This window comes from Rhopalosiphum padi, chromosome 3, assembly GCF_020882245.1.
Source record: "Rhopalosiphum padi isolate XX-2018 chromosome 3, ASM2088224v1, whole genome shotgun sequence".
In the NCBI taxonomy this organism is placed as follows: domain Eukaryota; kingdom Metazoa; phylum Arthropoda; class Insecta; order Hemiptera; family Aphididae; genus Rhopalosiphum; species Rhopalosiphum padi.
The window spans coordinates 44,133,804-44,205,892 of record NC_083599.1 but is presented as its reverse complement, the minus strand read 5'-3'; the positions used below and the strand labels follow the sequence as shown (position 1 = coordinate 44,205,892).

The 72,089-nt window shown below is 31.8% G+C and overlaps 2 protein-coding genes and 1 pseudogene across 2 annotated transcripts; all 3 read right to left on the bottom strand.

The window, feature by feature from the left end:
- Positions 1-35,164: 35,164 nt before the first annotated feature.
- LOC132925089 (general transcription factor II-I repeat domain-containing protein 2B-like) lies at positions 35,165-37,838 on the bottom strand. Its single transcript, XM_060989513.1, has 3 exons — positions 37,736-37,838; positions 36,940-37,035; positions 35,165-36,819 (listed from the first exon to the last, which is right to left on the bottom strand). Exons 1-3 carry the CDS (start codon positions 37,836-37,838, stop codon positions 35,165-35,167), a joined length of 1,854 nt encoding a protein of 617 aa, XP_060845496.1.
- Positions 37,839-37,956: 118 nt separating this feature from the next.
- LOC132925088 (uncharacterized) lies at positions 37,957-38,564 on the bottom strand (annotated as a pseudogene).
- A 16,347-nt stretch (positions 38,565-54,911) lies between these two features.
- Positions 54,912-56,506, bottom strand: LOC132926722 (uncharacterized). The gene has a single exon (XM_060991121.1). The coding sequence runs from the start codon at positions 56,478-56,480 to the stop codon at positions 54,996-54,998; it is 1,485 nt and encodes a 494-aa protein (XP_060847104.1). The 5' UTR covers positions 56,481-56,506; the 3' UTR covers positions 54,912-54,995.
- Positions 56,507-72,089: the final 15,583 nt, after the last annotated feature.

Here is a 72,089-nt window from a genome sequence, read left to right as displayed (position 1 = left end):
CCATTCTTGTCAATTTCTTGAAATACATAAGCAAAATTAAAAATTATTAATAAATATAAATATACAATCATATTTTGAGAATTAAATATATATATACAGTAGGGTCTCGATAATCCAAAAGACGCGGTAATCCGAACGGCTTCAAGCTTACATCGCCACCGTTTCATTATTGTACTTATGTAGACCAATAAAATAATAATCATGTCATAACGATTATTACGACTACATATCACGCATGCACGTCGTCGGATACGTTGATAACAATTATAAGTTGCGTGTCATACTTTATAGTGATTTCATTTTTTTCGAAAAAAGTATATGAAAACGGCCCCATGTTAGCAAAGTCACAGGTAATCCGGACAACCCCTTTTCCCAATCTTATTCAAATTCAAATTATCCAGTCCCTGCTGTATATATAAAACTATAAGTCTATAAGATTAATATGAATTTATTGAAAAAAGAGAACTTTTAATATTATATGCACTAATCCATAAATGTACTACCAAGATTAGCTGAAATAATGGTAAACTTTTGGTAACTTTACCCAACAAAATAATACGGTTAGTTTTTGATGTTATTCAAAAGTACCATAATTTACATTTTTAGTAATATGGTTGTTAAAAATAAATTGTATCAAAAAAATATCGTACTTGGATGTTTGACGTCCTATTATTTCGTTACGCCAATTAAAAAATTAAATTAAAATTAATGTGTTTAATAAAATTACATAACAGATACATGTAACTACTACTATATTATTAAATTAGTGTTAAATTTTTATTATTTTCCTCGTAACGACCACTTCTATAGTTATAATACTAAATAATTATAATAAATAAATAATATGCACTTAAATAAGTGGAACGAATAACTAATGGACAATATTATTATTAATGATAATATAAAAATGTATACTTCAAAACGATTGAAAATCACATACGGAAATATGCCGTCGTTGTATTCTTTAATAAGAAAAACAATCATTTAAATAATTACTTTGTGTGTCTGAAAGTTGTAATGTTAAACTTTAACGCACTATTAGTTACTATTATATGTGAAAAAATCGTAACATATATTGCGATTAATCAGTAGACATTTTTTCTTGGTTGCCTGTCACTAGCTGAGACTTACAAATTAGTCGGGATAGCTAAATGGGATTTTTCGATTATTGTATATCATATAATAAGCAAATAGTTATATAAAAACAGAATTATAATTATATAGTTTTAGTAGTATGAGGTGGAAATGTGGAATAAAAGGGGAGTTGATATTAAGTATTATAGAGGTCAGATTAGTTAAGTGTTTTGTGTAATTTAGTTAGCCTATATTAATTTGTTTGCAAACCAATTAAATATTCTATATGTATATATACAAGATAGATTAATGGTTATTTATTGTTAATCCACCGAAATATTGAAAATTGTGTCTAGCCGAATATCAATTAATTATGATCAAATCTTTTTATTGTACAGTTTCTCCAATCAAAATTAATTATTTTTTTTTTTTTACTCTTTTAACGCATATATAGTTCATTAGGTAAACATATATATATATATATTGTAATAATACGTAACTAAATTATATTTGTGTCATAATCGAGTGACCTTCTCCTTAAATTTAGATCATTATATATTACTTATATTATATTCTTAATTTGTATATTATGTTACACGTACAATGAATACTATTTATTTTGAAACAGAAATCGCTTGGCCATAAGATGCAGAACTGATTGCCATCGAAAAACGTTGGTAATTATTTCCTAACAATTTGACAATCACATTTATTTTTGTATTATTCACAAAAAAGCGATTTTCGCTTTATTCGCTGTAATAAAAAAATCATAATAATTAAAATTATAGTTATAATTTATAAATAGGTACCACAGCATATATCAGTTATTGTAATAACACGTTAACGTAGAATATTTTCTGAATTCTGAAGTTAGTTTGAGAACGTTGATAAAAATTAAAAATTGTTTTACCACCTTTTTATTTGTGTCAGTCGTATAGTATTATACGTATCTAAGTTTAGATATACAGTGTTCGATAATAATATGTGATATTATATTAAAAACACACATGTATTAGACTTTTTTAAAACTTAATGTACTTTTAATTTACATATAATATAATAGGAAAATATAAGTTGAACACATCACACATCGTTTCCCAGAGAGTGGTGGGTTGACATTAAAGTCTACACGTCGATACGCTAAACTGTTTACAGATTTTCAATTACAGAGTGCAGACAATTAATAATTGTAATTTTTCAAATTCCTTGTAAAATTGAGTTTGTAATTTAAGTTTTAAGTACATTTATTGCAACTGATGTATGGGCAATTTGATCGAGGCATTGGGCACTTGGGTATGTGCAGTGTGCTACACCGGTAAAAGTGTAAAGCAACCTCATTAAATATTAAACATTAAAGATTAAGCAGACAATATTTTTAAGTTCTTTGGCGTGTAGAAGAAGTGATGTAATTTAAGAGAAAACCACATCCGACCCTTTAGTATCTTATTGTTCCGACAGTTCTCTCAGAAAAATAATTATGATATATGATGGGCATCTACCCGTTTTTCAATTGAACTCACAAACACGAAAATTATAGATCACACGTAAACACACCGTTCATGCAAATTTATTTAACTAATCATTATTTTTGTCGAATAACAAATGTCTTCCAGAGCTACCTATTAAGTCGTCGAAAACGTGTTTTTACTCGTTTCTATTAGTCGGTATATCTACTTTAACCATAGATCGTAGATGCTTACACCGCACGCATCTCGTGCATTTATAACGCGCAGGTGCGGTGGCAGTAAACACTAAATAATAATAACAATAATAATATTGAATAATGATTATATTATATTATTGTATAAAAGGCACAGGCGACTCATAACTCCGTGCAAAGAATGCGCGTATAATCTTTATGCCGCAACCGTATATAACGATCAGCCGACAACTTACACAATATTCATAATAGATACAACACTATACCGTGGTAGCAGTATTAGTGGTAGTGCCTAATGACAATACGATATACGTAACATAATACAAAATTACGACGTACGTCATAAACTACGACAAACGCTTGCGACGCGGGTCGAACAGTCGCGGCCGAGAACGAGAAGAAGTAAGACGATGATAATAATACTATAATACTATAATATTATAATAATGAGATACCGATAATGAAATCTTAGTGGGTACAGGTTTTTCTCGCTGTGCACGGGAGACGTGAATGATTTGTTGCGACTTTTAATGCCATCTAGTAGGGTATAGCGTGCAGGTATTGTGCGGAGTCGAATAAAATACAAAGTCAGTAAACGAAATGGAGAGAAAAAAAACCGAAAATATTTAATATAATAAAATAAAACGACAATAACGCTATGATATATATATATATATATATATACGCGCCGCGTGTTGGTCGTATGTATCGTCTTTTTGATCTGTACCTCCGTCTGTTTGTGGGTCCCCGGCGACACGGTATCCGATAAGTTTTACTTACGAAACGAAAACTCATAATTACCAGAATTTCTTGTTGATAATTTTTATTATTTTCACGTTCGACACGACATGACCCGGGTACGGTATAAACATCGGTGTCCGCAGTAATAACAATAATAATTATTGTTATTATGAATGTTTTCTTTTTCACAGTTTGATTTTATTTATGCGGTGTTCGTTCGAACAGACAAAAGAGTAGCGTCGTCGGCATTTCTCGGATGACACGCATGCAAAAACCGGAGGGAACAGAAAAAAAACAATGCGAAATCTAAAATGTTGCACACGCATTGTTTCAAGTTTTCGAAGGACGTTTTTTCGGCCATCGCAAACGTTTATTTATGATTTATTCGTGTGGATATAGGTGACTATATATATTTTAATAGGTATCCTATAATGTGTTGTATAGCTATCAGATACAATTGTATCATCGTATTGTAATAAAATGGTTTCATCTGTATATCTATAAATTATAATATTATATATATTATATTAATGTTCGTTACCTGCATATTAAATACCATTTGAATTGGTTATATTTTAGCTTCACGGTTTACAGTATTACATATAAATTAAAAATAAAATAAAATATTTAAAGATTATTCACAGAAAGCAAACAGTATATTCTAACTTTCCCACGCAGTGTATTGTTGTGAAAAATGTATTTGTAAAAGTCGCAGGTGCATGCAGTTATTAAAACGCCAATGTCCAATACATGGATATTATAAAAAACAAAACAATTAAGATTATGCAAGCCAAAAATAATATAAATCTCAATTAGATTCAATAGAGCACCAGATATCAACGATTTTTCTTAATTCTAAGGTTCAAAGATCAATATACTGTAAATAAATGTACCTTGAGCCGGTGGTATTCATCAATCATGATTGTCGATCTAATGTGAGTTGGTGAACTCAAAGCGATACAAATATATATGCACTACTGAAATAGCTATTAAACATATTTATCAGGGAGATGAAATACTAATGTATATATTATGGTATAAACTGTTTTAGAGATGAAAACTGATAACGTGGGCGTTAGACTTGCGAAAGAGATAAACATTATGATGGTAAAAAGTTAAAATATTTTAATTCATTTATTGGATGACCGTTAGGTCACTAATTGAATTAATCCATAGTACCTATAACTAACCTTTATTTTTGTTTTTAATGCATATAATCATACACGTAATTTATCATAAAAGTCATAACTGTATAATCTTAAACTAACATAACTCATGTACTTGGCAGATACATTTTATTTTTTTATTATTTCAGAGCGTAATCTTTCATAGCGTAGCGTTCAGAAATCACTCACGGCGGAGAATATAACTGCCTCTTATTCTGACACCACTGCAGGTGACTGCTTTACCTACTTACTTCCAACGAAATACACGCGTTAGGCCCCTTGAGGTTAGCACGACAATCGAATTCATTGTTTCTATACATCACAACAATAGTACGCGTGTAAAGTGAAGTATAAACAAACAAAACATTTAAATTTAAACAACCGTGTAACTCTCTTACTCAGATGTGACCCATAAGAAAACAGTTATGGCGCCAGGATTTTTATCTAGGTATAGTCATAACTAGACGCTTAAAATTAAGTATTAGTATAAAAACGCCACCGACAAAAAAGAAACGGGTTAAAAAATACACCAAATAAGCTATACAGAATATCTCATCACGTCCGAATATTACGGATATTAGAATTTTACGATTTGAATTATTCGGATATCATATTCCGGCTATCCGAATATTCAAAAAATTCGAATAAATATATATCCCAACACTACAATAAACACAATATAAAATACAGATGTATTGTATTTGTGAGGTGATTCGTAGGTAATTGTCTAATATTTACCATAAATTATAAATGTATGTAGGTTGTGAATAATATTATTATAATATTACCGGAACAATACGCGGATGAAATGTACTATCAGACCCGCGTTATAATGCAGCAATTCTGGCGTAGGCCAAAGACTATCCCCACTATAACAGAGTGGCTTGATACTGGTCGTTGGGTCCGAGGGAAAGCCGGAACCGGAGAGAAAACATACGTCACGATCGAAGGGAAGACTCAAAAGACTAGGTCTATGAAGATTGTCGATGCAGCTCTAATGACAAATACGGGCATTGAGCGGGAACTATATACCCCTGCGAGGGAAGAGTTCCACGTTATGGAAAAGAGTGAAGGCGGTAAGTCTCGACCCGTTGTTAAGACATCTAACCACACTAACCGTAAGATGGATTTCTTGTCGGAAGTAATAGAACGCGGACTTTATGGCACTAGATTCAGTACACTATACGTCGGTACAGCGGGCAATGACAGGGTGGACATGGAGCTGGTCGAACTTACTCGGGATAAAACATACTTAAAGGTTCCATTAGACCAGAAAAATTTCGACCAACACCAAAGTAAACTCACGATCCAAGCAGTGATGGGTGCAATAGGTGACCACATGCTAAATATGTGGGGCATGAGCCCATGGCTCTACCAGTCGCCATTACTGAAGTATAATATTGGCCTAAAAAAGCATTTATTTTCTAAAAATTGCAGTAGTCAATAATGTTGAAACAATAATAACCAAAGATTTATTTTATTAAATTTACTTTATTTATTTATATGAAAAATATATTTCATTATGAAGTAAGTACTATGTTAAACTTCCATAAGTTTAGATACCTGAGTTCAATTGAAAAGATATTATAAAATAAGTTCAAAAAATAACAATTAAAAAAATAATCAACAATATATGGATATAGTTATTTTTTGATTTTTAAATTTATTTTACTATTAATTATAAGATATTATGTTGATTTAATTTTTTTCATATATCTATAATAAGAAATAAAGGCGTACCTAAATCGGAAAAATAACAGATGGAGAGGATGGTTAAATGTCCATGGATGTATCTTTGCTATTATTATAAAATGAACAGCTCACATTTTAATTTGTATTTTATAAAATTGATCAGTGATCACATTAATTATGTGTAGTTAATCGATAGAAAAAACATCAAATTCAAATCAATGGATCACTACAGTATTTTTAGCAGAAATTTAAAAAATCGGATTTATAGTTACAATTTTTGTTTGCAAGCAAATAGAGTGAATATTTTGAAAGCAATTCGTCAACTTTTTTAAGATACCACATGATTTTATCGTTACTGAAGCTAATAGTACAAGCAAAAACATTTTAAAGCAGACAAAATAAGTGTTTAAAAATAAATAAATTTAATAAATGGACCTTAAAGCTATAAAGTAAATCAAAATTCTCAAAAAAACAACATGACTCGAGGTCTTACTAAGTACATACATGATACATAATTAATAACCACGTATATTGCTTTTCAACGGACCACGCGGTGACAAGGGTATATGGTGGTATATACGATGAGACGCTAAATGTCCATCAGCACGTCTCGAGCTCCAACTCGTATAATTTCTGACGTGGGCCGCCCCTGTAAATATTAATGATTATCCAACCACCCCCGTCGGGTTTGATGTGAAAACATCGCCCAGCCGTACACTGTCGAAGAAACCGTAGTACGCGGCGACGGTGGCGGATTCGAGTTCAATCGGTTGACCTACTAACCTTTGGCCCACGCCATCTTACAGGACCTTTGACCACCTTTATATACCTTTGCAATCCCAACACCCGTGTAATAAAGGTAGGCATCGGTCGGCACCGCCCACCCGTGTCATATGCGTTCGTCGAGGTCCGGCGCCGCCGTAGTAGCAGTAGTAGGCAATCGTAGTAATCGTAGTAAGCAGCAGCAGCAGCAGCAGCAGCAACAGCAGTAGTAGTGTATATGATGTACGAAGGGGCGGCGCGGGGAGGTCGGGCGCGCGCGTATTATACCGCTTTATTGTTTGTGTCGGGTATAATGAGTGTGCGCGGCGGCGATATTTATCTGCTCTATCGCCGCCGCCGCCGCAGTATAAAAATGTGTGGAAACCGGCTCGGCGGCGGCGGCACTATACGACGACGAGATGTGGCGAGTGTGTGCGCGATCCCGCGCGTGCGTGTCACCGCCCGAATGGACCACACACGACGATCGCCCGGTACGACGCAACACACTGTATAGAGAGGTACACGTGAACTCTCGTACATATATTACCGAGATATAGCCAGCGTGTGCGAGAAATAGATTTTCAGTCCTTCTCGCTCCGCCGCGTCTTCGCGGTCGTCCTTTATATGCGTTACACGACGACAGCGACCGCGGCGGTGTGTCTGGCACACACACGCACACACACACACACACACACAAACGACGACCGACAACACAATAATGATGATAATATTATTATTACTATTATTATTGTTTCTCTATCTCGTTGTGACGACTTGGCCGGGCTTAAGGAGCTTGCCCCATCCCCGACCACGTCCACAGGTCCAGCGCACTGTATAGCAAACAGCGTTTAAGATTTTGGCATCCACACGATCTAACGCGTCCTATTTTCTAAGTATAAATTGCCGGTAATTGGCGTTTATACCAGCGGTTATTGTTCCATAATTATCCATCTGTATGTACAGTGCAGTATTAACGCTAATATAACGTCGTAAAAACGTCAAACTAAAATTGTTACTTTTTTCTCAGGGGAAGCGTTGGGGTAACAATACTCCTATAGACATTAGAATATATTAGTTAAAACGAAGAGAATGTAACTGCTTCACCGCGAGGATCAGCTACAACTATTTTACACTAGTTCGTTGAAAATTATGGATACCAAAGAGTTATTTTCTTTTAAAAAGAAAAGAAATGTCAACTTTATTTATATTAAATAAACACGTGAACTTCAAATAAAATTATGTTTTTCCAATAACAAAAAATAAAAATGACCGAAACAAATCTAGAACTGAATAGTTAGATGATTAACAACATCCTAGAAGTTTATAAGATCGTTCATAAAAATTACTCGTTGATATACAATATACATTTTAAATTGAAATACTTTTATATTTATATATTTATGCATTTGAACTTTCGTGTATAAATTCGACCACTTATTGTAAATTATAATAATTAATAATATAAAATACCATCATACTAATAAATGATTTATTTATTAATAATATATGAATTTATATCAGAATTAATGTTTCGTATGCTGCCAATAGTACAGCTGATGTTTTAATAGATATATTTTTTAAATTACATTCTGAAGAAAAAAAGTACTATATGATACATAGTTAGAACATTTTTTTAGTTTAACATGACTAAATAGTTTGAAACAAAATCCTAAATCATTATACGTATGTAAAAATAAATGTTAATATTTTGAAATCTGACGATTCTATTCTAATCATCAGTTTTCGGAAGAATGTAATGAAAAACATAAATATGTTCAAATTCAAGCTTATAGAAGCTAGTGTTACATTTACACAATAGAACGGCGGTTCCTGAACTGTAGTACGCGAAAGCTCGTAGGTAGTACGCAAAGAAATTGTTTTAATAACAATAAAAAAAGATTTTAATAAAATTTTACTTTAAGAGGACGTTATACCCGCATGTGTTGTCTCTGTCTTACTAATGTAGATCATAGCAAATTTTCGTTCAGCAGAACATATTTTGTGATATTAGCTTTAATATTAGAGTAAATTTACCAATTATTAAATTTAAAGGTAAGAATATTATCTAGAAAATGTCATATGCTTTTATTGATATTATTATCATTTTAAGTGAGTTATAGCTATGAAAAATATTACAGTTTTAGAATATTCATAACTTACTTTAAAATGATAACATCAATAAAAGCATAATATAACATTTTCTATATAATATTCTTACCCTTAAATTTAATAATAGGTAAATTTACTCTAATATTAAAGCTAACATCACAAAATGTGTTCTGCTGAACGCAAATTTGCTATGATCTATATTAGTAACACAGAGATGACACATCCGTTTATAACGTCTTCTTAATATAACTTAACCTATAAATTGACCTATTTAAGGGCCCGATCAAGTGATAGATTTTTGTATCAGCTATACACAAGCTATAGCTTAGGGCCCCACTGTCTTGGAAGCTCCCAAAAAAGTTGTCCAAGTGAACATTTGTCATATTCCAGATAACATATATTATAATTGTTATATAGTACCAAAAATATATATATCCACAGAAATATTTCGTTATATGTGTACATATATAAATATAATTTGCGTTTATACATTTTTGCGAGTAAACAGAATACCTACAGACTACGGGTATTTAAGTATCATTGAAATATAAATTTAAATAAATACACAATCAATTACATTTTTAATCCATTGATACAACTATAAAATTAGTTGGATTTATTTATTTATTTATGTATGATAAACGGGTAATAACCCTTTTGGGTGAACAGTATCAGGTTTACATTTTTAAGTATTAACAGTAAGAACAAAAATAAAAGTAAGACAAAAAATGATGAAAGTACAGTTTCAAAATAATAATAATTAGACAGTGGTAATGAATAATGATAATACAAATTAGCAATACATTAATAATAACATAATAACAATAATTAATTTACAATTAAATTTAAAGCTAAATATACATTTCTATTAAAAACAGTACGTGACATAAAGAAAAAATCTACATGTTCAGTAATAAGATTTGCTAGTTTTAATGCTCTAGGGAAGAAAGAAATGGAGCTATAATTATTTTTGTAAAATGGTACATGAAATAGATTTGAATTTCTTAAACGATGGTTTGTTATATTAAACTCTATCATAGAGAGCAATTCTGGGGAAAAAATATGACCATTTAACAAATCATAAACAAACATAATATCTGCAACTTTTCTTCTTACCTCTAAAGATATAAAGCCTAATTCAGTTATTTGTATATTACGCGAGTTATTTGAAATAAATGGAACCTTTATTTTATAACTCAATAATTTTAAAAATTTATGTTGAACATTTTAAATAAGACCAATAAAAGTGATGTAATTAAGTGACCAGGCTGTCGAACCAAATTCAAGGTGTGATCTAACAAGCGCAAAAAATAAAGTTTTCAATGCCTTAATATTTTTAAAGTTGACTGTATTTCGGTTGATAAAACCAAGCATTTTAAAGGCTTTTTTAGTAATAGTATTTATATGAGAAGTGAAAGAGAAATTGCAATCAAAAATAATCCCTAGGTCTCTGATTGAGGTTACTCTTATGACGAAACAATTGTCAATTTTGTATTCAAAACTAATGGGATTATCTGCGCGTGAAAAAGTGATAACATTACATTTATTGATATTTATTCAAGTTATTTTGTAATTTTATTGCATCTGATGGAGAATAAATCGAAGAAAAAAGACCAATGTAGAGGCCTTATACTTTTACTTAAAAAGTTTCGATTGTAGATTAAAAAATTTGGAATATCTTAACTATATTTTGTCAAACCAAAGGGACGCCATTTTATTTCAAATGAACAATAATTTTAAAGTATGTAAAAAGTAAAAAAATAGCAATACTAATACAACAATAATAATAATATACAAATTATATTTACAGAAATTATCACGATACACAAATGTATGCAATTTAATTTCATATATAGAGACAAAAAATGAGGTGGACACTATTGTAGATAATAACTCGGAAAGCATCACAATCTTTGTAAAAAATTATGTTCAGTCTTCATTCTCAAAAAAAATTGGAAAAAAAAAATTAATAAATTAGTCAAAGATTCTATTAAATTATGTCATAGCAAATCAATTCAATATTATTTCAAATTTTTAAAATGTTCAAACAATTTTCCTCCAAACCTAAATAATCAATTTTTAAATTTTTTCCAAACTCCAACAAACAACAACGCACAAAATATAATTTTGTCTTCAATAGTGTCAACAACCGTATCCGATTTGGATTTCACGATTACCAATTTATATAATCATAATTCCGTTCCATCTACTGATGAGTAAGTATAAAAATATTAATTATATTAATATAATTATATATTAAAATATATATTTTTATTATTATACAGTGATCTTTTCAAACAAATTATTGAAAGTAAATCAAAATTAATACAATTATCAATCATTAAAAATTATATACAGATATTTATTATTCAAACACGAATATTCATTAGGGAAGATAAATTTTTGATTAATATGGAAGAATTATTAAATAACAATGTATTGAAATCTCTAAATTTTAAATTTCTGAAATTCATTAATGTTATGGATAAATGGTGGCATCATCATGCCACCATTAATGATCACCATACACCTGTGTTTTAAGTATGACGTCTATTTTAAAACAATAATTAAATAAAATCTTAAATTTAAAATAGTAAAAAATAAAAAAATAAATAAACAACGTAAAATGTAAAATTTAACAGATATCCAGATATTAAAGAAGATTACGAATCCTTTGACGTGATAATCGATGATGATTCCGTAATTCAATTCAACATATTTCCAGAAGAGAACATTGAATGTATGTAGTTTGTGCATTATATACGTATAATGCACATTCTACTGTCTCACAACATTACAATACGGTACTTGTTAATACTTTTACGCTATGACCTAACTGAATCCGTCTTGACCGCACAACGTTGCGTTTGAAAATAGAACATGCTCTATCTATTCAATTGAATAAATAAATAGTTTAAAACTACCGAATAGTTCGATAGTGTCCATCACTACACGGATTATTGTTTTTAAGTAAATTATGACTTTTTTGAAACTCTACATTTTAAATGGTGAATGCAAATTAGCTATGTCATACGTGTGTAAAACGGAGACAACATATGCGGATACAACGTCCTCTTAAATGCATAATATATATTAAAAACTTATTTAACACTTTTTTTTTTCATTTTAGCTTGGTAACATTTTTAATCACATAAAAATAATAATGGTGTTGTTGAATATACATTTCATAATATCCAAAAAATCACTTAAAATCATATTACACAAATTAAATGAAAAACAGCTAATCAAAATCAATCAAATAAATAATAAAACAATATATTACATAGATGAAGACTGGAAATCAATAACGGGCTAAGTGCCAAAAAAATAAAATTTGATTTAGACTCGAAAAACCGAGCTATGTACCATCGCCAACATCCTGTAAAGAGCGCTATGTGCCACGACCATAATATTGGTGAACAAAAAGACCAAACCAATGTCGTGAGAGCTATGTGCCGGGTGTGGTTATAACGGGCTAAGTGCCATTGCATGAATTTATATATATTTTATAATTTCCCCGAATTCATTTTATCTTATCGACCTATTTAAAAATAGATTTATCGATAAACAGTCACTTAATCGTTCTGATTAGGAGACATAATATTATTATTACATTCGAAATATAAAAGCAATAGTTAGTATTCATTGTGATGTGTTTGAGTCACGACTAGTTAACATAATATTATCAACTTTACGTATGATTTTGCCGTGATATTGTTTTAGTTTTTTTAAGTATTATATAATATTGTAACGATGGAAATAAATAGTGCTACAAGAAAAATACGACAAAAAGGAAAATCAGTTCGGGAAGAAAAAAAAGGTTGTAGAAGTGAAGGAAAACCTTATTTGAACATCAAAAACGTGCTCGTGGAAGGAAAAACTGGGCTTCAAGAAGAGGTAAGTCATATTTTGCTTTTAATTAAATTTGTTTAAATTTAAACAAAAATAAGAGATATAGGTACATTTGATAAATGAGAAATATAAAATATTTTTAGAGAATGTCTTGTCTTGTTTCAGATGTACTGTAAATGTAAGTTTCAGTGTAAATGTGTCCCACACAAACATAGAGAAGTTTTGTTTCGCGATTTCTATGCCCTAAAAGATAATGTGAAGCAAAACTCTTATTTAATGGGTCTGATAGTCATAACTCCTGTAAAAAGAAGACGTAATGGTCAGTATGATGACGTGAACGAGAGCAGACGGCAAAATACGATTTGGTTTTCATTACCAGATGGAAATGGCGACGTGGTACAAGTATGTAAGAACACTTTTATGCAGGTTTTTGCAATACCAAACGAAGAATCGAAACTCTTGTGACAGCAAAAAAAAAAGGTGAAGTAGTATTTACAGAAAAGCGTGGTAATAAAGCCCAAAGAAGTAAGTTCACAGCAGCAGATGTGGATCTTGTTACTGAGCATGTTAACTCTTTTCCGAGGGACGAGAGTCATTATGGGAGAAAAAGTAACAAGGAGTATTTAAGTCAAGATTTAAATATCAACAGGCTATACCTTGCCTACAAGGAAAAATATTCAGACTCAAACGTAACGTATAAGTTTTATTATAAAACCTTTAAAACAAAATTCCCGCATGTTTCATTTCATCGACCACGCACTGATACTTGTTCCAAATGCGACTTACTATCAGCAGAGATTTTAGCAAAACCTGGTGATAGAACAACAAAAACCGCTTTACAACTACACCATAGAAAATCTGAAAAAGCTAGAGAAGTAATGAAACAAGATACTATATCATCTCAGCTCCCTACTAGTAACGAATCAATGTGTTCAATAGATCTTGAACAAGTTCTGTCTCTACCGTTTTTAACCCATGGCCAGATGTTCTATTCACGTCAGCTTTCATGTTTTAATCTATGTGTTCATGTTGGTGACAACAACAAAGGGCTCATGTTTTTGTGGCATGAGGGTATGAGTGGACGAGGTGGTAATGAAATCGCTTCATGCCTCTTTAACGCACTCACTATTGTAGTCCTGCTCATAATAACATCATGAGTAAAAGAATACTTACCGTGTGGTCAGATAACTGCATAGGACAAAATAAAAATAAAATGATGTTATTTCTTTGGATTTATTTGACGATTATAGGCAAGTATAATGAGATAAACCATAAATTTTTGGTTTCTGGCCATTCATATTTGCCATGTGACAGGGATTTTGCCCAAATCGAGAAACGCAAAAGGGTTGAAAAATGCCAAGTTCCTACGGACCTGATTAAACTTATGGTGAATGCTACACCGAATAGTCCTTTTATAGTTACTATGCTCCAACCTGACGACTTTATTGATTTTAAACAAGCAGCCGATTTATACATCAACACGACAAAACTAAACATTTCCAAATGCAGTTGGATTAAAATTGAAAAAAACGGAGTCGTTAAGACTAAAACAATTTTCAATGAACTTGAAACATGGAACACCTGCAAGGTTCTCAAAAAAGGGATTACAACTCAAAAAATTAAGGACTCAATTTTACCAACACTTCCGTGTCATAACAGTATATCTGCCGAAAAGAAGAGGGACCTGCAACAGATGCTCCCGTATTTGAAGGAAGAAAATCGAGCGTTCTACGAAGAATTAATTAAATAATTATAATTATAATTATATAATCATATTAAATTAATTTGTATGTAATCTTAAAAATTAAAATTCTTTAAATTTATCAAAAAAGCTAGATACTTTGTTCATTGGTACTTACCTCGTTTGTGCCGGTTAAATGTATGGCACATATCACCTTCTACATTTTTCTGAATAAAATATTATTTTTAAAATACAAAGGGAAGGAAATTCAATATTATTTTGCAATAATTATATCAAACATAATCTAGATTATAAATAAAAGTTTGGTTTACGTTTTTTTATCAAAAATGTTTTGATAAAAAAAAAAAAAAATTGAATAACTCAAAAACCACTTTTTGACACTTAGCCCGTTATTGATTTCCAGTCTTCAATTATTTCTCAAATTTGAATTGCTTTTTATTGCAGTTTAAAATAATAATATAAATTTAATTTAATTTACACAGAATAATAAAAAAAATGTTTATTTTATGTAAAGACAAATTATAAATTTTGAAAACAATTGTTGCCAAATAATGTAATTATATACAGCATATTTTGATGTAAACACTTTATACATATATTTCTAGAACAATTTTGTTGCCAGAAAATTGATTCTTGTGTAGTATATGGTAAAACAGAGTGTAATACACAGGCCCACATCTTATACACATGTACATTGTGTCCTTCCGTATATTGTTTTTGGTACAAATTATACATTTTCTTCTTTGTATTTTCCCTGACTTTATTTTTTTACATCTGATGGAAAATGACGTGTTGTTAGTCAAAATGGTTGATTGTTTATACATGGTCTTTCTCTAGGGCTTATTATATCAATGCCATTTTTTCAAATATTTGTCGAATAACATCAAGTAGGAACGTTGCAATTGGCATATTCTGTCCAGTGACTGTTTTGAAAGCAGATAATGCGTTTAAAAAACATAAGTCAATAACATGAAAAAAATCTTTTTGTACCATTTGTTGGTTTTTTGATACATTCGACCGAACTGTGTAGCATATCTCTACCATATACTACCCATACATTGGTTGTAATTTATAGCACAAATTGTTTTTTTTTATATAAGTTTAATATTTCGGTTAAACTTTCCTGAGTCATTTAAATCACTGTCAAACTTAGTACATAAAATGAATAATTCTTTTCTGTCAAGCCATTTTATTGCCATAATATTTTTTGTGTGAACACTGTATCTTCAACAGTAAATTTATTTTTTAGTATTGGCATTCCTTGTCGATTTTTTCTTACTGTTCCTGTTATTGTGGTATAAATACTTGGCTAATATTGGGGAAGTATACCAATTATCAGTTTACAAATTATACCCTTTTCTCATGTATAGTGCAATAAGAGTTTTTACATTAACTCCTAATATGCCAATATTTGCAACTTATGGAGTAATCTTGTTTCAGCTCTAGTGTATATAATAAAATCAAGTATGTAATCAGTCTCAACATCACAAAGAACAAATAATTTTATACCAAAATGGTGCCTCTTTGATTTTATAAATTGCTTAAAGCTTAATCTACCATTCCAGAGGAATTTAAGAAATACTAAGTGAGTACAACCAAGCTTTCATCAATCACAATATTTTAAAAGACACCATAGGTACCTATCTTGAAATTTGTGCGAATTTCATCTAATACAACATCTACAACATCTAATTTAAATAGACGATTTATCTAATATTCTCTTTGTATCGAGTATTATATGAGTGAATAACTTAATAGGATATTTCTATAATATAAATTTTGAAAGCATGAAACATGTTCTAAATAAGCAGAATCATTACTATAATACATAGGTTTCAATAGTAAAAATTTAACTAACCTATTAAATGTGATTCTAAGCCGATAAGTATGTGAATAATATGCTTGACCCAAGATACAAACACCATAATTAACAATGGGATGTATTAGGAATAGATATAGTAAGCGTTTGATGTGAATATTAAATAATACCCTGACATAATGAAATATAAAGAACAATTTTCTAACGGTATTTGTTAAATTATTTATATGAGTGGCCCATTTTAATTTACTGACAATGGTAATACCTAAGTATTTTATAACATTGACCTGTTCCAATATTACCTATACCAATTTATTACAATTACTATTACATTGCACTTAGTGAATGGTTATTTTATTGGATAAGTTAAGTTCAGATTTACTATTAAAAAGTATATATTTAGATTCGAGAAATAAACCATAATCATCAAGTTGAGGTGGTACATAAAGAATTAATATTGGCGTACGCAGATGACACTGTAATTTTAGGAAACACAAGACAAGATATCACCCAGACAATGTCTAACCTTGTGACGGCCAGCAAAAGAATGGGACTTTGTATCAACGAAGAAAAAACAAAATTTATGGTACTCTCCAGGAGAAGAGAAGATCAGCCTAATCTACAAATAGATAATTTCACATTTGAAAGTGTAGAAAATTTTAAGTATCTAGGTGTGAACATAAACAATAAAAACGACATGCATCAAGAAATAGTTGAACGGTTAGCAAGTGGAAACCGATGCTACCATAGCATCCAAAAGTTATTGAAATCTAAATTGCCGTCGAGAAGGTCGAAAACACCAGTACACATTGTGCGAATAATTGAATCCTCGTCGTGAATTATGGAATCGTGACAATTTGTGCACTCTGTAGACATAGTAACCTCGATAGAATACTGGTCAAATTGAACAAAAATAATGATAAATAGCGATAAAACGTTTATAAATGATTATACAGATTGCAAATTAATCCAGCACTATAACGTAATGACCGCAGGAAAGGAGAGTACTGAAGGGAAAACACAACCATCCAGATCGAAAGACTGGACTGTACTATATATAATTTCTATCATTAATTTTTAGGGACAAGTCCAAGTTGTATATATTGTTTACTTCTTCCAAAATTGTATATTTCAAATGCCTGTAAATAAATTAATTTTAAATTTTGTAAGATATTTTTTACTCACTTAACATTTTCTCTAATTTTTGCTCTCAAATATCTTTTGAATTTTTTTTGTGGTAGTTTTGTGTTATTATTTTTTTTTTTTTAATTTTTATTTTTTATCATGTACCTAGTACCTACCTATGTATTTATTATTTTATTTTTATTTTCTAAATAACTTTAATTATATTTATTGTTTATTATTATTATTTTTAGGATTTTATATTTATTGTATACTGGCTCTGTAAAAATTATAGATTTTTGTTTTAATAATTCTGATTGTATCAATGAACTTGTCATTTACAGGTTGTCCACTATGTCAATATTGAAATGTCCATTTTTCTCCAGTGTAGTTCTTAGCATGTTGATATTTATAAGTGTACGTCGGCATTATGAAACTCGTTATAACAATATGCCATTGATTTTGCTGCCTTCTAAAAAATAATTTTTAATATTTGTTTTAGCATTAGTTTATACAATAAGTATTTTTTTTTTTATTTGTAACATTTTACATACATGGTTGTTGTCACTTAACGGCACAGATTTGATTTGTTTTCGTATTTTTTTTAATTTTACTATTCCCCCCTAGTTTTCCCAAGAATCGGGACGGGAAAAATTGACTTGTTTTGCAAAATAGGATGGCTTTGAACAAATTGTAAATTTTCTAAATAATAAATAAGTTATAATAAATGACATTATAATGTTGTGTCATTTTTTTTAGTAATTAATGTTTGTAATTTTTTCTGTAATAGCTGTTTGTAACTGTATAAATGGTTAGTGTAGTCAATGTGTATTTGTTCTGGAGTCGTTATAAATGTTATTGTTATGTTGTTAATTAATTTTTTTATAAATTGTTTAATCGTGTATTTTATATCACATGATGTCTTTATTTCATCTAATTTACAAAAGACTATTGTTGGAAGCTGAAACAGATGACATAACACAATTAAATAAATTATTTGAATTTGTGAATCTTGATTATTGCCACTTACTCCATGAAACAAAGCAGTTCCAATACATGTAAAATCGGTTATATTAAGAATTTTGCTTGCCGTTGAATTTTTATTGGTATTTTTATAAATAGTTATTTTTTGAAGATCATCTATTATAATTATTGCATTCGTTTGCTACATTTTGAGAATCGATGTCCACATTGATTATTGAAACCAATAATTTTGGAAAAATAAACTATCGTTTCTTTTTTTTAATCACTATATTATGCAACCAATAAGAACAAAAAAATACAAAAATAATGCGGTCCAGGAGGTTCTCCTGGCCAAAAATTAATTTGGCACTTTAAGGGTTAATGAGTGGATGATACGAAATTGGCTAGATTCTTACAATCAAGTTAACGGACTTCCAATAAAAAAAAATGAAAAATACTAGTTATATTAAAGTGACAATTGATAAAGACAAATATGAAGTTTCTCCTCGGAGGTAGGTATGTTTTAATGAGACGTAACAACTTAATTCAAGATTTTACACACAGTTTCAGTTACAGTTTAGCCAAGTTTAGAACACCAGTGTTCAAACTATTTGTGAGACAAATGAGACGAAAAGGTAAATTAGAAAATCTGTTTTTGTATCCCATATAATTAAACATTTAACTCTAAATTTCATTACAAAACATACGCCTCAAAGTAATAATGACATCATACTTTATTCTGATGGATCTGGGTACCATGATAGTGTCTTATCAAATGCTTTACTCCAGTTTGCTATTGTTATGTTTTTTTATAGCAAGAATTATAGGGAAAACTTCGCTCAAGTAGTCAAGTTGTCATCGGTGATTACGGACACCCCCTTTGGTCGATAGATCAAGCGCCGTACGGTCAGCTGAAATGTGCAGCGTCCGGCAAATATGCGCGACGTTGTGGGCACACCACGATTTAATATAGTATGGGTTGCCACTTGCCCGACTAATCATTAGTGTCTAGTGTCTACTGAAATCACTATTAAAAACAGCTGAAAAATTCACTACTAGCGCTTGAATGTAATAGTGGCTATAGCCTACAAGCTCAAATACCGTTCTGGCGGTGGCTACTATCTTAAATCGTGATCGTGATTGCAAGCACTAGTGGTCAATATTCCAACTGTTTTAGTTATTTAATTTGGTTGCCAAACATACAGAAGGTCTCACTCAACATGGACATATACAGTGACACATTGACCACCCAAAGTTATTATCAAATCAAATCACAATAGAAGATTCATAAAAAGAGTTTGCCTGAGTACTTGTAAGTTCCTAGACCCAACACCTTCATTCTTACCACCATTATGACTACAACAAAGATTCAGACAATTATAGATGAATATCTGAAAGCTACTGATAATGTTGTCTCTGTGGTTCTTTCAGCTAAGGCTGAGCTGGTCAGGTTTGACGATAGTGAGGCAGATCCTGAAATGCTAAATGATCTGCAAGAGTTTTCTGGTATAGCTGCATATCAAGGTTTTGACCCAAGAATGATAGCCTATGTCCTATTGAAGAAAAGGGCTGAGAATTTGAATATTAGGCGACTAGACATTGAGAAGATGATTATCATTGCCATCGAAAGAGGTAACAATCTCATCTCCATTAAAAAGAACTCCACAGCAAAATTTACTGCTGAAGTAAATAGGTTGGTGAGCACTTATGACATAAAAGCAAAAGCAGGAAATTCAAGGTCTAACATCACTTTCTCAAGAGTGGCCATGGCCTTCCCAGACATCACATGCTCATACTCAACATGGGCAAATATCCCGGTAGTGAGAGGCTCATACCCCATAACAATGTCAACCATTATGCTTTGGTACTGGACGAACAGAGCCTCCAGTTCAGATCAAAGTCAGTCTCAACTATAGACGCGGACAGATACCTGCCCTTGGCTGCTTTCAGAGGTACTACCGGTGCCGTACAACACCTGTGCGCTTGGGTTGACCAGTGGAGTTACGTTTCAAACGTTTCCTCTGGTTCAACAAACGTTCTTGATCGCACTTTCCTGGAAAGCCAAGAGTTCGTACTATCCGTCGTAGACAACGGCATCTCTACCGATACCTTTGTATTTTATCTTCCATATCTAGGTATAGATAGCGTAAGCTAGGAGTACCTTATTGTAAAAAAAAAAAAAAATTTGGTTGCCAGCACGATTAAAGATATGCAGGTTGCACATCGATCACTGTTAAGGTGATATACGAAATTACTATTGCAGTAAATAAGGTGTAGCGCTCCAAGCGGAAATATTCCATATTATAAATTTTTTATCTGAACAATTCTTAATTATTATCAATGATGATAATTGATTCATATTTCATAATATTATTATAATAATAATTAATAAATAGTAAATAATGACAATTTATTGTAAAATAACCATTCAATTATATTATATTTCTAAGTTCGTTATTAATTTTGACACACGAGCGCAATTGTTATTTTTTTCAGCTCTTTTGTACAGTCACTTTGTAAATCAATCTGAGAGCCGTTTATTATAGGGCGATGAACAACCTGTATATCTTTCATATAATTTGCCAGTTTAAAACGATGTTATCATATTAGGTCGTCGAGCAACCATACTATCATAAATCGTGGGGCATACTGCCGAGTTGTTGACGTTACACGTTCGCTCGTGTGTGTTATTATATTATTTTAAGTCGGAGAAAAAGCACGTTTTAATTTTCTTTCGATACAGTTTTTATGTACTAGTTTAGCTCTCCAATCTTTATAATTAGTGGGCTATAGGTGAATTGCGGCCTGGTCATATTTTATCACTAAGTTAATTGCGGATCGGGAAATTCAAGCTACAGCCACAGTGCTATAGTGGAAGTCTTCCTTAATGCAAAAATAAGAGGATGTAGATTTCACTTAGGGTAAAGTTGGTGGAGGAAAATTCAAAGTTTAGGACTCATGAAAATGTATAACACAAATACAGATGAAAGTTATTATTATTTTTTTTTTATTAAAATATATATTTACAATCTGTATCATTTATACAATAAGCAAATGTGATAAGTAGCAGAGGCTAACATAATTTACATGAGGAGGGAGACTATCCATTGACTATCAAACCCGCGTTATAATGCAGCAATTCTGGCGTAGGCCAAAGACTATCCCCACTATAACAGAGTGGCTTGATACTGGTCGTTGGGTCCGAGGGAAAGCCGGAACCGGAGAGAAAACATACGTCACAATCGAAGGGAAGACTCAAAATACTAGGTCTATGAAGGGTGTCGACGCAGCTCTAATGACAAATACGGGCATTGAGCGGGAACTATATACCCCTGCGAGGGAAGAGTTCCACGTTATGGAAAAGAGTGAAGGCGGTAAGTCTCGACCCGTTGTTAAGACATCTAACCATACTAACCGTAAGATGGATTTCTTGTCGGAAGTAATAGAACGCGGACTCTAGGAGATTAGGGATTGTTATTGGATAATGAAGGACAGCAAATCAAATGGTCATATTTTAATGCACTTGTTAATATACAAAATAAAACAGGATTACATTTAGCTACAAAAATTAGATCACAACATATCAATTATACCAAAGAAAAAATGCGTGTTTGATTAGCTGTACAAACCTTCAGTAATAGTGTTGCAGATGCCATTGAATATTGTATGAATGATTTGAAACTACCAGAGTTTCAAGGAGCAGAAGCAACAATTAAATTTTGCCGTTTAATGAACAATATATTTGATGTACTGAATACTAGACATTTTTTAAGTAAAAACACTTACAACAAACCTATAAATGAAAATAATAAACAATCAATTATACAATTCATGAATGAATGAATAATGTACATCGAAAAATTGCAATGTCTAGAAAAAAGGTCAAATAATGAAGTAACGATAAAATTATTATTACAATCAAAAAGAAGGACAAGATTTGAAGGATTAGATTATGCCTTAAATCTTTAACAAAATTAACTTACGATATTATTAATGGAGGTTATCTTAAATTTATTTTAAGCTACAAGTTCAGCCAAGACCATTTGGAGATGTTATTTTCTGCTATAAGAGCTAAAGGAGGCTTCAATAATAATCCGACAGTGACTCAGTTTGAAGCTGCATATAAAGCACTTCTAGTCCACGCTGAAATTAAATCGAACACAAGTGCTAATTGTCTTGCACAAGATAATACAAGTATACTAAAAATATCAAGTTTAAAAAAAAAGTCACCAACCGAAGACCAAGATGTGGTACTTGATTTATTATGTGCAGCTGGGAGTCAACATATTTTAGAAGATGAAGATGAACTATTAACAGTATACCAAAATTCCAATTATATTAAAGATGTAGTGGGATACATCGCTGGATTTGTGGTGAGATCCATTTTAAAACGTATTCAATGTGTAGTTTGTGCTAAAGAAATAAAATCACATGAAACAAATTCCCTATAACTGAATAAAAAAAATAGAGGTGGTCTTACAATGGCCAATGCTGATGTAGTTAGTATATGTCAGGTTGCAGAACGTATAGTCAGAGAATATTCCAAAAAATCTAACCACACAAGTATTGATAATTTGGTATTAAAATCAATATCAATGTTATGTATAGACAATTAATTGTTAAATTTAACAATTCACATTATGGATCAAGAATCACTCAATAAACATTTGATACAGATGATTAAGTTAATACTTAAAACATTTATAACCATAAGAATCCATCATATTAACACAACTTCAAATGAAATAGATAAAAGAGTAAGAAGGTTATTTACAAAACTAATCCACTTTCAACACCCGTGAAAAAATCTGCCGTAAGGAAACACTTACGTTTTAAAATATTATTCTAGTGAGTTTTATTTTTAAACAATTGTAACCAATGTAAAATAAATTTGTTGTTACACTTATTATTTATTTGTTATTTATTATCAACCGTCATAACGACTAGTACGCGACACCAAGCCGTATATGATACTATGTGAAACACCACACGGCACACCCGTATTTACTCGACCATTATTCTACTCATAAGTCACAACCGCGTGCACTATTGCTTTGTTCTTTTCACGTTTGCAGTGCTATATTATAAAAATTTGGTCGCCGCCGTCGTGCGACTACTGTTTTGTTTTGTTTTTTTTTTTGTGTGCTACATTACGCCACCTCCGCGTGCGTGACTTGCGAGTATTTTAAGTATTTATTGTTCAATTCCACCGTGCATCAATAAAATAGCAAAATCCGCACATTACAATCGGTGTTCGTTACCGTAAAACGGGGGAACTTCGGCCAATTAATTTTTTAATTATATTGGATCATTTTGATAAGCGTTTAGCGTTGGTGGTGTGAAGCTGTAGGCGATCTAAGGGAATTTTCCCCTAGAATACCTCACAACACGAACGGCTAATAATAAATTAAACGAAAGGGCACGAGGTCGTACGGAAGTCGCAAGACCAAGAAAATAATTCTTAGACTTGTTGGGCGTTGTTCGACGAAAAGTTTTATCACAACGCACAAAAAAGAACAATATGTCGAATAGAATAGAATGTCGTACAAGTTATGACAGTATGGAGGCGCGCGGACGGAACGTTCGAGATCGTACGGAGCGGGTGTGTTGCGTTCGGGCGCAAGAAAGAAAGTGATGGAGGTGATGGCCGCCAGAGCCGTCAGGCCTACATCGAGCGCGTCGTGCGCGGTTGAGTGATGGAGGAGACATGAAAGCAGGGGGGCAACACTGTAATAATAATACATAAAAATCGCCGTACGGCGTACAAAATATAAAATAAGTTCGGTAACAAAAATATAATACAAGTTCTGTAACAACAATATAATACAATTTAATAGGGCGCGCGTAGTGGCGGTATTACGATATCGCACAGTCACAGTACATTGTGTGTTAATGTCATTGACATAATATAATATATATTATGTCAATGGTTAATGTGATCGGAGTATGGTTTTTATCATTAACTTTATATTTTTGTACACTACAAATGAGTTCAATTGTAATTTAGTTTATATAAAAACCTAAGTTGTACTTTTAGTAAGTTCCGAAAATTGGTATTTGGTGTGTAACTCCGGACACAATTTATTTAGCGCGTAATAATGCCGAGAGCATACGTGTGAAAAGTTGGCGGCAAGCCTTACCAAAACTATGATGTTGAGTCTTTGGACAAAGCTGTAAATGCTATATTGAAAACAAATATATCGATAAGACAAGCTGCTGAACAATTTCAGGTACCAAGAAGTACAATAAGTGACCACTTGAAGGCACACAAATCAAATAACATTATTAAAAGCCAGGTAGGTACTCCCATAGCATTAAATACTGACCAGGAGGAAAAACTTGTTCAAGGGCTATTCATTTGTTCTGAATGGGGATTTCCTCTAAAGTGTAGAGATATTCAGCTAGTTGTAAAGTCGTTTTTAGATAGGTTAGGGAAAAGTCATCGCACTTGTTTTGTAAATAACATTCCAGGTAAGGATTGGATTAATTAATTTCTCCGAAGACATCAACATTTGACATTACGTTTTGGTGAGAATTAGGTTCGTGCAGGTGTAACGAAAACAACTTTACAATTATATTTTAATAATATAAATGATATTCTTAAGGATGTCCCACCAACCAATATTTTTAACTACGACGAAACTAATTTTGTGGACGATTCTGGAAAAAAACTAATTGTTGTAAGAAAAGGTACAAAACACCCGGAGGTAGTAAGGGACACCTCTAAAACAAGTGTTTCAACAGTGTTTTGTGTGTCCGCTGATGGAAAAATATTACCTCCATATACTGTGTATAAGGCAAAACATCTTTATCCCACATGGGTTGATGGTGGTTTAGAAGGGGCTGGGTATAACAGGAACGATAGTGGATGGTTTGACATGCCGATTTTCGAGGATTAGTTTATTTCCTGTTTTTACCAGCAATTAGGCATTTAGATGGGCCCAAGGTGATAATTGGAGACAACTTATCAAGCCATTTATCACTTGAAGTTATCAAGCTATGCGATGCGAATAATGTTCGTTTTGTATTATTGCCGCCGAATGCTACACATTTATACCAACCTCTCGATGTGGCCATTTTTAAGCCTATTAAAAGAGAATGGAAAAAAGTTTTAGATACTTGGAAAGATAAGCATTTTGGCACAATACATAAGGCTGAATTCCCCAAGCTTCTTAAAAAGACAGTTGAAAATGTTGCAAATATGTTGGACAATATTAAGTCTGGCTTTAGAGCAACCGGAATTTATCCATACAACGACCAAATTGTTTTAAAAAATATCCCAAGTCTAACAGATGAAGATGAATCAACTACAAGTATTGGTACAAACGCTTCGTGGACTCCAGCTTTCGTTGACATTTTATCCGACTACAGAACACAAAAAGACACAACTAAAAAACCCAGGGAAAAAAAATTAATATTGAGGCAGGAAAAAGTATAAGGTTAGAAGACATTGATATTGATCAACCCGATGACAAAGTAATGGACGGTGACGAAATCATAGAATATATACATTTACCTTTAACAAGTTGAACGCAAACAAATTATAATCACAAAAACAAATAACCACGGCTTATACGAGATGAAAATTATCCGGAAGACGATTTAGCAACTAAAGACAAAGAAATAAATTTTAAAAATATTAACGAAAATGAAACTATTAATAGTACAAAAACAAAATTAAATGACGACGATTTTATTATAGTTAAATACGAAGTAACAAAAAGAAATATTTTGTACATTGGCCAGATTTCGAAAGTAAATACTCCATTACTTCAAGTCAACTTTCTTAGAAAAAAAAAATGTTTTGACTGGTCAACCACTTTTATTTTTCCACAAGTTCCAGACAAAAGTAATATTACGATGTCTCAAGTTGTTCGAAAAATTGTCCCAATAAAATCATTGAAATGTGGACGATACACTTTTCCTATAGATTCATATAATTTTAATTGATTGACATGATAACAATAATAATATGTAAGTAGTAAATTTTGTCCGGAGTTACCCCATTTTACGGTAATTTTTATTTAAAACCAAATCCACTCCCAATATCACCGTGTTCGAACGGCGCACCGCGGAGTATTCAGCATCATCCCCGCCGTCGCCGTCTCAAACAGTTGACAAAGCTAGCACAAAAAGGAATAGAGCAATTTGATTTCGTTAAATCATTGAGTATTACGTTTTTACCCAACCAATAATCTAAAAAAATTCATTTTACCATAAATTACCATACATTTTGTCATTTTTACATAAACAATAATAAAAATTAAAAATAAAAACAAATTTTTGGGGGACAACTCAGCCTCATGGTGTCTTCTGGGTAACGGTGATAGGCTGATATGAAGTGATAAATAAAATGTGGCCGCAACTCGTACGTCTGTTTCATAAACACGGGCCGCAACAAACCAACACCGAATTAGTGATATCCGCAGTCAGATTCGGCCCGGACAATAACTTTATGACCAGCTCTGACTCAAGCAATTGCATCATTAATATTCTGTCACCAGCTCCAATTCAATTCATCATTAATATTCAAATTCAAGAAGTGGTTCAGGATCCAATTATTACGGTACCGTTTCTTTTCATTATTATTATTTATTTATATATTAAAGACGAGTTGTCTATTATAATACCAGTTAGTGTATTATTTTATTATATGTATAAGATAGTAGTTGTTACATATTCTGTTTGGTATATGTTTATTTATTTATTATTCCTTTCCTCTCCCCATTACGACGGGGATCATTGCCGTCCACAAACCAAGCAAAATAAGTCCGGCGTCGGAAAAAATGTTATGAATAAACTAGAGAGGTAGTTCGAGATGGCAAACTATATTCATTATTATACTTTTGAAAAAAACTTGCTTTACCTATCAAAAACATGTATTACTTAAAATTATACGCGTACATCCGACACAATCCACCAGAGCGCATCTCTTATATATACAATACTACCTCCTTTTTAATTTACAACAAGAATAATAATATACAAAAAAAAAATTAATATAAAGTAAATTATTGTTTAATAATCATGATTGAATTTAAAGTTTCAACATTATAAATATTAAATACATTTTCTGATCTGTACTTTGCAAGGTTTTCCTTTTTATGCTCGTGAAACTAGTTTCAGGAGTTTCACTATATATGTTTCCTTATTACTATTTGTTAATTTATCTTTTTCTTTATTAGGCCCACTGTTGTTAAATGTTTCCTTTAAACTCATTAATGACTTCATTGTAAAAATTACCATCTATAATAATCCTTTAGTGTATACTCTGATTAGTTAGATCGTTGCATACATAAACTGATTTGTCTAAGCTCTCGAATATAATACAAATTTCCCATCCCCTTTGGTTAGGTTTGGTATAGTCTCTTATAAGTTAAAAGTACTTCCTCTCCAATATCGGCGACATCAAATTTGTTCTTAGTAATTTTTTATTATCGCTCTATCTCATTGCTAGTATTTAATATACTTTGTTATAATCTATCAAATCGTGTTATAAAATTTCTCCCAAACATAATTTTAACTAGAGTTTGATTCGTGATAACATGTGTTGTATTTCTGTAAAAGAATAAATATTTGCATACTGTTGATTGCATGGATATTTTTGTTATTAGATATAATTTATCTAAAAAATTTTTAAAAGTTTTATACCATTTTCTACTGCTCCAGACTTTTCATTTTTACAATACAGTAATTTTTTAGATATTTACTATGTAGTTTAATTAATAAAAGTTTGGTACATTTTGTGGGAATTACTGCTTTATATCCCCAAAATAAAACTTTGTCTTCAATTTGTAACACTAACTTACGGTTGTAAAATGAGTTTTTATCATTAGTTATGACATGATGCCAATTACCTAAAACATAAGTTACAATTTTTTCAAAACAGAGTCTTTTGCAGTTTCAATTCTAATTTGGAAAAAATCAATTGGTAAAATGTTTTGTTACCTAATTTGCTACTTCCGAATTTTCATTGTTATGTGAAATATCTTTAGTTTCTAATATTAATAGCGATAAACTGTCTACAACAAAATTATCTATCCCCCCAATAAATTAAATTTTAAGTTTAAACCTGATAAAAAAAATTCCCACCTTTGAATCCGACCAGCTGCCATTTTCGGGATAGTTTTGTCCTGTCCAAAAAGTGCTAACAAAGGTTTATGGTCTGATTTGATTATAAATTGTCTACCTAGTAGATATTGATGAAATTTAGTAACGGCACACACTAGCAAGTGCTTCCTTATATATAGATGAACTAACTGATTTACCCGGCGTTGCTCGGAGTTTATTCCCTACATTAATGATGCGATTTTCTAGAGGCAGTATAAGATTTGGGTCCTAGCCTTCAGTATGAGCGTTGTTTTCCTTCTCATCTTAACCCAGGCTTAGGACTGGCCGCAAATTTCACTCGCTGGCATGGTTAACATGCTTTTTTAAAATTAAATTAAATCAAGAGAAGCCACATTGAAAAAATTATATGACAATAAATGAACAAAATTTTATAATATTTCGCGATAAACAAATGTTATGTTTTATTTTGAGGTGCATAAACATATAAATTATTTTCTGAGCTTACGCGAGAGCATGCAACATAAAATTTGCCCATGGGTAAAACAGGGAGTTGCCAAATCGAGACCTGTGACTTTCAGTGTTTGCCTTTGTGGCTTATTTATCGTCATAGCAAAGCAAAGCTTTATTGGGAATTGGACGCGTTTGAATTCGAATGGTCAGTCATTTGTTATCATTGGTATTCTAGGGATAAAAAACAACATCACCTTGGGATGAACCGGAAAGAATTGTAGCTTCAATCATGTTCCGTTGCATACTTGTTAGTAATAAGTTATTACTCTTAATCTAGTGCCATTGCATAATTTTAGTGCATTTAAATTTCTCAAAAAAATTAGGAGTGCCAATTTTTAAATCAAGGTTATGTGCAGGAAGTTCTGATGGATTTAAAGAATTCAAGAACTCAATTGTAATACCAATATCATCAATTTTGATCAGTAAAACTATCAAAAGACAGATAAGTTTGCTGATGCGCTTGAAACATTGGAATAATTCTTTTATTAATATTTGTTACACAGTCGTTTTAGAGTCTAAAACTGCTCGTTCACGTAACCAATCATCTGTTTTTACGAAAATTTAAACTACTTGAGGATAAACTTAATCTATCAATTCGTCTTTTCCAGAAACGTTAGTTGCAAACGATGGTTCTATTTGCATTTCACCATTATAATTTGAAATATACACATTCTCTATATCTTATAAGGCTCTTGAAAATCGCGTGGCATTAGTATCGCCACCCAAATGTACCCGCATATTTTCCTTGAGTCCTGAAGTCCTAATATTACCTCACAAAAATGATGATTTGAAGCAAGCATTTATTTCATCACTTTTGGTGCCTATTGGTACAACTGGCAATATTTGCAGAAAATCACTATATAAATATATAAAAATTCCTCCCATCGGATGTTAATCAGCTCTGAATCTCCAAGTGTGCGATCAAGAGCTTCAGGCTCTCCTTTATTTGCCATAGTCGATTCATCCCATACAATAAAAGATGTTTGTCTAAACACTTTAGTGAACTTTGTTTAGAAATACAACAAAATGGACGTGCTTGGCTTTGAACATTTAAAGGCAATTTAAAAGTTGAATGAGCAGTTTTTCCATTTTGTAATAATGTAGCAGCAATTCCGGAAGATGTTACTGCTAATACAATTTTCCCTTGCATTCTACATTTGGCGAGCAATAGCTTTATTAAGAATGTTATTCCAGTCTTTCCAGACGTATCAAGAAAAACATTTGACCAGTATCCTACGTCCTATGTTGTTGCAATATGTCAGATGTCATGTTTTCTTCGTGTTTATTCCACAGTCTATTTAAATTTGATAAATTACAAAAAATTATCATAATTACATAAAGTTCACGTAAATGAGACGCAGAATAAAAAAAGAGCTGCCTCTATTAAAGTATTACCCCAATGCTGTTCGTCTTTTAAAAAGCCGAGTGCTTGACAAACTTCTTGGAAAGTTGGATATTCAACGTTGTCAACAGTTTTTATATTTTGAACTGATGTTGGTCCTCTAACGTGATGTAACAATATACGCAAATAATAACATTTTGCATTACTTGGGTAAACTGTATACACCCTGCCTAGAACAATTGATTTTCGGATGCCAGGATACTGAGGAATTGGTTGTCTTTGTTTTCTTTGACTAAATCTATTATTACTAAATGTATACATATGTGTATATGAAGTATATTGGTACTTCAATGTATAATTACGTCCTAGCAAAATCGTCGTGATTACAAAGTTCAAAAAATGTCATAAAGGTATTTTGACATTTTCAATGCTATCTCGAGTTTGTTTCATTGTAATAAATTCGTTGACCATTTTTCAAATGAACTGACAGTTGAAAAACAGCAGGATAACGATCATGTATAGAAATTCAAAAATGAGCCATGCGGGTTCTGATGAACTGATATATCTGCCATTTTGGAAAGATTGAATCTCGTCACGCGATTTTACTGAAAAAGTTGCCTGATCAGAGCCTTTATTGATGTAACTGCAGATATATTTGAATGGCTTTTACTGAACTACAAATTTCAATATTTATAGGACATTCAAATGCGTGGGAGAGTACTGCATTATATGGCATGATCCAACGATTTTCAAGTGTAACAACTCTTCTACCAGACATCTTTAAGCAAAAGTATTTCCACGATCAGTCGGTGATCGACGACGATATTTTGGATAGTGTTCTTCGCTCGAGTGAGTTTGATTAAAAATTTTTTTTGGGAATCCTTTAGTACATTTTTTATACATGGTGCTGTGTTATTGAAGGGTTAACAAAGTCCGTGAATCATATTTTTTCTGACAATATTATACGAAATTATATTTCATATTGCATCTTACTTCACCAAATATTTCCTCCTTGTCAATTAAATCAATAAGCTTTTTTACTTTCAAATAGTCACATATTCAGGTAGCTGGAAACCCGCAGCTCGCACAATTATCAGTGTTGAGACGAGATAAGCAAAAATTATCTAGATATAGATAAAAGATTATTGCTCCAATATTATCTAGATTAAGATAAGATAACATGTATTTTAATTATCTCAGATAAGATAAAATACAAAAAATTTTGATCTAGATAAAAAATAGATGACAATTTAAATATTTAAAATAATTTCATTAAACCAACAATTAAATTTATATTTTACTATTGGAAATTATTATACCTATCAATGATAAAAATCTTAATTAATGTTTAACCAATGGCCATTCTTATTTACATAATTTAAAGATTAATATAAGTATAATTTGTGTTTTAAAATTAATTAAAAGTTGAACAATGAAACTCATTCAATTAATTACTATATCTCATAGTATCAGAAAAATTAATCAATTTTGAAGTTTTAATTGCTAACAAACAACTATTTCCAATAATAAAAAAAAATTATGGAAATTTTCCATAAACCATTTTTAAAACATTTATATTGTGTTTAATGACCTTACAAAATAAAATTATAAATTAATAATTAAATAATATAAAGCATAATAATTCTTCCAAACAAAAATCTCTTTTTATTAATAACACAAAAATTCCAAATTAAAATTTTACATAATTTAATATTTATAGTGAATATTATTTAAATGATTAATATGTATAATATTATATTAATAAGTATAATATTACACTTAATACATAATCAGTTATCACTTTTCAACTTTAAAATAAGACCACAAAAAAATGTATACAAATTAAAACAATTTTTATGAGTTTTATTTGTTAAGTTGAAGACACCTACAACAAAGCAGCATTTCAAAAGTCTTATCGTTTAGACGATTTCTTCTGGGTGTCATTATTTGAGACCCACTACTGAATAAGCGTTCGACAGGTGCAGAGGATGGGAGTGTTGTGTTATATTTAAAAAATATTTGTTTTATTATTGAATATGAATCAAGAACAGTTAAATCTTTATTGTTAGTATTTAAATATGATGAAACTTGATTATTTACAAAACTTTGATTTGTTTGGTTATCTACATCTAAGTTTAAATTAGGATATGAGGAACTGGGGACTTCAGATAAAATTTGAAAAAAATCTTCATCACTACTATCCAAATGTTCTTCTGTATTGAAATTATCGACTGAAGAAGAACTTATTAAAATGCATTCTTCTAAAAATATTTGTTTGCAGTAATGTTTATATCTTTCAGGTACCCATGTCAGTTTGAATTTAGGATGACTAATTGCAGATAAAATATATGGCTTACTTTTCATTTTTTTTAAATCAATTATGTAATCAAATCTCCTTTCAATGCTACTTATTATTTTCAAACATAAAGTCCTACAATGTATTAAGTCATTCATTTGTATCATAAGAAGTCTTAATGCCAATATAGAAGGAGCCACATAGCCTTTTTCTGACTTTTCACCCTGAAGCTTATCTAATGATGTTGCCAGTGGGCCCATTACTTTGGAGTACTCATCTAAGAATATCCATTCATTTTTTTTTATTTTACTTAATTTTAACTCTTCACAAACTAAAACCAAACTATCTTTATGAGAAACAACCTTTTGAACTGCATTGTACATAGAATTCCATCGGGTAACAACTGGCACAGGAAATTTACATAAATCCACTGATTTAATCACGAATTGTTTCATTTTTATAATTTAATTTAATGACTAAAATATCAACGGATATCACAAATGAAAATAAGTAGCAATATGGAATAGATTTCGTAATATTGTATACACACAACCAGAAAGTGACAATAACAAAGCGTATAGACTATACGACTGATTACTGTTTAGTGATTAGTACCGAATTACCGACTTATAGCAAAGCACAATCATGAATCAATATTATGATATTATTAGTAATAAATTATTACTAATGTTTTCCCGCGAATAGTATAAAATACCCAGTGCCCGTATATAACGTCATATTATTATCATTGGTATAATAATTTAATTTAATATTGGTCTATTTATAGAGTGGGCATTAATTTTTTCATGTTATAAGCTTGATAGTTCTATATTATGATTTATAAGTTATAACGTTCGTAGATTATTTTTGTTGATCCTGTTTTTATTATATTTTACATTATTACTATTGAAATTATTTATAAAATGGACTCCATAGTCCATAGACCATTATATTAACTTGCATGCATACAGGGCGCTCAAAAAAAATATCGGTTTACACATAATATTATCTAGATAATTACTAAAAAGATACTGATTTTTAATCTAAGATAACCCTTAGATACATATTTAAATTTTCATCTAGATAAGATAAAAGATGAACAAATACTATCTAGATGAAATATCTAGATAAGTCTCAACACTGACAATTATGTATAAGATATACAATTTAAACGATTTTTAATTAATAGCCAACTCAATCGTTTATTAACTTAGACAAATGCTATTGCGATAGGAACCTTCTCTGTGATATAATATTCCATTTAAGAGCTGTTTCACACGAGACACTTTGTGGCCAGCGACTAGTGTCTGAAAAGAATCGGGCGATTAAAAATATATTGATATTTATAGAAGCGTTCACACGAGACACAGATAAAGATTTCGTGTCCCGCCGGCGTTTCAAAGTGTCTCTTCCCCTCTAGTGGCTGGACACTGTGTGTCTCGAGTGAAAGAGCTCTAAGACAATCGGTTGAGTAGTTTCCGAGAACATTAGCATCAAAGGTTTCATTTTTCGATTTTGTATATTAAGATAATTTTTTCTTAATATACGCTTATGAAATAAGTTTTTCTATTTTATTTGTAAATATGTTAGCTTATATTGCACTTATGCCAATATTTGATGCATCAGTAGATAAAATAATTGTAAGTTCTGGGCTAAAATGAGTTCAGACTTGATTTAAACTTAAGATATTTTTTATTTCATTAAATGCCTCAGTGCATAAATTGTTTTATCCATTTAAAAAAAATATGTTTCTTCAATGAATCTACTATAATTGATAAATTTTATATGAAATTACCATAATAATTGACCATACCAAAAAAGGATTTTAATTCAATGACATTAGTTGAAATTTAAGTTTGTTGAATACATTCCATTTTTTCTGTGTCAGTTATTAAACCATCATTATCAATTATGTGTCCTAAATATTTAATTTGTTTTTGGAACAAGGAACATTTACTGCAATTTAATTTAAATCCTGATTTTTTTTTTATTAGAACTTATTAGATGATATTGTTACAGGAAAAACTCCCAGCGAACATTATCATAACTTATAACATGTGCTAGAACAAGGGTGCCCAATTTATTTTGGAAGCGGGCTATAATTGCAATTACATTTAGCTGGCGGGCCATGTTATGAACAAGACTTTCTTACACTTATAATTCATCTAAAATTCTATTTTCAATAGATACTTAATTAGATAGGACAGATAGATATTTAAATTAAACAACATTTTAAATTTCACATGTTTTAATTTTAATTTTTATAATATTTAAAAAAAAACATCAGTGAGACCTATGAAGAGACTTATTAGCTAATAATTTTTCAATATCTGGTGATAAATCTGATGTTGATAACAACATCAAATCTGAAATATGAGGTGCAGTTAACGAACTACGATATTTATTTTTGACATATGTAAGAGTAGAAAAAGCTTTTTCGCAAATATATGTTGATTCAAATCTGCTTGAAATCTGCAAAGCAAGATCACACGTTGCAGGAAAGTCTTCTTTTGGTACTAATTTCCAAAACTTTAATAAATTTTCTGAAGACTGCAGCTGTGGTTGTGATGATACGATTTCGGTAAATATCTGCTTCAAGGAAACGTGGTTTTGAATTTCTGTGATTTCCAACTGGATATTGCATGAATATTTTTGTATTTCACTAAAAGTGATTGAAAATGGGTTCATGAAAAACAAAATATTATTTTTGTCCTTCTCAAAATCCTGAAATCTGTTCTCAAAAGACTGCAACAATAATTGAATTTGTGTTTGATATTTCGAGATATCAGGCAAAGTATTTTCTAGTTTTTCTCTTATATCTACAAGCGTAGGAAAATGATCGATATTATTTTTAGTCAAATTTGTCAAAAAAAGGGAGAGTTTCGCTTTAAATCCGTAAACCAAATTGAACATTATTGGTAACGAACAGTCCTTCCCTTGCAGCTTCCGGTTAAGTATGTTGAGGTGCTGTGTAATATCTATTAAAAACGCAAGATCGCATAACCATGATTCACTTTCAAGTAAATCTCGCTCATCAGGCATTGCCTGCTTTTCTACTAAAAATTGCAAGACCTCTCTCCTCAAAAGAAAAAAATGTTTCAGCATTTCACCCTTAGATAACCAGCGGACAGCACAATACAAATGTAACTCACCGAATTCATTTATTTCTTCTTCAAATAAAACCCTGAACTGTCTTCGATGAAGGGCTTTGGCTCGGATATAATTAATACAGCGCACTACAGGATCAATAACATCACTAAACTTCATATCTTTGGCACATAAAGCTTCCTGATGGATGATACAATGATATGAAAATAATTCCCGGCCTAAGAACTGTTTTAACAAGGCCACACAACCATTTATTTTTCCCGTCATAGCGGGTGCTCCATCAGTACAAACAGAATTAATTTTTTCCCACGCTATACCTTTTCTGTCGACACATTCCTTGATTTTCATAAATATGTCTCTTCCGGTACTTGTAGTTTCCAACTGGCTAAGCTCTAATAAATCTTGAAATACATTAAAATTTTCATCAACACACCTCACGAAGATGGCTAGCTGTGACATACTCGTCAAATCACAAGTTTCATCCAACGCCAATGAAAAATATTTACATTTCGTTACTGTTTGTGTTATTTGGTTGCTAATATCGTTTGACATCTCCTCTACTCGTCTTGTTACAGTATTTCTCGAAAGTGAAATACCGTCTGCTTTAGTTTTTATATTTTTATCATTACAGTTTTTAGAAAAAATTGATAAAGCCTCTTTTATAATTTCCCCATCAGAAAAAGGCTTTTTATTTTTGGCTAAAAGTAAAGATATCTCATATGATGTTTTTACCATAGATTCGAGTTCATCAAATTTTTTTACAAACAGATTCTGCTGACCAAATATTTCTTTTTTTTTCTTCTTTATAAACTCAGCTCTTAGAGAACTTCCTTCCGGGTAATTTTTATTAACACTTGAATGATTTTGTTTAAAATGCCGTTCTAAATTATATTTTTTGGCGACGGCAATCGTAGTGGAGCAAATAAGACATATGGGCTTCAATGCTTTGCTTTCAGTAAAGCAATATTGCATCTCCCATTCTTCGTGAAATGTCCGAGAACGTTCTTTCAATTTCGACGTAATTGGTTTGCTGAGAGCCATTCTGGCTTAAAATTAACAAGTAAAAACACAGAATAAACGCAATTATTACAAAATAATTTAATATTTATTAAGTTATACGTATTATTATTACGACCGTAGCAAAAGGCGGGTGCGGAGCGACTGATTTTGGTCGCTATTTGTACAATACTTCGACTAACAATTTATTATCTTATAACTCGCCGATATACGACGACTACGTCGATGGACGGTCACGATAATCTATAAACATAAAAATAATACCGATTAACATCGCGAAAAATGCGGGTTCGGGTAAAACGCATCCGGTCGTCACCGGAAAACCCGATAACATTGCTGTGTGGAATGGTCCTAGTGCTAATTTGATACACACACGTATATAAAATAAAATATACAACAAAATTTAAACTTTAAAGAAATCTTAATAATAATTTAAAATGTCATAGAGACATAGACTATAGAGTATAGAGTATAGACTATAGATGTTGGCGGGCAAATCTAAAAGCGTTGACGGGCCACTTCGTGGCCCGCGGGCCTGGGTTTAGGCACCCTTGTGCTAGAACATCGCAAAAAAAACTGGATTTAAATTGAATCGCAGTAAATATTCCTTTTTCCAAAAACAAATTCAATACTTATTCAACCTCTTTTTGAAAATTTTTTGTTGCTGGCTTTATGCTATAAGGCGGGGGTCACTAACTAATTTCTATGGCGGTCCATTTTGAAACTTACCAAAGTTTCCGCGATCCAAATAGTGTTTCAACTGTTTCAAATCATTATAGTCATAAATATTTCTTACTTTTTCAGTGTTTCCATGTATACCATCTGCACTCATGTATGTGTGGCCTTTGGTTAAGTACTTAATTGTAATACTTTCAACAGTATAATGGGTGGTGTTTAATATAGAAATTAAAGCAGTAAGTAAGATCAAATTTTTATTTTATCCGGTGCAGTTATCTGCCCAAAATATGAAATATATTACATCTCTTTCCTCTTTTATTAAGGCTAAAATGGCATCTGTTATATTTTTTCCTTTTCTGCTTGTTATAGCATATAATATACCTTCATGCCAAAGCACACAATACCCTTTACCTTTTGATTTTAATGTGGCAATGGTATCATTAAAAACTACTAATCGACTAGTAAAGAAACTAGTTTTTGATTCTTGTAGGATAGAAAGTAACAATACAAAAGTAAATCCATTGAGTATACTCTAATTGTAGTGCTACTTATATCTATTGTAGCATCTTCTTTGTACATCTTATGAGCTTGATATACTTTTAACTATGTTCTTCCAATTTGTTAAATAACTTCTAATTCATATTCATTTTCTAAATTTTCAATTTGATTTTTAAACTTAGAACAATCTTCACACATATCAGAGTTTGGTTTTTTCAAAGATATATTCAAACTTTTTTAGAACATTTCTGTACAACTCTTGACAAATTAATTTCCTATTTTTTGAACAAAAATCATTATCCATTACATTCACTGTCAGTTCTTTAGGTAAATATAAAATATTTGGAGCATTGTGTCTTCTGTAATGACTTGTACATGGATTATATGTTATAAATTTATAATATGGTTAATTATAATTTCCCTATCAAATGTTCTTAAATAATTATTTTCACCCCTATACTCTTTCACAACTGAAAGACAAGGGGTATTACCTTTCATATACTTGCAAAGTTCAGTTATAACCTAATCGTTTTAGTAGCCAAAAGTACATAGAAAAGTTTAATTACACACTTGTTATTGGTTACTATTTATACTTGGTAGATAAAAAAAACGAAATAGATTTCTTGTTGCTGAACTTGATGTAGTTGTTCAACGTTTAACTGATTTTATATCTATACATGTTGCTAAAAATCTCATCCTTCCAACATAATTTTTGAGCCCAAAAATCTGACCAAAGAGCTTTTCTATGAGTTATTTATAGATCACTATGGCGACATTGTTGTCTACATGAATCTTTACATGGCATGTCTTTAAATGGGTGTATAACCTTACCGTTTTCTTTTTTAATGTCTTCTTTAACCAACTTATTTTTCTTTAATTCTGCAGTACTCAATTTTTTATTACTAGTTGGAATTGGTATGTGCAATATAGAATTAACTATTGAATCATGGATGTTCTCAGTGAAATGTTGACCACTCACTAAATCTAAAGATACATCCAAGTTCAACAGAATCTTTATTTATATCATTACCAATTACAAATGTTGGATCCAGCATTTCATCATTAAATACCTCATAGAATTCATTAGAATGGTCATTTTCGTTTTTCAATTGTATAGCAGCTGACTCATTAACGTTTAAGGAACTTCTAGTCACGTAAAGGTAACACATTAATTATAAAGAAGGTACTAATGATCATGATGCCATTATACCTAGTGCTGATGAGCATTTTGCTAATTTACCAAATGCTAATGAAGCTATTGTTAAGTATTGTAAATATTATTTATTTAATTTAATTTAATTAATTTAATTATTTCAGTCAAAGAAAATATATCTCAGTTGGCATGCATTCAGTTACCCCAAAAAGTTAAAGTATGTGGTAGACCGAAAGGTGCTACTTTAACGACTATCGGGTTACCAAAACATCGTACAAAACCTAATAAAACAAAACCAACGCCTTTTACAAAAAAACATTTCAAATGGTTAACTAATAAAAATTTTGTTGATCAAGTCCGCAGAAACAACTATAAAATTTGCGAATCCGATATAAAATGTAAGCCAAGCAAAATTTGCACTGGAATACTAGAAGATGATGTGAATATTAACAATATTGAACCATATTGTACCGAAACTGCATGAGGTTTGGTGATAAAAATATTAAAATTAAAAAAAAAACAAATTGGATATGCCCATTATGTGATTTAGACATAATATCACAACAATCAATATTATGTGACTCATGCCTTGAGTGGTATGATTTAAAGTGTGTAGGTTTAATATATAGAAGTAATAGAGTAGGAAAATATTGGTTTTGTCAAAATTGTAAAAATGAGTGTGAGTGATAATGTGGTAAATTATTATAATTATTGTAAATTTTTTTATTTTAAGATTTTTTAATGAAGACAAACAGACAACTGTGATATTACCGAAGTTTTATAGTTCAGATTTTTGTCTTTTTTTACCTTCACATATCCCCATCCATCGCCATTGCTATACTTTACAATTATTACAATTGAATTATCCAATTATTATTGTATATGTAATTATGAATTATCATTGTTACATTGTTATCAATTTATCATGCGCATTTATTATCATAGTTGTCGGGTATATAGACACAGCGTTAAAAAATTATAACAAAGAAATATTAAACTAAGCTGCATGAGGCAATTACGTAATTTTTATGTAATATTCTTACTATTCATTCATATTCCAAATTAGTATAATAATATTAATAACTAAGATTAATGAGAAATTAAAAATTATTTCATTTTTTAAATTGTACGATGTAGATACGTTTTGGATTTTGAAAAAACCTTGTCATACATATAAAATGGTAGTTACTGATTACTAAATCCTAAACTAATGGTAATACCACAAAGATGTTAGAATAAAAAAAGGTCCGTATTTAACAAGGAATATCAATATATAAAAAAGTCAATTTTGATAAGAGGTGTAGTTACTATATTTCGTTTTGGACAGCCGCGTGGTTAGTCCGTAGATATATCATTAATCGTGGTTTACAGTAATATAATATTCGAAAAATATTTAATACATAATACCACAGAATAAATAATATTATGCTTTCATTCATTACCAGTCTATACTACGTTCATATTATTTATTTGTGCAAAAAGTTTTAGTTAAAAATGATAACAAGAGTCGTAAGATGTAAATTGTATCAGTCTTATCTTTTGACTATGAGCTATACAATTTTCTTGTCATATATTGTAATTGTTGAGCTATGGTAGTTTTATATTAGTAAAATTAAAAAAAAATATCAACTATGATAATATCCACGAATTCTTATTTCTTATTTATCTGATCTTAACAGCTTTTAAAGCTAAGTGCTTACGGGAATTTAATCATGGTTATTCTAAAAAAAAACACATCTGGGTTGGGGATATATCCCCATATCCCCCCTTCATAATTATGCTACTGTAATAAACTAATAATTGATTTTTAATTGTTGTTATATTTTATAATTTAACTTTGAAAATCGGCACATATTAGTGCTTTATCTTGTACAAACACATGCATTTTTCTTTAGTCTCAACTAGGTTTATAGATAACACAGAGTCTTCTTTCGTTTTTCCCATAATTATTATAAATATTTGTAAAAATAAAAATTTAAAATAAAATATGCATAGTCAATAAGAAGGCCGAGATGATGTAATTGCGACTATTTATCAAGCACCAGTAGCTTGTGATTAGTTGCTTTCGTATCGCATCAGTTGGAAGTTATCCATGTTTCATAAAACAGACGATCAATGTGCAATAACATGCTATATTTATTTTAAATTACGTCATGTCGCGTTGTCTATTGAGAGGACAGCCTTATCCAGATGGGCCGGACCCACGACATTAAAAAAAAATTATTTATTTCATTAAAATATTTAATGATAATACTGTTGCCACATTATCATTAAATATTTTGTGCTAAACTCATAAAAATCTAACTAATACTAAAAGTCGATAAATAATACCTATCCTTAAAAAAATGTTAGCCAATTAATTTTGAAATATTAATTCGTGATTATGAAATAAATTCATAGTTATATCACTTATATCACTTATATCACTTACCGATGAATTCTAATGAGCTAAAAAAACTGTCGGCAACATTAATTTCGAACCAATAATTATAATTTATCTTTACGATACGATCGCGATTACAGGATGATGATAATAATTAAATTTTATATTGTCGGGCGAACTATAATAAAATCATTATCACTTTGTACTCGCGCGATCGCCTGGCGCCTGGCAGTATAATAATAATAACATACAGATGCCTGCTAAACAACACAATAGGACCATGAAATTGCCGCGTCTTCACACGTCACGTACTCACGTACAACCTGACGTAAAGCGAAAGGGCGTGTTCTGTGCGCATTTTGAAACTGTTGACGATAATGATGATAATGATAATAACAATAGTTTTGACATTATGGCGTACAAAATTAAATCCCGAGAGCCAGCACAGCCGTATAATTTTACGCGAGCACTTTCGTCCAAGCGTCCACGACTCGACTAACGCGTTGTAGCAGTACCTCCTATACAACAATTTCATAAAGAAAAAAAGTATTTATAGTTTGTACGGTTATAAGATGATTAAAAGCGACGATACAGTAGTCTATTATATAATTTGAAAGCCTTTGGCGTCTAAATCAGCATTTCCCAAATTTTTATTCAACAATTGTATGTGCTCAACACAAAATATGATAAAGCCTATCATACATTAGGTCAGATTTTATACGATTTAAATAATGAATGAATTGTATAGTTATTAGTATGTTTTTTTTAATAATTCAAATACCCAATATGAATTTAATACGTATTAAATATTAATAAATAATTTAATTATGTAAAAAAAGTTTTATTATTTTAAACATTGTAGGTACCTACAATGTAATTTTTGTACTATTTAAAATTTAGAATAAATTATAGAAAGGTTTGATTAAATGGTTTTTAAAAAACATTATATTAATATTGATCTCAATACTAAAAAAAAAAAATTAGATTCACAGAGATAAAATTCTATGTTATAGAATGATAAAATTCTTGTTGTTATAGAACCGACAATAGATACCTTGTTAGATTGATAATAGTTGTTAGTATGATCAAAATCAATTATCATTATAACATTAGTCATTTTAACAAGATTGTGTAAAGTCAAGAATGGATTTTATTAATATAACAAAATAATATTATCATAGTGAAAATACTTCGACAATCCATGTATACGGTGTTGACATGTTGTGTTATGATGATAATTGATTTTGTACCATTGATCCATAGACCTATGCATTGATCATACAATACAACTATTATCAATCTAACAAGGTATCTTGTCGGCTCTTTACCAACATGAATTTGTCAATTCAACATAGAATTTTATCTCTATGAATGTGATTTTTTTTAATGATAATATTAATAATATATTGATAATTACAAAATTGATGATAATTTATTTATTATATTTTAATTTGAAGTTGTTATATATATTATATAGTTCTAACTTCTAAATTATTATAAAATACATAGTTTAATATATTTTACCACAATGGATTTTAAGTTAAATTCATTCGTTTATGATTTTAGCTTGTATATTAAATTATACCTATAAAAAAATATTTTAGCCATAAAATGATAGTTACCTATTCAAATTGGTGACAATTTCGTATTTTTAGGGAAATGGTATTTTTTTAGAATTAAATTGATTGGGTTAATCATTTAAGAATTAAATCTATAAAGACGAGTTTCCGAATCACGAATCACCTTCGGGTGTCTACAAGTGTCTGCGAACCATAGCTGGGTGACTGATCTAAATTAAATTTAGTTTATTATACTGAGGCTGTAGTTTAATCTGTTTATTGCTTTGAAAAAAATTTCAAAACTAATTATTTTCTTTTTTTTACATAATTAACTGGGCATACCAAATACATATTTATTCAAATATTTTTCTCGATGTACTTGAATAAATCTAATGACGTTATTGAATTACGGATGATATAATATTATTGTATTGAAATTTACAATATATAATTTATGTGGACAAAGGACATTGTTATAGAAAAAATAAGAACCTTTTCAATTTATAAATTTGACTAGCTTAGATTCATAGGCGTGTTTACGGGCAGTTCAGCGGTGGCTGTCTTAGTGGTAGCATGCGTAATAGCACTGTTCTAATATTATTGCGCCTCCAGCTGACAATTGTTAACAGTTTTTTGTGATTTTTGTACCTAGAGGTGCCTGAAAAGTGCGCGCGAGGATCGGTGTCGATTTTGAGTCGGTCCTATAAGAACTTTCCCCATAAGGGCAGCTTTAAGTTAGGTTTGTACGACTACTGATTAAGGTAAGAGTAACATTTACTACTTTTCTTATCGGCCCGCGGTCGGCCAAAGGTCAACCGAAGAACGGACGTCGCCGCTATAGCCGAGCTCGTTATCGCGATTGCGGGCGGCGCGCAGCTGAAACAGCTATATAAACAAATAGCACACGGAACCGCTCAGACTACCTGCACACTGTATATTATACAGGGTGACGCGTAGTTAGAAAGCTCTGAGCCGCAGGAGCATGAATCACGGCAACCTCGAGGTCGATGATGACGTCATGGAAATTGAATCTGGTGTCTCGGGTGCCGGGATGGCTGGGCCACCAAGTCCCGGACTGGTGGGCGCTAGATCGTGTACCGACGGGGAAACGACACCAGTGATGGGTATTAAAAGAAAGTGCACAATCCCCACACTCACCTCCACTGTGGGGGGCAGTGAGAACCAGATTGAGGCTGGACTGGCGTACATAAAATCTTCGCTAAAAACAGCAATGAACGAAGTGAGATCAGGGGGCGATAAATCGGCGTCCAACCGACTCATGAAGTTGCTTGAAGATATCTATGACACCGTGGCTCCGATGCTAACAAAAAAGGGTAAATTGAGATCACCACTTCTCCCCCCAGCTAAGAAATTGAGAGATGTACTAGTGACCGGCTCAGTGGACAAGGGCCTCAGCAGGCCGGAGATGGTGGACGTCGGAACTGACACCGTTCTGACTCCTAATTGGTGGGAGAGTGAGCAGGAGCGCCGGAAGAAGGAGTCGTCAAGACGTCGCGCAGCCAAGGCAGGTGCACGGGGGCCATCAGCAGTGGAAAATCATGCCGATACTGGAGCTGATTCGGCGATGGAGACGGATGGCGAAGGGTGGAGGGAAGTTGTTGGCAGGAAAGCAACTGCAGCTCCGCACAGTGGAAGAGCAATGGGCCTTCCTATACCTATGAGGACTGGGGCGAAGTTCAGGGCTAAGCCTCCGGCGGTTTTAGTCAAGGTGGCTGCCGGCTCGTCGTACGCTGACACCGTTCGTGCAGTAAGGAATAACAGCGAGGTGAACTTGGTTGAGCTGGGAGCTCAGGTTACTGGCATGCGCAAAACCAGGGATGGGCACTTGCTGGTTGAGTTAGCCAAAGGTGCGGGATCTGTAGTAGCAGCCCAGAAATTGTCGTCGGCCATAGCCACCAGGCTGGGTGATGCGGTTGGAGGAGTGTCACAGCTTAGCCAGTTTACTGTTGTTGAGATTGTTGACCTCGACGCAGTGACGACCGAGGGTGAGGTTCTTTCGGCATTGCGGGCGGCAATACCCGGATCCGAAGATGACCAAGCTGCAATTTGCGAACGACAGGCAGTTCAAATCACTGGCCTTTGGTCCACCATGTCCGGCCAGCAAATTGCTACCGCCAGAATGACTAGAGCTTCTGCCGCTATTGTAACTCGCGTCCCTATTGGATGGACAATGTGCCGCGTTCGTCCTAGGCGTCCTGAACCCGAAAAGTGCTTTAGATGTCACGGATTCGGTCATCGGAGTGATAATTGTTCCGGGCCCGACTTATCGTTGAATTGCAGACGCTGTGGAGAACCAGGACACGAACTTAAAGACTGTTTGGCGGAAAAGGACCGATGTGTTGCATGTGAGAGAGCAGGCATTGAACGTTTTGAACATAAGCCAGGTTCAGGTATGTGCAAAGCCAGGAAGGAGGCGCTCAAGATACTTGCTGGGCACAATTCGCAAGCGCAGTCTCGGCGGGAAGCCAGCGGAGATGGATCACGCTCGAAGCAATGATTCACTGCTTGCAAATCAACCTCCACACCGACTGGGCTGCCCAACAGCTACTTTCCCGAACCGTGCTGAACATGGACATTGGCCTCCTCATCCTCAGTGAGCACAACAGATCCCCATGTAACCACCCCAGCTGGGCTTCTAGTTCAGACGGGAGGTGCTCAATAGCACTGACCACCATTGCGGGCATTGTGGCGGAGGAGACTGGTTCTGGCCCGGGCTTTGCATGGCTCCGATTTGGGAATGTTAGAGCATTCAGCTGCTACTGGACCCCCAACGGCGACTCTGCAGAGGACCGCCTGAATGCCTTTAAGGGATTCCTGGATGGTCTTGAACAAGCTATAAGACAGGGGGAAAGAGAGAATGATACTCTCCTGGTTGCTGGTGACTTTAATGCTAAGTCCACGTACTGGGGCTCTAGTGTAGATGATAGTAAAGGAGAAGCTCTTGAATCCTTTGCCGCAAGTCTTGGACTCTGGGCCAACAACGTTGGAAGCCACCCTACCTTCCAGAGAGGGGCGTCTTCTTCGGTCATTGATGTAACCTTCTCGGGCCCGGGCCCCTACGAGGTAGTGGACTGGGAGGTCCTCGATGACTATTCCGGTAGCGACCACAACTACATCACATTCAACCTCATTCCCTACTCGCGAACACTTAACGATAACGTACCCATGGGACGGGGTGTACATCTAGGATGGGCCACACGTAAGCTCGATTATGCTGCGCTCTCTCGAAAGTTGGATGAGGGACCACCGGTTTTGGAGGAGCCTGCTTCGGTGGATGACGCAGCAGAGGTTCTCAACAACTATCTGGTTAATGCCTGCGATTCTTGTATGCCCAGAAGAGTCTACGGAGCCCACAAACGGAAAGCAGTTCATTGGTGGAACCATGAGATTGCCGACCTTAGAGCCAAATGCATAAGGAATAGGCGCATATATCTCAGAGTGGTTAAGAGACAAGGCCCTGATGGCAGTACAGCGGAAAGAATTGCCTTCAGAGAGGCACGCAAGGCTTTACGCGTTTCCATCCGTAAGTCACAGAAGCTTAGCTGGGCTGCTCTTTGCGCATCGGTAGATAACGATCCCTGGGGTGTGCCATACAGAATTGTTTCGGGGCGGCTGGGCAGACAGCCACCAGGTTTAGCTGCAATAGGACGCGAAAACGAGATTGCTGATCACCTATTTCCCACTATGCCAATTATCAATTGGCAATGTGTGCCGATGGATAGCCAAGTAGATCCTAGCTTTCCAACCACCACTGCCGAAGGTTACAACTTAAATCATGGTAATGAGTGCCCACCTATAACCACAGAGGAGTCCAGGCTAACAGTCTCACGACTGTCAAGGGGTAAAGCGACCGGGCTGGATGGGATTCCTAATGAAATGCTTTCGCTGATTGCCAATAGGTCCCCCGATATATTTGTTAAAATGTACAATAGATGTTTAAGTGAGTCAGTTTTTCCTGTTAGGTGGAAAAGGGCCAGACTCCTACTTCTTCATAAAGGACCGGACAAGCCAGTATCTAATCCATCTAGCTTTCGGCCTCTCTGCATGCTAGACACCACTGGGAAATTATTTGAGAGGATCCTCCTACTCAGGCTTAACGATCACTTAGAGAGGGCTGGTGGACTCAGTATCAACCAGTTTGGCTTCCGAAGGGGTTGCTCCACCGAGGACGCCATCAAAAAGGTTCTTGACCTGGCTAAGTGGGCCAATCATGGACCCTCAAGAAATCAGGAACTATGCGTCCTAGTGGCACTCGACGTTCAGAATGCCTTCAACTCTGCGCCATGGAAGCACGTGGATGAGGCTCTTCGACGCAGAGGAGTCCCCCGATACCTCCTAAAAATTTTACGGTCATACATGGAGGATCGTACAATTACCATTAGAACAACCGATGGGAACAGCATTGACAGGCCGGTCACAGGGGGTGTTCCGCAGGGGTCGGTCCTCGGCCCCACATTGTGGAATGTATTCTATGATGACATTCTCAGGATGGACGTTCCGGAGGGGGTTCAGCTTGTCGGCTTCGCAGATGATCTAGCCCTACTCGCAGTTGGAGAGACTTCAGACACCTTGGAAGAGGTGGTCAACCCCACATTAGACGCTATTGATGGCTGGATGGGCGCTCACGGACTTCAACTAGCACGGCACAAGACAGAGGCCATCATGCTGACTAAGAAGTGGGCGTATCGGGATCCGGTTTTCGTTGTAGGGGGTCACACAGTTCCTTTGTTAAGGAAATTGCGATACCTGGGACTCCATCTGGACTCGCACCTTACTTTCAGTGGACACTTCACTACTGTTTCGGGGAAGGCGTCCCAGGCAGCGCTGGCTATAGGACGGCTCATGCCCAACCTTGGAGGACCCTCACAGGCTAAGAGAACGCTGCTAATGTCTGTGGTGAACAGCAGGCTGCTGTACGCCTGTCCAACGTGGGCGGAAAGAGCATGCAAGTACGCTATCTGTCGAAACCTTATGATCCGGGCACAGAGGATTGCGGCTCTCAGAGTCACGAGGGCCTACCGCACAGTCTCGGCTGAGGCAGCCTTATTTCTGGCGGGAACTCCTCCGGGTGATCTTCTTGCTTTGGAACGCAAAAGAGTCCGAAGTAAACTTGACGACCCGGACAGAGCTGATTCTAAGGATGAAATCCGGAGAGCAGAGCGAGACATCTTGCTTGCTGCCTGGTCGAACAGATGGAGTCGGGGCGTTGGAGGCGCCTGGACGCGCACGATTCTTCCGGACCTGATGAGATGGACGAAAAGATGCCCCAAAGACCTCACGTTTCATGTAACACAGGCTCTTACTGGACACGGGTGTTTCAGGTATTACCTACACAGGATGAAGCGCGCTCCTGATGCGGCTTGTCTGTACTGCCAACACCCTGAGGACACTGTGGAACACACGATATTTGATTGTGCTTACTGGGATCCGCTTCGGCTGCCAGTGAAGATGTTTGTTGGTAACCGAAATATAACTCCGGGAGACGTTCAGGATTTGCTGTGCGGCCCCTCTGATGTCCCGTTCAGCGAGAACGACCGGCTACGGGCTGCCTCCCAACGTGCCACTCAGTCCTTTTATGACATGGTTGACAACATTTTAAGCTGCAAGGAGCGTGATGAAAGGGTAGCTGAGGCCGAACGAAGAGCGAATCCAGTGGCAGCCGCTCCAACTGACTGACTTTATTATTGTATCGCATTGTATTACATTGTATTGTACCTATTGTATAAATGTTATTTTTAAGGTGAAGCAACCATAATTAGTTATATGTTAAGAATGTGCATGTATTAATGTTTTTATTAAATATTAATAAACGATGGCAGCAGAGGAGTAGTAGTGTTCACACAGATCCTCCTCTGCTGTCGGTTCAAACGGAAAAAAAAAAAAAAAAAAAAAAGGCGTGTTTACGGGAATGGCTGGGTGGGCACAGCCCCCCCCCCCGGCGGAAAAATCGTGCGGTGTGTACCCTGCAGTACCTTGTATCTACCTATAGATTTTGATTATTTGTTTTATTTTTTAATCTTGTAACATAAAAAATAAAAGTTTCTTCATGTCTAAAAAAAAATAGGTCTCACGATTTAAAAATTTGTTGTGCTCCCCCGACCCTCAGCCACCAAATTCTGAACACACCTATATGCCTAGATTCGCAACACTGTGCCTCTACGGTAATATACTGTAACTAAGTAAGAAATTAATTAGTTTTGTCAACTTATTAATACCATAGGTTAAATTAGATAAATGTATATATCGGATGAACCAAACAAAACTAAATTTCGTAAACTTAATTAAATTATTCGTTATTATTTTTGATTTACCTGTGATTGTAAAATGTGAATTGTAGTCTGAGATTGACTTAAAATAGTCAAACGTACTGACATCCATGCATGCCGGGATTTCATTTTCTGATAATTTTATTAGATGTTTGCTACACAATTCTGCAGTATTATCGATAGGGTATTTCTGCGTTTATTAAATCGTGATTTTAACAGATAAAGTTAAGAAAAAAAGTCAATTAACGGGATAGATACCTACTCTAAAAACGACTACAATAAGTACTATTGCATGCAGTGCGCGGTTATAATATACCTAAGTAACGTCAATTTCTACAACATTTTATTAAAAATATTTTTATCATAACAATTTACTAACACTAAATAATTTGACAAAGGTATTGTAAGCCATTCATTATATTATGATAAAACATTTTATATACTAAAATTCAACACAACTTGGTTTTCTGTTAATTATTTATTTTTTTTAATTAAGCAACTCAGGCCATTAACTATGGTTTTTATGTTTATTATTTGTAGGGTGTGATAGGGTAGGTTTTTGGAACACGTGTTTCTGTGTGTATGACATGGTTTCGTCGCTAAGAACCTGGGTGACCACCCTCCGAGAGATAACAACGCCGGACGGTGCTTAAGCACTATTTAGTATTGAGTGACTGCGATCAAACACAATGCCATATACCATGACCCTTTTCTGTTATTGTTGATAAAAAAAAGTCTCAGAAGGAATTGATTCTACCCAAAAATGCCAGTAGCATAACCCATCACGCTTTGTAAACCAATTATTCTGCACTCTGTCAGATTATATCCGTCATATTTTAAGTTATCAGTGTATAAGTGTATACTGTTACGAGTATTATGACAAATAACATATGGTATATATATATTATATATATCACATCGTTATCCCAGGCTATACATTTACATTGGTGCGAGTCGTTATAGCTACAATCGCATATACTTTATCGCAGCAGATGTTATAGTGGTAACAATGTCTTGGTTATTGAATAATATGATTTTATGAAGTTTGTGTTTGTGAAAATACCTACGTTTCTGCTACAAATTACGAGTAGTTATATTGCTTCGGTATAATAAATTAACAAATTAATAATGATATATTAAAAAAATTAAATATTATATCATACAAAAAAACTGAAAAAACGAAATTAATTTGAAAAAAAAATACTTTGTCCGAGACTGAAGAATACAAAAATATTTTGAATATTTTGAATATATTTATTTTTAATTTTTATTTATCTACTAAAGTATTATTATTATTATTTGAATTTTTTTAAGGAAAAAACATCTCATATCCATATTTTTCATTTGTATTTTATATTCACTATATTCACCTGTTGCAGTAGCCATATACTAGAACATTCTTTTAATAAAAATATTTATTTTTTAATATTTATTAGGTTGCTTTTTTCTTTTTTAAATGACAACAGCACGTGATTAATTTCATATTCCCATATTTCGAAACAAAATATTTTTTGAAGTATTCAATACATAAAAATCGAAAGTTGGACTAGTAGTTAATGCATAAAGATTTATGAATAGGTATTTAAAGTTTTAGTGAGCTAGGTATACCAATATTTGGCGAAGTTTCCCCATACTTTTAAGATTACCGTTTTCCTTAATTTTTGTTTGTTTTTCTAATAATTTTGAAAAATACTAGTAATTCTTAATTTCGACCTCTCTAAAGTACAAACTAAATCAAATTTACTATCCAAAACCTTTAAAGTTGAAAATCGAATTTTTTTCGATTACTTATCGTGTACTTCAGACAAAAATAAAACACACACATCATAGTAAAAAATATTTTTGTTTTAATTTGATACTGAAAAAAATTTGACAATCATTACCGGTTATTCATTATGCTCTCACCCATTTTTTCTTTAACTATTTATTTGTTTAAATTCTGCTTTTGGATTTTGTAAGTTTATATGTAAGGGCATATGTTCAAATTTTCAAATATTTAGATTTTATAGATTTTCTAAATATTGACCACACTTTTTTACTGTATACTTTATAAAGTATTAAGTGGGAGACAATATTTGAATTTTGAATGCATCGTTACAATATAATTCAAAATCAGTACATATATATAATATATATAAAACGTATTACGTTATACTTATAGTGCAAACTACAAGAGAGTATCAGTATTCAGTAGTGTAGTTATAATGATGATGTGGTGTAGATGGGGGGAGGTGCACAAGTGGTTTGAATTTTGATAACGTTGTTTTTATTCTCAATTATAAATAATTATATATCCATCAGTAATTTATATATTCTGTTTAATAACTATTAAAAATTCCAACATGGCAACATGTTATTATTTTTTAATACCATAATAATAGAGGTACAAACATTCATAATATTTAGTTTAAACATAAATATATTATTATTTATTAATAACAATAAACCTGATACTCTATAATATCTGCGTCTGTCGATCGATGACTATCAACAATAAAAAAACCACTAAAAATAACTTTAAAATTAAATAATACCTGCGGCAATAGCAGTATTACTATAACAGTATACTTCAAATCGTGATTAAATCGTGATAAATAATAATAATTTCATTAAGAGGAAGTCATACTTATACCGTCATACTAGCATATGTTGTCCGTCTTGTTTTACTTTTCTAAATTTGAATATGTTCATGAAATGTTTAAGAATTAAATTTCCAAAATGCCAACGCAGAACCTCGCAACTAAATATGTTTAGTTTTAAATTTAACAATAAATCAATTCACTAATTATAATATTACAAGTAACGGAGTAAAATGGATTATTCTGAACGTAAAATTTGATATGTTAACTACGAGTTTGTATATAAGACAGAAAACACATTTGTAGACATATCCTGATTGCATAGAATTTTATTTAATATTTACACACAATACTTGATATTTAGTATTTTAAAATATTAAAAACAATTAATTACAATTTGACCCATACACGATTCATGTCATATTTATATAATATAATGTAATAATGTAAATAATAACATTATGTAATTAGATATTGTAATATTGATGTTATAAATTATAACGTTTTATATATTGGTTAATTTTAAATTAATATACCTAATAGTATTAATTTTGTTGTACCTAATTTCGCATGTTTATAATTTTTACTAGAAGTATCTAATGTAGTTAATAATGATTTTAATTTTTAACTACTTGTTATGAACTCTGTTAAATACTGTTTAGTAATGTTGAATTGACACAAAAGTTATCAACAACAGCTTATAGTTTGTAATTTTGTAACCAATAAATAAATAGGTAGATTTAAAACAACTAAAAGCTGAAAACTCAGAATCGTACTTAATTATAATTGTTCTAAGTACCTATATACTGAAATTTAATAATGATAATTAATGTAAAACCGACGCATTTGTGGAATAAAACTTTGTGATCAGTAAAAATGGCATAATCTGTTATGTGCGCGTGAGATCATCCATATAATATTCTTATAATAACTTTTATGTTTAAAAATTAAAATGGACAAACGTGAAAATCCGGACATCGGGGTAGGCAATATATTGTGAATAATATTATGTAGGCAGGTATAATAGAGGTACCTATCTACAATCGTTGCAGTGTCCGCCATACAGCGGGGTGGTGGGCAGGACTGTGTGTTGCAGGGAAACGCTACATCGACAATAACTAATAAGATTACATAATATTAAATGTCATGTTTCGTGTGTTTACGATTAATATACTTCGTGCGGTCGTTGATAAATACAAAACCAACGGGGGGTGAGACGTGAGAAAATCGATACGAGACGTTATTGTTGGCGGTCATATTACGGTTCGCCCGTCAACACTGATAATAATGCGTGTTTACTTTTTATTGATGTTTTTTTTTCTCCCGTAAGGAATAGATTAATTGCGGGGGGCGAGTACTCGGAGAGAAAATATTTTCTCGCCAATAATTCATACCGCCGTACACGTAGGTACACACATTATTACAAAACATATTATTGTATACACCCATATTGTCCGTATTGAAGCATAATATCCATCACTAGTTTTAAGAACCATTGTTTGGATACCGCATATTTTAATAATACAATATAATCACCGATCCGTTGTACTACGGGAAATAAATAAAATAATAATAATTTTAATTTAATCAAATATACTTGTATAAATTGTATCAGTGATGTTCCAAACATATGCATGCAAATTATCTAATAAAAACTTCAATAGTTAACATTTAAAATGAACAATAATATCCTTGTATATTCTTGCAATGTAAATTATTCATTACCTATACTCATTAGTCATAAATAATAATTAAGTGGGTGCGTTTTACCGTCATTTTAAAGGGGCTCAAGATAGGCAATAATTATGAAATATATAAAAAAATTAAATATATATATTTTTTTCATATATTTAAAATATTTTACAGGTTTAGTAAATTATAATGTTGGTTATTGATTATTTAGGAAATAATGTATCTCATAAAAAAAATATATTGTCCTGGCAGATAAGCCATTACCTACTGCTGTCTATACAATTTTATTTTAAAGAGCTAAAATACTGATATTATAAAATCAAAATAAGATTATTTAATATACATAACTTTTTTATTTATAAAACGGTATTATTTCCTAAATAATAAAGTTTCAGTGTGTCAATAAGAATCAGTATCATTTTAAAATAGTTTAACTATAGGATTATATATTTGTATATTATTAAATGCTTGAGTTATGTAGGTACTACGAGTGAAAATTTGAAATGCAATAATTATGTGTTGCACTTAGAATGTGATATAGATTATTATGCATCGTTAGGTATTAAATTTTGTTAGTTGTACCTGCTTACCTTCCTATAACAATTAATTATTTAAATACAAATTAATTAATAAAAATTATACAAAATTTGTCTCAGTTATACTTATACGTAATTATAGATACCTACTTTAGTATTCTTAATATGATGAATAGTGAAACAATTTAAAAAAAAAAAAGTTAATGGTTTTCGATATTTTTCCCATACAATTATTATTCAATGATAAAAGTTAATAGTCAGTTCACAGTTGTCTATAGACCAAATATTATAATATTGTTGAATCGTTTTTGTTTCAAACTTATAAGTTTTTGACGAATTAATGATATTTAATAGATTTGGGTATAGTTATTTATATAGGGTTATTAATAGGGCACGGATGTTGTAGTAGTAAAAAACTACTAAAATTGATTGCAGTATTGCACTAAAAAATACCGAAAATTGCACTTAAAATATTAAAAATTGCACTAAAAATTACAACATTTCGTTATAATTTATAGATGTTTTATTTTAATTCTGCCAAAAAAATATATTTTTTACATTTTATATTAATAAATATTAACTAATAATCTATGCGTATTCTAAACATATTAAATATTTTAAATTTTAAACCTTATTGCATTGGACTATAAGTGTTTGTTTTAAATTTTCGAATTCGAACGCTCTTCGATTTGGAGCCAATAAGTTCTTATACCTCGAAAAACTTCGTTCTACGTCGGTCGATGTAAGTGGAGCGTATTTAAAATAAGCTATATCGTTTATTGTTAAGTCTTCTGGTAAACCATCGAAACATTTTCCTTGACCAGTGAGTATATCATTTATTTTAATAATAGTTTCAAATCCGATATTCTTTTCAATAACTTTCTTGAATTTTTCATGGACTGAAATTCCGATTTCACAAAATATATTTTCTAATTTATTTTGAACATTTTTAATTATTCCAATAGCTTCAACTATCGGAAGTCCTTGATTTTCTAATTTTAAAATCGCGTCCGGCAAAAATCCGTAGTTCGAGTGAATAAATACTAAATCGGCTGAAGTTGAAATCTGGGTAAAAATATTTTGTGAAACTTTTATTGAAACAGCTTCGTCAGGATCAAGTTCTTGCACGACACTTTTTACCTCATTAAAATGTTTACAATAGTATGAAGCAGCCTCAAGCCATGTGCCCCAGCGTGTGATAATAGGTTGTGGTGGTAATGGTGTACCTGGTACTTTATTTTTAAAAAGAATAGTTCGGCTTGGTGCTTTTAAAAATATTTGTTTAATTTTAGCAATGAGTTTATCTATTTCTGGAAATTTTCCTCGTATGTCTTCTGCAACTCGATGTATACCATGGGCTAAGCAGGTGACGTGGATCATTTTTGAATACAGTGCTTTAATTGTAGTCCCTGCTTTTATCATATATGGAGCTGCATCACTAAGAAACAGAAGGACGTCGTCATGACGAATGCCATCGGGCCAAAGAAGGAACATTGATTTATCGAATAATTTTGTTATTGTTGAATAATTTGCTTTATCGAGAATTTCTGTGTTTAATAAATACACTTTTCCGGGTTGGTCTATTTGAAGTGTTCCAATCACAACATTAGCCACATATCTTCCATTAACATCTGTGGTCTCATCAATTGAGACCCAAATTTTATTTCCCTTTATATTGTCTCTTATTTTATTTAAAGTGTCGGAGTACACCTCATCTACGTAATTTTTGCGTAACGTAGATTCACTCGGAATGTCTCTATTCGTATATGTTTCCAAAAATAAACGAAATTCTGAATTATTAATTTTATGCAACGGAATATTGGCGGATAACATGGCCTTACACAAGTTTTTAGAAAATGATGATTTTTTTGTAAATGTTGTTACCTGAAGTTGTGATATAGACATTTTGGTGGTATTTTGTCGATTAACCGCCCGCTGATGCTTTGCAGTTTCAATATGGTGTGTAACTGTATACCTCCGTTCAGCATTTACTTTTGTTTCGCACAATTTACAGAAAAGTACAGATTCATCACACGAAAACACATTCTCACCAAATTCTAATACGTATTTTTTTAAAACAATGGAATTAGTTGGCCTTATTTTTGGCATATTTACAGAATAATAACAGATCACGATAGCTCAAAATTCACGGAGTGACTGAATAACAGATTATAAAAGTCAAACAGTCACATTTCACAAAATTATTATCTTCATATTATCGAAATAAAGATAATAAAAATAATAAAGTAATAAATTATTACTATATACCTATACTGGAAATATTTAAGATTATCTTATCTATAAGACTGCTGAGTTTCGAATATAGCTAAAATAGTTGTATAAAATGATTAAATTCAACAAAATTACAATAAAATTCCAAAAATTCCAAAAATTGCAAAAAATTGCACTTAAAACTTTTAGATTTGAATTCGTACTTACATGAAACGTATTTAAAACTTACTTAGCAATAAATTGGAAAGGTAGAAGAAAAGTTGCAAATGCAACAACATCCGTGCCCTAGTTATTAATGTGGTGACAGGGCTCATAATCGGACCGTGCAATTTAATTTAATTAATCAGGTCCTGGGTAGGGTTGGATCTTTTTACTTTTGGAAATACCTACTATTGTTTTCCCAAGAATAAAATAATGAAACACTTAAAAACGAAATCGTTACGCATTACGAATACTACATCCGTGTATGAATGTCGAATTTTTATTCCGTTACAGGCAAAACAAACATAAGGGCTAAGAACAGACTAATAAGTAATAATACCTATTAAATTATTTGTTATTATTATTTTTACTTGAACGTCTGAGAAATACCATTTGTGTCGACCCACACTCCCTTTTCCGTTCATCCGCCGATTAACAGCAAAATCCAAACACGCCACCGGTATTGACTGCCTGCACAACCGGGAATACTGAATACTAGGAAATTCGGAATTGATTACGGCCCGACACGTTCTCCGATAATAATTTAACGGATTGACGTACGCACGAGATTTCGTCGTTGGCGTGACAAAAGAGTGCACGACACGAGTACACCGCACACGCAGCTGTCCATGTCGAACGATAATAGGTAATTTCTTATTTTTCGTTCTCATATACGAGATAGAGTCGGACCGAGATGGGTAATTGAATTTTTTTTCAAATCCTTATTGTCAAATATTAAATGTGCACGAACGCGATAATTTTTTTCGAATTGAACTTTTGTCAGTTGACAGTAGACACGTATTTTTAATGCTCAGATATAAACAAAATTAACTCTTACTATTAATTATTAAAAGTATTTTTTTTTTTTAAAGAAGTCAAGTTTTTCTTTTGGCTAACAACATTCAAATTAGGAAAATCCACTTGCAATAACTGTAAAATATTTTGTTCTGCCATTATCCATCTTATTAACATTATTAATATATTAATTAAGGTATTGTTCTAACAGTCGTCATCCGAAAATATGACCTTCAAACACATTGCATACGTAAAAATACAGATAATATTATAGAGAACATTTGTACGAAAAAACAAATAATAATTGTTTTTACGAGTAAAGGGTCATTTATTTTTATTAATACCTAATCTGCTATGATTATAAATAAATAGTTCATACTATGTTATACCTATTGTATTTACAAATTAAAATATGATGTTTTTTTGTTTGGTTTGTTTTAATAAGTAGTAGTTCAAGTTAATTTTCTATTGAAAAAAAAATATAATTACCTATTTCTTTGTTTTCAACAAAATTACATTATCATTAATGAATTAAAAGTTTGATAATTTACACCTGGGTAGGTAATAGGTATACAGTATAAATATATATATATATGATATATTGAAGGCTTGATGTTTGTTAAAATTGAATTTTTCAGCATTGATTGGGATTAGCGATCCAAACAAGAGACTTAAATAATGATTTCCATAAGGTTTTGATTATAGATTTAAATATTTATTTTTATTATCAACTAAAAGTACCGTGAAAATACATTTTAATATTATACAATATTAATACTAATGCATTAGTGATTATTAGTGATTATATAGTTTCAACTTTATATTACATACATTATTATTTATTCAATATACGTAATACGCGAGCTAGCAGTAGCGTGCAGAAGTTTTTTTAAAGGTAATTGTATATCAAGTCAAAAATGAATGGGTGTGTGATAAATGTTAAAAATACATAGCAATATTATTTTTTTACTGAAAAAAGTTATTTATTTTACATAAAAATCTATATTTTGGGTAGATGAGTTTTAAGTTTATTGTTTTACCTAAAGTTTAAAATATATTTATTATGGCTACATATTTGCGTCCCAAATAAAAAAAAAATTGATAAGTGGGTGCACAAATTGTGTCCAGCTTTATTTAAACAACTACAACATGAGTTAACATTTTTAGTAAAGTTGATTCAATATTTGTGGATGGAACTTTTAAAAGTTGGCCAAAATTGTTAATAAATTTTTTTACAATCCATGGCTAGAAAAATAATAATTATATACCACTAGTATTTTTTTACTTTCTAGTAAAAATATAGATACTTATTAAAATAAATCATTTACGATTTACACGTCTCAAATCTGAATTTTTAAAAAGCAATTCACTCATGACTCATCATTATTAATCGTATGGCCGTACCTATGTGTTCTTTGACGTACGTGTAGTGTTTAAATTATATTAAAATGTATAATATCAATATGTAGAAACTCTAAAATTGTATAAAAAATAAAAATATATATTATTAATATATACGTATTTGGTTATAAACACTATACAGTACTACACCTAAACAAAAAAAATGACTAAAAAATATATAGTTTACGTTGCCGAGTTGAACATGACAATAATTACTATATAAAATGAACCAGAAAATTCACCTAACTCTTCTATCTATTTAATATCAGGCAATACCTACTACTATACCTATATAGTATAAATTTTCCATAATGCTCTAGTGCAGATATTGCCCGTTAGTCCATTTTGTTCGCAACATGACATATAAAACAATATGAACTCTTGTTTTTTTTTTTACTCATGACGAGTAAAATAAATAAATAATAGTAATAATAGCATGTACCTTGGAGATACTGAAGAGGCGATAAAAATAAAATAGAATCACCGTCTCTTACTCTGTATCGTTTGTTTTTTTTTTTTTTTAGGAATTTTTTTGATTTCGTTTTTTTCGTGTTTTGTTTATGGACGACGTGCCTTTTACCCGCGCAGAGTATAGTCGTTCGACCGAGATTAAGAGGCAGGTAGGTCCATAACGACGTTCACATAACGCGTTGGACGCCATTTTGATTAGCGGTGGCATGTTGTTTATTTCAAAGAGCGGGTTCATAAAATGAGTTGTTCGGAGTTATCGCCTACGGCGCAGAACCAGTCGGAGAACCTCCTAATCGTCGGTCTAGAACACTATATTATATTTATATAGATACCTACGCACTATGCCAGGGATAAAGAATCGAGGAGAAATATTATGGAGAGAAGACACGATAATGATACAACGAAGAGGGCACGACCGCTTAATTATTATGATTATTTATCGTTATTATTATCGTCGTCGTTATCATCATCGGTTTTCCAGCTATAATGGGTGTGTATATATTACTGGAGGAAAGCCGATAATAATTTACATAAATCAGAAATCCATAATATTATACAAAACCGCATTGCACGAGAAAATAATGGTAAACCGTAGGTACATAGAATATGAATATTACGCGTTTACCCGAATCCTATATCGATTACACGGCGTTATGTTGTTCGTTAAGCTCGTGAGCGCCCACCCATATTATTATATCGATGTTATCGTTACAATAACCTATTGTGTTGCGTCCAGTATTCATAATTAAGATCACTACAGGCCGACAGCGTATATGGACGTGCACTGTGTAGGTAACACCAAGGATAACGCAATAACGCATATCTACACGAAAAAAGTTACGATGATAGGACCCGAATCTAATTTTAAATATGTGTAAATATACAAAACGACAATTTTTTTTAGATATTCATTAAATAATTCCACTTTAACCGAGAAAAATTAACAATCAATAATTATTTTGAAAGCAAAAGTGTAATAAATTAATACATTGTTAAACATTGAAAATATCTACTTAATTAACAATGAATGCAATACAGTTAGTTGATGGTTTAAACTTTAAAGGTATATACACACTCTTATTATAATTTACAGAATTATTTTCAAATCAGTAAGTACCGTGTCTGTCGTCAAGTTTTAAAATGGGTTTTTAATTAAACTGACCTTTTATGTTTGCTTCCAAAATATGCAGTTTATTTATTTTAAAACCACTTAAACTTATTTACTCTTAATACAAATTGTTACAAGTAAAATATTTGAAAAATAATCCTTCCCTGTAGACTGTAGAGTATAACTAAAAATAAGTATGTGGCATATTATATAGTCAGGTATGCTTATAAATTATTTTGATGATATCGTTGTAGTCAACGACTCGACGTTTTCTGAGTTGTGTAAATCCGAACAGCTAAATTTAATAATAGAGGGGGCGGACGACGTGGGTATACGAAAAAAATAAATAAATAAGTAGGTACTCACTAATAAACAATATAAATCATATTATTATATTGTTATATATTATCTACCATTTCCCATACTTGCTATAGCCGACGGATAAAACGCATAATAGGTATATATTATGTACGTCGATGAAAATATTATATATGTAGATACAACTTAATTCGTGTCAAAACGTCGTCGGCGGGAACGATATTATTTATCGATTTAATAAAGTTCGTATGTTTATAGATATAATATTATGTGCATACCTCTGATATATACCTACACGCCGAAACCTACCCACACACGGTGTGTTCGAGTATTATAAAGGAGGTACCTATATAAACGCGGCGGCTGCACTTGTGTATTTTAATGAAGCGCATTTTGATTAGGGAAGGAGTGGAGGTTGTTGGTTATACATTATAATAAACGACTAGGAATTGTTACCCTATATAAGAAGCTTCGATTCGATGAAATAATAGCATTCAAGTACACCACTCGTTATAATATTTATATAGTTAAACGCTATAGTAATATGCTACAATGTTATATAGGTACACGTTGGTATTATATAGCTGTTTGTACGAGGTACGTTGCTCTCGGTCTATATCTAACGAGCATACAAATTCCCCTTCGTAAAACCAAAATCGTTGCGTCCAGATCAATGTCGAAGTTTTAAACACCAATGTTATAGAAATCGGAAAATACAATATGTTCGAGATGATGACACATCGTTTATATGAAATATCGTCTAGCGAATAAGTTAAAGCGTTTTACGTTTGTTCATATTGCCAATTGCCATACTATAATGAATTATACCAATAGCACATATCGTATCCGTAATTTCAATTGTAACTTTTTCGTCAAATACTATTGTACCAAAACGATATGACATTAATTCGAAAATATTCTCATTTTAAAATTTGATTATGTGTGTTTAAATTGTGTATTTATTTTACAGTTTATAATCTAATGAAATAGTGTTTTGTTGTAAGTGCGACAGACCGATTGTGTGTAGTAATTAATAGTTTAAGTATTTTAACCTAATTGATACTGCAGTAATGCATTTTTCCCCATCATAACTTAATATATTTTTACTGTGTATATCTGGCTATTGGTGAATGTACAACACAATTTATTCAATGTGCAGATTTAAGACATAAATCAGGGAATCATAAAATACATGTATTTATGTGTATAAATGCATTTATGTGCATCCTAACCTAACTCAGGTTTACTCAAATTCAAAATATTGAAATTACGTAGGTATAGACGTGCAAAATGGAGTGATGTAAATCGGCGTGGGACTAATTGATAATTTTTGGATTGATCAAAATCTGTGTGGCTACAACAAAAAAAACCGCAAGTTTTTCAGCTGTATAGCTTTATAGTGAGTTAACAATTGAAGATAAAGTTCTGAAAATCTTCACTGCACTTCTCCTAGCCAATGTGAATCTAACAAGATCCCAAATAACAAAATCCGTTCTCCAATTTCAATAATCTACCACGCTAAATGAAAATATAACAAAAAATAACTGTTTTTTTAACTGTGAAAAATTAAATAATTTTTAATCTTACATTTTGTATCTATTTGATAATCCCTTTTTAATGAACTATCAACCAACTTTTTAACTATAATAGTTTTGGAGAAAAGTTTAAAAAAAATAGAAATTTTGGGACTGTTTACGCCGACGTTTTCATGGATTAAAATCGTTATATCTACCGATGGGGGGTGTGATATCGGATCTCTCAAATTAATATTTTATGTAAAAGCTAGCTTAATTATCCATCACCTACTAATTACAACTGAGTTACATTTTTATCATTTTCCTATTTAACACAAATTCTTGAAGTTTTAAAAGTTCAGACTTTTTTCGTTTCAATTCACCATATTTACTTGATTAAAAATCAAGAAAGTAAAAACCAGGATGTAGATGTTTTTAACATATTTCCTAATGAGATTTTTCAGTTCTGACCGATATGAAATGCAACAGTTGAATGAAATATATTATGTTTATATTTTTTAATTAAGTTATTTTGCCAGCTAATTCAAGTCACTTATTAGGTATATTAAACGAAATTAAAAATCCGATAAAGGCCAGTGGCGGTCGGATAACCGATTGGTGATTATAGTACGAGTACCTACCTCCTTGACTGGTTAACTGTAATATTACGTAATAATGTCGATTTTGCTCAGCGTAATTTAGTTACAGTGCTCGTTATTATAGACGGCCGATAGACGGGTGTTATGTTATCTGAACATTTTATACCTTCACGCCTGTAAAGTGTATTTGTGTGTGTGTTTGCGCGCGCGCAACGCCCAAAATTATAAAGCGTATTATTATAACCGCATTTCATTAGAACAAATTTAGCAATTACCTACTCCGTAGGTGCGTACCCAACTCGCGCAGCATAGATTGTAAATAACACGTGTTATTTACGATGCTTACACGACGAATAATTAAGGAAAAAAAAAACAAGAATCGTAGGTGGTGCAGGTATTAGAACGGACGTTTTTTTTTTATATATCTCGACGGAAGCTTGCGCGGTTGGAAAACGGACGGAAATTTCGGCGTTATAATAATATGTTAAACCCAATCCGATTAAAATGGTTAACGATCCGCGACTCGCGGCGCGGTATGGAAGACCTATAAAATACCTATAAGTGGATTAGGAAACTGTTTGAGTTGTAACTTGTATATTATGGTATTCACATGTGCCCGTTCGTTTAGTTATTCTTTGTATACCGGACGTCATCCGTGTTGTGGTCGGTGGTTCACGATGAGTAATTAGCCATTTCATTCGCCTCGACGGCTCGAAAATCAAAATAGATAATATATTAATATTGTTTTACGCGTGCAGTTTTAGCGAGTGATCATTGATGGAAAATTAAAAATAATCACCAAAAAGACTTATAGCTGAAACGTAATGGATATATTGAGTTAAAGTGTATTTATATTATAACATAGTGAACGCGTGTTACTAATTTAAACACCGACTCTATTCACACGGCAATAACTCATTAACCTCGAACATTAAAGGAACGAGTGATACCGTAAAATAGTCATAAGTTTATTCAAAAAATGTTTTATTACATATATATAACATGGGCAATTTACAATTTAAATAAATAAATCGCTCAATATACTTAGTTATTGTTATTGTAATTATTATTATACGTATACCTATTATAATATAACTATATACTATATAGGTATATTAATTATTAATTATAGTCATGTTACCAATTACCATTATATGGAAATAACAGGTTTTCGCAGACTAAAACCATACGACTATTATAATAAACTGCCCATACGATAAAGACCCTTAAATACATTTTTATTTTTTATTAGTAATGTAGTAGCGACGATGCATAATTTTAATGACGATATATACAATAGTATTACCTATAATTTATAATTTCTCTTTTATATCACGCATGATATATCGGCATGCCGTCTGGCTTGGTCGAGAACATGTTTTTCCGTGTGTCTTATTTATTAATTTATCAAAAAACCTAATGGAACTCCCGGAAACATGGTCAATATTTAATTATAAATATGTTGAACGCGTTGTATTTTACTGAAGTATTCTATAAATAAAAAAAGAGTAGGTATTTGGAAGAAAACTAGTAAGCAGCTATTACCGTCGAGAAGTCGAATCAGTGCTCTGTTCGTTTTGCCGTCTAAAATGTCTGAAATGAATACTAACTATTTCGGTAGGTCCATAAGTTTTTATAAGACGTTTTGTAAGGAATACTACAGTATTATAATGCTATGTTAGAAAAATATATAATGGAAATTTTAGAACAACATTACCTATTATTATTACATTAAGTTTAAATTATCCTGTACATTTGTGTTGAGGGCTAGACGTTGCCATAAATTATATAATAATATTATAATGTATAAGTATATAACATTATGACTAGAGCTATAATTTAGTAGATACAGCATTATATCTAGTTCCAGATTAAATTACACACACTATTCACTTTATTTGTAACAACAAATAAATAACTTGTTTTGACTGTACCTATATAGTATAATATTTGTATTGTTTGAGAAAAAATGTAATCCTTCAAACATAATATTATTGTACAGAGACTTGTTAACATAATATTAAAAGTAAATTAAGAAAATAAACTCGTCGGGTTCTATAAATCATATAAAAATTAAACTTAATTGTTTATATTTTCATATTGCGTTGTTGCTGTGCATTTGTAGCTCAAATTATAAATATTAATTAATTAATAAAAGCATTGCATACCTATAGGTATATTCATTCGGCTACATAATCGTGCGATAACACACAGGACAATGAGGGTAGATTGTTATAATTACCTATTTAATGAATTGTTTTTAGATGTACATGGTTATGGTTTATAGTGTATTTTATATTGTTCTACTGAGTCACTAAACTCACGTTTCATACTGATTGCGATCACGATTCGCGATCTAAACTTTTGAGCAATTTTATTTTATCTCGTATTGTAAAATATATATCCCGGCTTATTTATACTGTAGATACAAAGTTTCCTCGGTGAACAACTCAAACAATAGATAGTAAAAAACGTACGTTTACCTACCACATGGTTATGATTATCAATTTATGTTATGCGTTAATACAATATCTCATTTTTTAAATTATTTATTATTACGTGATAATATAATTTGAGCAAATACATAAAAAATAATGTATAATAAAATCTGTTTAAAAAAGTTCTAATTACATAGACATCCGTTGAGCATTAAAAGTTATTCGAACGCATATTACAATAAATTCAGTCTCATACTCACGTAGACTCAAATTTACACCTCATTTAATTTAAAACATTTATTTATTTCAATAAATCTTAAAAATAACTTAATAGAGTAAAAAAAAATTAAATAAAACATTTTCCTTCTCATTTTAAAATCTTAGGACTGTCATTACATACAATGTGCCAAAAAAAAAAAATTATATTTAAAGCTTTAAATGCTAAAAAATAATGTAATTAATAAAAAATAATTAAATACACATACGTATTTAATTGAATTAAAATTGTTTTATTCATTATTATTATTGTTAAATAATAATATCGAGTACCGGCTATATCACTGAACACTGACTTGTATTTGTATAAAAAAAAAATAGACATTTCATCCTACGCGACTAATGTGTACTATTTCTAATCAATAGTACTCAGTAAGCAATATACTAATAAGTAATAAATAATACATAACGTATCTAATAATAATAATAATAAGAAGAAAATACAATTTTAATTACAGCTATGTTATTGGAGTTATCCGACGGTATTCATTCATAAATGAAAATAGGTAATTCTAAATCCTGTACTGAGTTGTATAATTCACAGTTATTCTAATAATAGTTTATTATTTTCTAAAAGACATTAAAATTCCTGATTTTAGTTTATTTAAGTCTTTCCTAAATAATATGATAATATGCTAATAAATGTTATTTGCCGATAAATCGTTTGGTATAAGTCAAAATTCACATAAAATCTCATGCTGTGAAATTTGCCTGATCCGATGACCTTGTCTTTATTACAATTAAGAAGCACCTAATATCTAAACCTCTCAGGGAAATTTCTTATTAAAACCATCTTGGACTAATAAAATCCTCGATATAAATTTTAATATTTTTTGGCCATTATATCTTCATATTTACGACAAATATTTTAGTACCGATTTGAAATGCTGTTTTTTTTACCCATGTAGTTCAGCTAACCGATAAAAGTTAAATCCAACTGTTGTTCAGTCATTCGTTCCTACACATTTTTTGAGCATGTTAATTTTATATTTAATTTGTTTATTATTTTTATTATTATTTACAGTTATAAATTACCTAACGTGCACACAAATGAGCAGAAATAATTGAATGTAAAAAATAAAAATACAAACATAATATTTTATGATAATAACTTTTAGGAATATCGATATATGTACCACACATGGTATATAAATTATATATAATTGCTGCAGTTATAGGATGATAATATCCCGAAACGGCTGAAACCCTAATTTTCTCGACAATATAAAGAAAAATATTAAATAATCATTGAACATTATATTATATAATTATCCACCTCTAAAAGCATAAGTAAACACTAAACATACTTGCGTCTTGTTCTTTAAAACGTTATATTTATCGTTTTTGATATTAATATCGAAGGTACTCGTACCTACTTTGCTACGTCTGAAATTTAAAATGTCATTTGACACCTCTCAACAAGTCCGCGCGTTTATCATTCCAAATAATAAATACATTTAAATGCTTGAGTAATTGAGTATACTCTAATACAATCTATACAAGCAGTTTATTATGATTTACGTGACTACGTGTCTATGAACTAAACATAAATTATAAAATATACCTACCTAATATAATATGATATGTTATACGTATGCATAATTCACATATTAATAAATTTAAATCGTGTAATAGAATACAAGAACATTATCGTTTTGAAATATCTATCAGTTTCATTAGATTGTATTAAACATCTAAATAAAATTATTACTGTCAGTAAATACTTGAAATTTTCGTACGCCTTCGCATTATAATAAATTAATAAACAACAATAATAATTACATTAGATAATTATGCAACATAATTACTGGTATTTTAAATTCATCATAAACTTGAACTAGTTTGTACCGCACGTATCGTATAACTTGTGTATGTTAAATTTGCATTATATATACCTACTTTAATATTCTAATTTAGTTTATTATTATATACATCTACTGAACAACGCATAAGATAATACTATTACTAATAATAATAATAATAATAATAATTACAAACATAATGGCATAATTATACACTCGGACACTGAATTATATAGTATTACCATACACACTTTAAACCGTGAACAATTAGCTCTATTTCAAAAAGTCGAACAGTGGAAATATTTTTTTGAAAAAAATTGTAAAGATGACTCAAAATCTACACTGACCTTCTTTTAAATATGTATAGGTGCTTAAACTAATAAAAAATTAATATTTTAATTTATATACAATAATAAATATAACACGTTTATTTTTTCAATGAGCAGATAATTATTGTTATTATTTCAACTATGTGCAGACAAATGAATTCATTAGATTTACATTTTAGCGTATGCAAAACTATGTCACAACGTTTAAAATGTTCCTGTAAAGTAAATTACAATCATCATCATCGTCGGGAACGAATCTATGAATATAATAATGTAGTTGCGGAAAATCACATGTTTGTTTGTTATATTACAGTGGTTGTTATGGTAATCAAAAATGTCGATCTGCGCGTAAATAGTAGTAATTACTGTACTCAAAATTCAAAATGCCTTCTGCATTAGAGGTACTGATTTTCTTCTATGCATATTTATTTAGTCATCCAATAACAGTTGGCGTTTCTAATTTATTATTATTCATTATTCATTATTAACGTGTGCGCCTATTTATACATGTTATACCTACTCGATATACTCGTGTAGTTCATATATTGAAGTTTAATTTGAGTGAACGAGCTAACACGTGTTATGATTTATCTTACATTCATACGAATGTCAAATGATAAATTACAATCGGAATAGTACATTATTATTACAAAACATATTCATTCGTATAATAGGTACAACATACGATTTATATTTTTATGAGTGTACCTATTTACCAAAGTCAGAGGTGAACTTCGGCGCGCCTCAATATCGTAAGTATTGTAATTTAGGCTTTATTGTTTATTCAGTGTATACTTTCCAATTTCCAAGCAGAATAATAATATTGTTTGAACCATATATAGGTGTACTTAACCTACATCGTGCTTTTGATTTTAAACAATGCATAATACATTATGTAGATTTATTTTATAATTTGAAGTAATTAAAAACAATTCATCTGAAAATCCTATTTCTATAATTATTATAACCCACACGATTGTCTGAACAAAAAATGTAACAATTGCCTAAGCGGCTACGATAGTCATAAACAAAATGTGTTTCCTTTGAGAGATGTAGAAAGAATATTACCGTAAAAAATCATAAAATTAATTCAATGTTATAATTGTAAACATTTTAGACAGCGTGTTTTTGTATTTCCGAAATTAAAACGTTTAACATTTAATAACGGTGGTATATAATATATAGTGTAGGTATTGTGTATTAAATTAAAAACAAGTTAAAAAATTCAATAAAATTATAAAGTACTAAATATATTAATTTTATAACAAGCGAAACCGGTTTATTCAGTTGCATCTATACAGGGCCGTGTAAGGGGGGAGGGGTACAGCAAAAAACTTAAATACCCTAGGGCGCTAATTTATTTAAAAAATATATATTTTATATCTATCTTAAATAATTCATGTCAAAATAATTGGATAAAATCTCCAATACTACAATCCTAAAAAACACACCTCTATATGACCAACTACTCGTTGGTCATCATTGTATTCAGTATATGCAAATCAGTTATTATTTAATTAGACGAAGTTCTTGTAGTTTTATAGAATTTTTATCATATGCACTAATTCTAATGAAAGAAAAACAAGAAGCAATTATTAGTAATCAATTACCAATAAAATGAAATCATTTGAATTTGTCTTTATTTTGATTGTATAGAAATATTAAACTAAAATTAAAAAAGTCAAAAATTATTTTCCTATTTCTGACGGAGAAGCTGATTAGTAGTGAAATAATATTTTCTAACTAAGAAAAAATTATTATTATTAATAATAAAATAGATGCGTTCATTATTGAACTAAATAAAACAGAGGTGACTCATTAAATAGATTCATACGACAAATTAACATTTTTTTCTGAAATATTAATATTAAAACAATTTACCTGTATGGAAAAGCATTGAAACTTCAAGCTAGTAAATATATAACCCCAGGGAAGTCGCGATCGCCTTGACTGGGGGTCGCGTAGTACAAAAATAATAAAACACCTAATTACAAAACAAATGAATCTTTTCATTCAAAATTTAGCTCTCCCAATGATATATAGATAAATAGATTATACAATATTGAGATTGGCTATTTTATTATTTATGTGCATTAAAAACAAACTTTTTTTGCTACTAATATTATGAATTACTTATTTTTTTTTCAAGTTTATGATTACTAGTTACTACCAATATCGAAAATATCATAATTAGCTTACTATTGGGAGATTCATTTTTTAATTTTAATATTCAACTGAAAGTAAAGTATAAATAACTCGTTGATAAATGGTTTACATTTTAATTCCGCGTGCCACTTAAAATATTATGTTACGCCGCTGTCGTAAACTCCGTTCCGCATCACATAAGCCGTTTATCACTCGTTCGGGTAGGTATAATGACTTTATTACATTTTATATAATATTATATAATAAATAATAATATGTATTAGAAAATAATTAGTATTTATTTTTGACGTTAGGAAACCCATTAATTTTTTTTTTATAATTCGACAGATTTATTTAAAAAATGTCTTCATCTTTCTTTAGATTAGATCATTTGGGTTATATAAAGAATAACTACTATACTGGCAAATCCCGAGACTTCAAAATCTATCTCCTATTCCTGCTTTGCGTTACATATAAGGTCATTTTATTGTTTGTCAATAAGTTTAAGTAGTCTATAATCTTATTTTGTGCAATGGCAGAGTATGGCACAATATTAATAATTATCTGTGTTTATGTGATGCACTGATACGACGAGAATAGTCAATCATCAAGACTATTTTTGATTTTATCCTAAGAGCATAAAAATAATCCATAATTCGATTTTTAGAAAAAAAAAAATGTGAGAAAGTCGCTAGATCAGTATATAGTCTGTGGTACGTTGGCAATAGAACACACCTAAACTCCTATATTATGCATGTGTTAGACAAAAGCGAAATTTACCGTTTATAAACAATCGCCTTATTAATTTAGCAACACTGACGACGTTTACTCGATATAATACCCAAAACGCCCGAAAGAAAAGTTCTAATCGCTGTGATAATGATTTACCAACAAACTGTAATATTATACTGGTGAAATCGTGCGTAGTATACGCATTTGCGTGGGACAAATGCGAGACGGACAGTAAAAAAGCGATAATGACGAAAAAAACGAAGAACCGTAAACCATCGCGGTGCCGTCGTAAAAGACATAATATATACGGCCGAAACGATAAATAGATATAGGAATCGACGACTGCGCGGGCTGATGGGTGTCGGTTTCACGAATTGAAATTCGTAACGCGGCCCTCGCCGCCGAGAGACGCGTTCCTCCGGCGGGGCGGCGAGAAGGGGGGGGGGGCGGTGGGGGTGGCGACGAGAAAACCGGGAGTGAAAAAATGAAATGTACGAGAGAAAAAAACGGCCAACGGTGTCCGACCGGAACCGCAATATTATTATCATATAGCCACGCGCGAGAATGGTCGTCATCGAAATGATATTTGGCTCTCCGCGGCAGCATATTGCGCTGAGTGCCGTCGTTCCGTCGTCGCGTTATTTCATTTCGTCTGCAGCGCGACCGCACACAAATGGCCCCTTCGCTTAGCGCACCCGCCACCGCCGCCGCCGTCGTCGTCGTCCTTTTACCGTATTATCTTTGGCGGGCGTGGACCGGAAAATTGGCGGGGAAGAGGAAAAAACCGCCCGCAACACGCGTTACGCGGCGCGGGGCAGGACGACGTCGTTTGCGCGCCCGCTATAGCGTGTGTGTGCGTCGGACAGACACCGTCGGGCGCGGCCGGCAATAAACCACATCTGTCCGTTGTCGATCGTTTGCGCTGTTGTTTCTTCTTCCGAAATAGTCTCTCTGTCTCTCTCCGTGATACATATTACATAATATTATTATTATTACTATTATTATTGTATATTATCGTGCACATATAGACCATACACAGTTTTTATTATTGCCGAGAACATTACGCGGGACCGACCGCGGTACGGTACGCGCGCGCAATAATACAATATAATATTATCTCGTATAACGCGACGTGTTATTATAAAACACACACGCGTAAGCGCGCCCCGTGAAATATTACGTGGCGGTGCGGAAACGCGTATTTAAGACTCGCCTCGTCTCCCGAGCTATGTGTTTTATTGTACACGTCGAATAGGTGTAGGTGTACCGTCGGTGTATAACACACACGAAAATGTAATATTATGCGTACATCACGCACGTAGCGGCTATTACTGTACGGGGACGGGTACGACTGGCC

Bases quoted from the DNA above. Each gene is read 5' to 3' on its own strand.
- LOC132926722 (XM_060991121.1), bottom strand. From the start codon at position 56,480: ATGCCAAAAATAAGGCCAACTAATTCCATTGTTTTAAAAAAATACGTA.
- LOC132925089 (XM_060989513.1), bottom strand. From the start codon at position 37,838: ATGAGTGCAGATGGTATACATGGAAACACTGAAAAAGTAAGAAATATT. The intron at 37,036-37,735 runs GTAAGTTTCAAA...GTTAATTTTAAG, and splicing joins TTTGGATCGCGGAAACTTTG to CCAGAATGGCTCTCAGCAAA. The intron at 36,820-36,939 runs GCAAAGCATTGA...ATTACCCGGAAG, and splicing joins GCAATATTGCTTTACTGAAA to GAAGTTCTCTAAGAGCTGAG.